The sequence below is a fragment of the Bombina bombina genome, chromosome 5, assembly GCF_027579735.1.
Source record: "Bombina bombina isolate aBomBom1 chromosome 5, aBomBom1.pri, whole genome shotgun sequence".
NCBI lineage: Eukaryota > Metazoa > Chordata > Amphibia > Anura > Bombinatoridae > Bombina > Bombina bombina.
This window is the reverse complement of record NC_069503.1, coordinates 194427871-194499959: the sequence shown is the minus strand read 5'-3', so window position 1 is coordinate 194499959 and position 72089 is coordinate 194427871.

Below are 72089 nucleotides of genomic sequence, written 5' to 3'. Positions count from 1 at the left end.
TCAGGCCTTGAACGTAATTGCATAATTTCACGCAGAGTCAAGTCCTGAACCCGGAGCTGGGCCTGCATGGTGTCGTTCATCCCTCTCAGGACAGCTGCGTTCCTCAACACGGCCTGCTCTACTCTTGCTATCCCTTCTAGCATGAGCCATGCTGAGTCACAGCCTAAAATAAAATAAAAATTAATATTAAGGATAATTACACAACAGAATAAAAGATTTTAATACATACATTGTCATCATAAAGACAAATAATTTTTTACATCAATTATTTTTCATATATTCTTTACACATGAATTAGGTTATTCAGACAGACAGAAATCATTAAAGGCTCATGTTACTCAAACATGTTGAACCCTTTAATTGGTTTTAGATGATCCACTTATACAGCTTGAGTGTATCAAATCTTGTTAAAGGATTTACATTGTACTTACATTAGCAATTTAAAAATTCAATTTAGACTGTGGTAGGCACACATATCCTTAAACATTTTGTCATTGAGGACAAGCTGTGTAAACATAGCAACCAGAAGAAATTACATTCCCACTGGGTTAGACAAGAGATAATGTATCCACATTTGGACATAAAATTTTGTATCCAAGTAGTGGTGTTTGGTATATGTAGTGATATCCAATTAAAGGGACACTGAACCTAAATATTTAATGGACTGATTCAGATAGAGCATGACATGACAAATCTTTAGAAATTACACATATTCATTATATGTTTTAATTGTCAAGCTATATTTTGAATGCAAGAATGTTGGTTTTTATGGAAGCCAATATTTGTTGATGAACCTTGTTTGTGCATGCTGGTTGATGGATACATTCATCCAACAATAAAGAAATGATGGCCACATTTATTTTATTGTTTAAACTAATTATAGGAATAAGTTGTTTTCAATAAATATATCAAGAGAATGACGAATAATTCATAAGAGTATTCTATTATACATTGGCTTAACATTGCATGCTGGATTTGAATCACAATTTAACCAATTTAACTTCACTGTACCTTTAAGTATCTTATAAAGTGTATTTAGAATGATACTTACAGCTGTGCCTGGGAAGGACAATCTGACACCCAGGACAATGAAGGTTTAAACAGGGGGGAGGGATGGGATTGGCTCGGGGAGGGATGGGAATGGCTTGGGGAGTGGTGAGCTGCTGCTCCAGGGTAGGCCGTACAGCTGGGGAGTGGGGAGTTTGGGTCTGGGCAGCTGTACGGGCCAGAATACGGGGAGAGCGGCGAAGGGGGGTGTATGGGCGTTTTTTGGGAGGGACAGGATATGAAATATGGGAAGGGCTGGCAGTGGTCGGGGCATGGTCATGGGTTTGGTGATGGGAAGGGCTCTGGGTGTGTGCAGAGGTGTGGCCATGGTCAGGGGTGTGTGCACGGGGAGGGGTCTGTGACTGGGCAGGGGCGGAATCCAGATGACCAGAAGTGGTGGATCCATCTGAAAATGTAAAAGAAATATATTAACATCTCATACATCCTGACATCAAATCAACGCATTTAAAATTGATTATGTTTTCAATATACCTCGAAGTGTGTTTGAATCTGTAAACTATTCTGAAATGAGGATATGGTATCTATATAGGCACTCAGATGAATCTCAATGACTGTCTGTACAATGTGAAACTTATTATTGTGTTTTGGCATGGAATATGCATGTGACATAATGATGGCATGAATTATATATTCTTAAAAAAATATATACAAGCAGATTTTCATGCTGCCTGATATAGAAAGGGGGCAGTAGTGTATTTGAACAGACAAATAATATTCCTTTTTAAAGGGAAAAAGCTGTAGACTTTGAATGTCTTCAATAAAATGATTTCAAAAAAAGAAACATGTTGGAAACATGATAGATATATTTCACATACCATCAGACTCCAAGGCAGCCTCTTCCTCCTCCATCCCACATGTGACATCAATCTCTGTAAAACATAACATGTTGTGTACACCTTAAGATCAGATATTATAACATATGTTACTGTTGCTCAAATACGCACATCAATGTTGCATTAAAGATATACACACACAAAGTTATGATTTACATCATTTTGATGGAGCATACAAATGACAATAGATTTGTTATTGTCAATAAATCAGAATATTAATGTATTGTTTGTCTTAATGTTAAATTCATAAAAGCATAGTACATAGAACATTTAAGATTTCTCATGTGTGTATCACTTGATGACTGTTGTTAAAAAAAAAAAAAATTAAAAAAACATATGTTAGACATCTTATGAATAACAAATGTGTAGAATAATAAAGTAGAAATTATTAATCGCTCAATATAAAAAATAAATATATAATCAGAAGATAAATTCTATGATTTTTTATAATGTTATGCTTCATCGGAATCATGATCATAATATTGATTAGCAATACACCTTCAATTACATATAAATGAGTCAATGGACTTACCAGGAGACCGCAAAGGCGGCTCTATGTCACTGCTGGATTCCTGTGGGCTCCCCACACCAACTCTCTCTATGAATGATATAGATATATATTATTAAACACATTTTGGATATCACTAAATCACATCTGTCTAGAATTTTAACATTAATCAACTTTAAAATGTGAAGAATAGAGCAGTCATTACACCAGAAAATGCTTGATTGAATCAAGGGGATTCTGTAAACATATCTGTATTCAACATATGTTTAATGTCAGACTACATTAGACATCAAATTCATCTCAGATGCTGCTATTGCATATCTAAATATACCCAATGATCAATGTTCTTAACCCTTTAAGGACACAGCTTTCACTTAGCTCAATTGTTTTATGACGGAATAATTCCGTCATATGTCCTTAAGAAGTTACAAGAATACACACAAACCACATATTGAGGAGCATCTGTTGACAAATCTAAACAAACATGTGTCACATCGAGCCATTTTTTCAATGTACAGTAATCTTGTTTAGGACACAACACATATTTATCACAATACATAACAAACTTTATTATTACAAATATGTAATCATGGTGCTGTTAGAGTATGCAGATATATATAAAGTAACTCCAACAGATAATTAGATTTATATATCAATAGTTTTTAATAAAAATAATGTAATGATGAATGAATCTATTTTGTCTTAAAGGGACACTGACATGATTAATTTAAATAATTGATTTCTATGTTCAAACTGTAAAAAATGATTTAACATTGACTCCTATTATAATTCGAATGTTGTTCGATATTAATCTTAAAGGCAGATAAGGAATATTGGATTCAATAAATATTGTTTGTTGAAGGTATCCACCAATCATCAATATAAACCCAGGTTGGTCAACAAATATTTAGATGCACATAAACGTACTTTATTTATTTTAAAATACATTTAGCAATAGAATATGTCACATATGATGATAGTATTATATTTTATGTTTATTAATATTGCATACTGTATGTGAAAGACAATATTAATAATTGTAGTTCAGTATCCCTTTAATCTAAAATTAAATAGATTCCACAATGTTGTTGTTTGTTAATGAATTATCTACTCCATATGTTGATGTAATGAATGGTATTGAGCATGCAATTAAAATCAAATATGTTATTTAAGTATATCCGAATAATTATATAATTTTCATCTATTAAATAGACATTACATATAAATATAGAACAATGTGTATTTAGTATGTAATGTTCATTCCATGTTTCTAAGACAAATGTCAATTAAAATGAGACATACCATACTGTGACAAGCCCTGGCTTGAGGATCCAGCAGCCACATCCATATCTGTAATATATTAAATGAGGATTGCATATCATTAATACTAATCATGCCATGTTTAAAATATTTACATTAATAACAAATCAATAGAAAAATATTAATCCTTTGGTAGTCCCATGAGTTAATAGTTTCCGCAATTAAATGAATGATAAATATATCCTGGACTCTTATTTTCAATCAGTTGTGTTGTTTACTGTATCTTTAAGAATATATGCTTGTTATTACATAATCATCAATTGATGGCCATATGTTATAATTTATTAGTATTATTCGTTTTTTATTAGATATAATATTTAAAATAAGAATACTGTATTCTTCACTAATCTAAGATTTTCCATTTAATTTTTAACAACATGTATAAAGCAATGCCACTTTCCGCAAACCCATGTTAACGTGGATGAGAAATGCCATTTTCGCGATCATTGCGCAATGATTCCAAGCGGAATTACGCATCCGTCATTTGACCAACATGTATAAAGCAATGCCACTTTCCGCAAACCCATGTTAACGTGGATGCGAAATTAGATTTCCGCTCTGTGACGCATATTCTGTAGAGCGCAATAAACATCATTCCAATTTCATGTATCACTAATGTAAAATCAGATATCTAAACATCATATGTAGTGTATGTTGTGAGATCTGTATAGGTTTAGTATCTGACTAAATACACATTTTGGATTTTTAACATTATAAATATTATATGAAGTTGGATAATTACCTGGTTCAGATTCTCTATCGGGTCCTCCCAGGCCACCGGACGGAGAAGCATCTGCCCTGTCCCCCGCGTCAGGACTTTCAGATCCCGCAGCTGGGAGGGAAGAAGAGGAGGCCGAGGATGGCGAGGATCTAAATCTTTTGGGGACCCGGAGATTGAGGAGCTCGCATAAAGTCACCTCATAAGGGAGTAGGTACAGTTTCCGCGGGGCCTTTCTTTGGCCCCCTCTTTTACGGGCTTGTACCCAGTCCCTTATGAGGTTGACTTTTTTCGATAAACGCAACCTCATATCTCCGAATCTCCTCATGATCTGATCCTGGGACCTCTGGACGTCACACACCAATCTAACCGCATTGGTGATAGACTCCCAGAGGGCCTTCTTAACAGGCGCATCTGTCGAGCTCCTCTTGTTCCCAAACAGCTGGGGATAAAAGTCCTTGACGGCGTGGACCAGTGCAGCGCTCTCCTCCTTGGTGAACCTGGGAACTGACATGCCTGCTGGGTTGTACAATAAATATATTATAATAATATAAACTGCCTGCAGGCATTAGAGAACTGACAAAGATGGCAACGTGTAATGGACTTTTATATGGTGAAGTAAACATGAGATGCACCATGGGACAATTTATCTGTACATCTGATTGGATAAAATTTTGAAATATTGTTATAATGTCTGTGAGACCATCCTGACTCAAGTTGTGTTTGTGTGATGAACTCTGATTGGCCGTTCCTTAATGTTTCATATCTTAGTAACTTCCTTACACATACCGCTTGGTGGTGCTGTAACTTCATTTTTCATGTAGACTTATTTGTAACTCATGGGCCTGTCATGCGGATATGTGTGACGCAGATTTAATATCCGTGATCCGTGAAATATTAATGATTAAATACTCTTTAAAATCTCATCCTGTCACATTATTAATGTTGTAGACATTTCTCGGTTTAATAACGGTCTGTTTCTTTAATACAAATACACATTTAATATTGTATGTCTTTATTGTTCTTTAAATAAATTGATTGTGAAGTATTGACATTGCTCTATTAAATGTATTTATAATGCACATTGATTGTGTGCTATTGCGTGACATTACACTAATGTTTAAATATGCTAATCTGGTGTTTGAAGATGCGTTTCCCACGCAATATTTATTAATGTTAAAATTCCGGGAAGAATGTCAGTAACTTTGATAATCTGTTTATAAATGTTAAACTACAGCTTTGTTATTCGCAAATAAACCTCGAGCTTGTATTTCTCTGAAGTGCTCATATATGTTATTGTGCAATGGCGTCTTTAGTTTTAAAGAGACATTACAAACAATTGTATCAAATGATCTGTAGAGATAGAAGATTGTTTAGACTTTAAAATGTAAATCATTTTCTCTTAGTATTTATATATCCTCAACATAAGAAATTTAAATGCACATGGTTGAGCCAATCACATAAGGCATCTCTGTGCATCCACCAATCTTCATCTACTGAGCCTATCTCGATATGCTTTTCAAGCAAAGTATGTCAAGATAGGAAGAGAAGTAAATACACTATTTCAAGCTCTTAAAGGGACACTGTCCAAACAAATTTACCATTGGTGATTGAGCATGAAATGTTAATCAACTTTATTATTTAATACGATTATCAAATGTTAAGTTATATTGTTATGTTTCTTTGAAAATCAATAATGATATTTTATATTACGGACAATTGTTTAATAAAAACCTGGGTTGTCCTTGACGATTGTTGCATCAATTATTCCAAACAATCAAGTTTTGTCCAGAGTACTGAAGCAAATAAATTAGCTATTTACTGGCTTATTTCTAAAGTAATGATAGCAACATCACAATGAGCATTCATAATATGAGACAAGTTTTAAAGTTTATTAAAATAGAATACTCATTCAGAATGTATAAATCATGGTTTTTTTAAATGGCTACCTTTAAGTATATTTTGAGTTCATGTCCCTTTAAATAAACATTTCACAATAATGCTTAATATATCATAAACCTAGGCACCTTCCTTTTGCTAAATGAGTCTAACATATGAGTAAAGCAAATTTAGATTAACTTCTAGATTGTTTTACACACTGACTGAAATATATTTATTAAATGAGGTATTTTTTAGCCTTCAGCGTAGAGGGACATTAAGCTATATGTTATGTATGCATTTTGTATCATAATCTTATATTTGACCAACTTAATATGTTTTGTTATTCAATCATTATATTGTAATTATATATATTCGTGGATTAAATACATCTCTACATAGGCTATTTTGATGCTGATTGTTGTTTGCATATAGATGCCTTATATCATTCACTAAGATATGTGCATTTATTTTTATTTTAACAAGTATATTTAAAGACTGAATGTAATTCTATAGTACATTCTAAATATGTTTAAATTCTTGTATGATATTTGTAACAATGTATACAAAATATACATTTTGAATGACCCCTTTAAGGACCCAAACATATTGTATTTTTATTTAACATTGACAAAATAAACTAAAGGGGAAATTACATTCTATATAGATATTTGATGTCTAACCCAAGAGGTAAGATTGTAATAAATACATAATATTACTAAGTATAGTTAAATGACTCCACTAGAAAATTACATAGATTAACCTGGCATCCAATAACTAATTATTAAAAATTATAAAGTTAAATGACCTACCATTTATAAATGTAATAATTGTAAAATATTTTCTAATAATGTTTTGAGATACCTAAGGAAGATACATGATCTTATACAATTCTTTTTACATTCAACAACACTGTCACTTTCATGTAATTGAACCACTTCACCTTATTAAATGTTAAAACAATCATAATATTAATACATATCCTAAATATTTTTAATATATACTTTTTCAATATAAAAGCATTGAAGAATATGACTCCCCAATTAATGTTAAAATATATCTTTTAATATTCTCTGAAGAATTTTATTTTCTACTATTAATGCATTATTTTCTCTTATGCATGTGCTTGTCAAATAGCCAACTACCAGTCATGGGAGTCCAAGTTTTATTTATTTACAGATTATATTGATATATATTAGAATCTGCTAAAAAAAAAATATATATTTAATAGAAAATAAATAAATATTCCATGAAGTCATCAGATGCCAATCTGAAATGACAAATAATAAAAATGGAACAAAGTTAATACACACGTTGTAAAATATTCATAAAATACATTTAAAATCATATGGTGTCTATGCTCTAACTTTGATCAACATTTTTTAAAGATAATCATTACATTCATTTTAAATTAATGAAATACATACACCATTATATTGTTGATTAAAAATAATATTTAAATTTCAAAAATTAAATTTATACATAATAATGTATATCACATGTAAACAATATATGTATGCTGAACATAAATGTAATATTTCATGTCCATTCAAATACCTCTATATCAACTATAATATGTATTCCTTTTTCTGATTGTGATCCCTAAATATCTAATTAAGAACTAAATATGACTAATGTATGTAAGCTACTAATATTCTACAGTCTTCACTAGCATGCATTGGTACACCAACCTGGACAATGCATGGTCTTTGAATGTCAATTCAGGGGTAAACAGTTGATCTTCAATAGGTGTCTTATTCATCAGTTCATTAAATAGAGGACTGGGAAATACCATCTAAAAAAGTAAAATCATCTAAGTGTCTGATTGTGATCCCTAAATATCTAATTAAGAACTAAATATGACTAATGTATGTAAGCTACTAATATTCTACAGTCTTCACTAGCATGCATTGGTACACCAACCTGGACAATGCATGGTCTTTGAATGTCAATTCAGGGGTAAACAGTTGATCTTCAATAGGTGTCTTATTCATCAGTTCATTAAATAGAGGACTGGGAAATACCATCTAAAAAAGTAAAATCATCTAAGTGTCTGATTGTGATCCCTAAATATCTAATTAAGAACTAAATATGACTAATGTATGTAAGCTACTAATATTCTACAGTCTTCACTAGCATGCATTGGTACACCAACCTGGACAATGCATGGTCTTTGAATGTCAATTCAGGGGTAAACAGTTGATCTTCAATAGGTGTCTTATTCATCAGTTCATTAAATAGAGGACTGGGAAATACCATCTAAAAAAGTAAAATCATCTAAGTGTCTGATTGTGATCCCTAAATATCTAATTAAGAACTAAATATGACTAATGTATGTAAGCTACTAATATTCTACAGTCTTCACTAGCATGCATTGGTACACCAACCTGGACAATGCATGGTCTTTGAATGTCAATTCAGGGGTAAACAGTTGATCTTCAATAGGTGTCTTATTCATCAGTTCATTAAATAGAGGACTGGGAAATACCATCTACAAAATAGAAAATCATCTAAGTGTCTCCAATAGGATGTCTCCACAGCCTTATTCTATCAAATAGTTTGCACTTACCATGTGAACATGTCTTTGTATGGTTTTCAAGGTCAGCAGAATTTAAATATGCCAGACATGATCCCATTGGTATACTTCAATTTCAATCTTGGCTTTTTCCCCACTGTCAGTCTTTGAAATCTTCACTGTCAGGCTTCAAATTGTTCCCTTTCAGTCTTTATATTAAGTCATCTCCCTAATGTAAGAAATTATATATAAAGATTTCATACAAGTGTGTGAATCAGTTCTGTACCCCTCTCCCACCCCCCATTTCATAATAAATATCTATCACTAGCTTACTAAGCCTGTGTATGAACCTGTGTTATTTTCTATCAAGTGTGAAGATGAGTCATATTGAGCAGAACAAACCTCTGTGTGACATTGAACCATAGTCATTCTAGAGTATCCCTTTCTGATTATGTACATAAGTAATGTGTAAACAAAGTTATATTTTTAAACATTTATGCCATATTATGTATTTGTGTACAAATCATGCCAGCAACAGTCCATACATTTCTACTTACCATCTGATGTCCTCTATAAAAACCAGGTGGCAAAGACTCGCTATAGGACCCAATGCCCAGAGCATCACCTATATTATGAGAAATAAATATTATTATAACATTTTATCAATACTAACATGTTTGCACAATTCTCTACTTGTCATTTCCCTAGAGTTCACATCTATTGAAAATACTCCAGTGTAACTTCTATTATTTACCGTCTAAAGTGGCGGTTGATGACGTCTGCTCTGACATCAAGTCCCTCGTCCTGGAATTCCCCCTCTAGAACAGGATCATCCTCCTCATCTCTGAGGAGGTCTCTGTCCACCGGGACGGCCTGCAGCATCCCAGCCCGCTGTGCAATATTATGCAGGACGCTACAGGCTACAACGATCTTAGCCACCTTCTTTGGGTTGTACTGGAGTGCTCCTCCAGAACGGTCCAGGCACCTGAATCTCATCTTCAGGAGCCCGAACATCCTTTCAACCACCGCCCTGGTTCTCTTATGAGCCCTATTGTAGCGCTCCTCAGACACATCAGTTGGGCTACGCAAGGGGGTAATGAGCCAAGGCCGGCTCATGTACCCAGAATCACCTATAAATTTAGAACAGAACATAATTCAAACAGAATACTTAAACTAGTATATTGTTGTATAAATATATTTTTTAAAAACCATAATCCATATTAAAAGTTGTCAGAAACATAAAAAAATTAAAAAAAAATTATATATAAATCTGTATCTAGCCATTTCATCGAAGACATGCTACATATGCGTATTTCTCCTAAACCAAACCTTGTGTAAAATGCTAACTACATGTTTACATTGCATTCTCTATATGAACACTTAAGGTAAGACATGCTACATATCTGCTTTTCAATAAAAATAGACATTAGCAGAAAAATACAATGACAGGGTTAAATTGCATGAGATAATATCTTGCCATTTCATCTAAGACATGCTACATATGCGTATTTCTCCTAAACCAAACCTTGTGTAAAATGCTAACTACATGTTTACATTGCATTCTCTATATGAACACTTAAGGTAAGACATGCTACATATCTGCTTTTCAATAAAAATAGACATTAGCACAAAAATACAATGACAGGGTTAAATTGCATGAGATAATATCTTGCCATTTCATCTAAGACATGCTACATATGCGTATTTCTCCTAAACCAAACCTTGTGTAAAATGCTAACTACATGTTTACATTGCATTCTCTATATGAACACTTAAGGTAAGACATGCTACATATCTGCATTTCAATAAAAATAGACATTAGCAGAAAAAGACAATGACAGGGTTAAATTGCATGAGATAATATCTTGCCATTTCATCTAAGACATGCTACATATGCGTATTTCTCCTAAACCAAACCTTGTGTAAAATGCTAACTACATGTTTACATTGCATTCTCTATATGAACACTTAAGGTAAGACATGCTACATATCTGCATTTCAATAAAAATAGACATTAGCGTCGGTAAATAACAAATGGTTAAATTTAATCCTATAGCTGAACATGACGCTAACAGTTAAAAAATACAGGGGCAATTGTCAAAATAATTAACCATGTTGTGCACAAATACTCACCAACGAGATAACCAGGGGGCATTTGTCTTTCCTCAAACTGTCTCCACAGGGACGACAGAGAGAGGATGCGGGCATCATGACAAGCACCTCCAAAATTCGCATACACATGCATAATCCTCATCCGTGCGTCACAAACATACTGCACGTTGAGGCTATGAAAATGTTTGCGATTTCTGAAGGGCAAGTCATCAATTGGAGCACGCAGCGCAATGTGGGTACAATCAATGGCTCCCAAGACATTGGGCAATTGAGCAATATCAAAGAATTCCCGCTTCAGGCGCCTCCAATCACCATCATTCTGTGGGAATCCTATGTATTGCTTACTGATACGTACCATGGCGTTCAGAAAGTTATCAAACACCCCAGAGAATGTACCTTGAGCCAGGCCATGCATGTACAGTTCTCCGGATTGAAAACTCCCGGAGGCCAGGACGTATAGACAGCTTAGCATCTTACTCATGGGGGGAACAGCAGTCCTTATTTGTATACGTGGCTCCAAATGAGGTTTAAGAAGCTCGTAAAGGCCAATGAGCTGTTCGCGATCGAGCCGATACTTATCAAAAACCTCAAAGTCACTCATGTTTTCCAAGGTGGGTCTCACCCTGTAGACACGAGGACCTCGAACCAGACGACCCCTTCGTCTCGGTCTGAGCCGCCGAGGCTGCCTGATTCGACCAACAGCTAGTTCGCCAATAGCACCACCAGCAGCGTCTACCATGTCATCGTCATCCATCTTTCAAAACAGCGTAACAAGGTAAGCACTTGATCTGATGTGGATCACAAGTGATGCATTGGCCATGTTGTTTGGGGGATTTATAGTACAATTAGTCCAATGGTAGTGAGTTTGTAATGATTGCTGATTGTATTCACCTGTTTGTATGTGAGCGGCGCGAATGCTTTCACAGTGGGCGTTTATTTGTTGTTTGCTGAAATGTTAGTTTCAAACAATGATTCTCAATGTGAAAGTGTCAAATATCACACATACAGTGCATGTTTGTAATGTTTGATCATATGTGTAATCAATATTTCTTAAACGCGATCTTATAGTAACAAGCACACGTCCAGGCTAACATGAATGAAAGTGCATAGTTGTGTATAATGTGCATCGAATGTGATCGATCAATGTTGCTGCAATATTGTTTGTAAATGATAAAGGAACATCTGCCATCTGTAGGATTGTATATATAAGTGATTGCCGAGCTGTCAATATTGTACGCGTCCCTTTAAAATCGCAATAATAATTCCGAACTTCCCGTCTGCCATCTGTAGTATTGTATATATAAGTGATTGCCGAGCTGTAAAATATTGTACGCGTCCCTTTCAAATCGCAATAATAATTCCGAACTTCCCGTCTGCCATCTGTAGTATTGTATATATAAGTGATTGCCGAGCTGTAAAGTATTGTACGCGTCCCTTTCAAATCTCAATAATAATTCCGAACTTCCCGTCTGCCATCTGTAGTATTGTATATATAAGTGATTGCCGAGATGTGAATATTGTACGCGTCCCTTTAAAATCGCAATAATAATTCCGAACTTCCCGTCTGTCATCTGTAGTATTATATATATAAGTGATTGCCGAGCTGTCAATATTGTATGCGTCCCTTTAAAATCGCAATAATAATTCAGAACTTCCCGTCTGCCATCTGTAGGATTGTATATATAAGTGATTGCCGAGCTGTAAAATATTGTACGCGTCCCTTTCAAATCGCAATAATAATTCCGAAATTCCCGTCTGCCATCTGTAGTATTGTATATATAAGTGATTGCCGAGCTGTCAATATTGTATGCGTCCCTTTCAAATCGCACTAATACTGAATAACTTCCGGCTGTCATCTGTAGTATTGTATATATAAGTGATTGCCGAGATGTGAATATTGTACGCGTCCCTTTCAAATCGCAATAATAATTCCGAACTTCCCGTCTGTCATCTGTAGTATTATATATATAAGTGATTGCCGAGCTGTCAATATTGTATGCGTCCCTTTAAAATCGCAATAATAATTCCGAACTTCCCGTCTGCCATCTGTAGTATTGTATATATAAGTGATTGCCGAGCTGTAAAATATTGTACGCGTCCCTTTCAAATCGCAATAATAATTCCGAATTTCCCGTCTGCCATCTGTAGTATTGTATATATAAGTGATTGCCGAGCTGTCAATATTGTATGCGTCCCTTTCAAATCGCACTAATACTGAATAACTTCCGGCTGTCATCTGTAGTATTGTATATATAAGTGATTGCCGAGATGTGAATATTGTACGCGTCCCTTTCAAATCGCACTAATACTGAATAACTTCCGGCTGTCATCTGTAGTATTATATATATAAGTGATTTTCGATCTGACGATATTGTATGCGTCCCATAAAAATTGCACGAATACTGAATAACTTCCGGCTGTCATCTGTAGTATTATATATATAATTGATGTGCGATCTGACAATATTTCTGAATTGTCCCATTGAAATCTCCATAATAATGCTGTTCAAAAGTGTGTTTTACGTATATGTTGTATTGTAGTATTGAGTGTTAAAGTTCCTAAAGGGGCGGTACAGTGGTGAATCTGTGATGTGTATGGTTGAATCTTGTAATGACGTCATGATATTATTAACCTGCCTATGTTGTTGTGAAATCCTCATTGTGTTGTTGTATTGTGCTACATTGTTATTGTGTGCTGAATAAAATCTAAATGTGTGCTTTGTGGTTGCGTGATGGGTGATGCGTGTTATGTACATGTACGTATATATTGTGATTGTGTCCCACATATGCTGACTTCTATATAGCGGTCTGGCATTGTTGTTCCTTCCCATAAAGTGACATCTGTAATCTGGTGTAATGATGTTCTTGTTGTACGTAATTCCTAATGGTTTCTGGTGATGGAATCATGATGTTAAAAGTACAGTAAAATCCATATGTTGTGTTTTGTGATTCCTCGAGAGAATGTAATGTGTTTTTCCCCCATCATTTGAATGCACATGTATGATTGAATGTTAAAAGTAATGTATGTGCATCCATGAGTGATCATGTGTTAAGCCTATGTAGATATGCAGTTGCTGCAAGCATATGAGTTGAATAACAGAAATGCAATAATAAAGGTAAATGAGAGATGTTTCCCATTGTGTAGTGTTTGTGAATCCAGAAATGTGTATTGAATTTTATTTTAATTGTAAATGTAATTTTATTGAAATAATAATGTGTTACTAGTGATGGGGATTTGTAGTTGATGTAATCTAAAAGTGTTAAAAATATTTATGGTGTGGTGAATATTTAATATTAAAAAACATAAATCCACCATAGGGAAATAGTCATTTCTTGATCTATTTATCATAGCTGTGTCTAACGCATAAAAGCATGTATTTTCTAGCGCTGGTATTTGGAGTTTTTCAGTCTACGCTATTTGCGTGCGTTAGGGAAATGAGGGTTTCGCGTGCACGAGCACGTCTTCCCAATAGAAGTCAATGGAGGCTCCAAAGATTTCTATATTTTTTTTTCTAAGACTGGTTTTCCTCGTAAAGTGAGTGACGTCATGAGCTTGTGTGAAAAAGTAACTAAATCGTGTTCTTTTTGTAATAAATAAATATTTTGTGTATGTAATGTGGTGTATATTGTTTGTATGCATCGATGAGTGTATGTTTGTGATAATGTTATTCGTTAGATGTAGGTATATGAGGGTCTTTTCCCGTATGTCCATGTAAGTCAATGGGAAAATGGATTTGTGTGGATTTTTTTCAAACACCCGAGATCTCGCAACTTTAATCCTTTGTATTTTTAAGAAAAAATAAAAATTCCGAAAAATAAAGATAGTGTTGTGTTTGTATGAGTGTAAGTGTACTTTGTGTAATATTTGTTTTGTGATTCGTGGATGTTTTTTTGTGCGGTATATGTTTACTACTGGGTCTGAGGTGGCGGTAGAAAGTTGAGCGTTAGGTGTATTTTGAGTCGCGGTAAATAAACTCTAAATACCGGAGTGCGTAAAAAACCCGCGTTAGGAGCCTCTAACGCTGGTTTTGACGGCTACCGCCGAACTCTAAATCTAGGCCAAAGATAGCAAGAGAACAAAGAAAAAATGATAATAGTAGTAAATTGGAAAGTTGCTTAGAATTGCATGCTCTATCTGAATCATGAAAGAAAAGATTTGGGTTCAGTGTCCCTTTAAGTGGACTCCCTGATTATACTGCAGCTGAAATAATTTTCTCATGATATAGATTTTTGTAAAGATCCACAATGAAATAGTGTGTATAGAAAAATATAGAAAAATACATAGCATACAAAGTAAAATAATACAAGTAACTCAGCACATAAAGGTTTCCAACTCTGAGGCCTAGATTTGGAGTTTTGCGGTAGAAGGGCTGTTAACGATCTGCAGGCTTTTTTCTGGCCGCACCATAAATTTAACTCTGGTATCGAGAGTTCAAACAAATGCTGCGTTAGGCTCCAAAAAAGGAGCGTATAGCATTTTTACCGCAAATGCAACTCTCGATACCAGAGTTGCTTACGGACGCGGCCAGCCTCAAAAACGTGCTCGTGCACGATTCCCCCATAGGAAACAATGGGGCTGTTTGAGCTGAAAAAAAACCTAACACCTGCAAAAAAGCAGCGTTCAGCTCCTAACGCAGCCCCATTGTTTCCTATGGGGAAACACTTCCTACGTCTGCACCTAACACTCTAACATGTACCCCGAGTCTAAACACCCCTAACCTTACACTTATTAACCCCTAATCTGCCGCCCCCGCTATCGCTGACCCCTGCATATTATTATTAACCCCTAATCTGCCGCTCCGTACACCGCTGCAACCTACATTATCCCTATGTACCCCTAATCTGCTGCCCCTAACACCGCCGACCCCTATATTATATTTATTAACCCCTAATCTGCCCCCCTCAACGTCGCCGACACCTGCCTACACTTATTAACCCCTAATCTGCCGAGCGGACCTGAGCGCTACTATAATAAAGTTATTAACCCCTAATCCACCTCACTAACCCTATCATAAATAGTATTAACCCCTAATCTGCCCTCCCTAACATCGCCGACACCTACCTTCAATTATTAACCCCTAATCTGCCGACCGGAGCTCATCGCTACTATAATAAATGTATTAACCCCTAAAGCTAAGTCTAACCCTAACACTAACACCCCCCTAAGTTAAATATAATTTAAATCTAACGAAATAAATTAACTCTTATTAAATAAATTATTCCTATTTAAAGCTAAATACTTACCTGTAAAATAAATCCTAATATAGCTACAATATAAATTATAATTATATTATAGCTATTTTAGGATTAATATTTATTTTACAGGCAACTTTGTAATTATTTTAACCAGGTACAATAGCTATTAAATAGTTAAGAACTATTTAATAGTTACCTAGTTAAAATAATAACAAATTTACCTGTAAAATAAATCCTAACCTAAGATATAATTAAACCTAACACTACCCTATCAATAAATTAATTAAATAAACTACCTACAATTACCTACAATTAACCTAACACTACACTATCAATGAATTAATTAAACACAATTCCTACAAATAAATACAATTAAATAAACTAGCTAAAGTACAAAAAATAAAAAAGAACTAAGTTACAAAAAATAAAAAAATATTTACAAACATAAGAAAAATATTACAACAATTTTAAACTAATTACACCTACTCTAAGCCCCCTAATAAAATAACAAAGCCCCTCAAAATAAAAAATTCCCTACCCTATTCTAAATTAAAAAAGTTAAAAGCTCTTTTACCTTACCAGCCCTGAACAGGGCCCTTTGCGGGGCATGCCCCAAGAATTTCAGCTCTTTTGCCTGTAAAAAAAAACATACAATACCCCCCCCCCAACATTACAACCCACCACCCACATACCCCTAATCTAACCCAAACCCCCCTTAAATAAACCTAACACTAAGCCCCTGAAGATCTTCCTACCTTGTCTTCACCATCCAGGTTCACCGATCCGTCCTGAAGAGCTCCTCCGATGTCCTGATCCAAGCCCAAGCGGGGGGCTGAAGAGGTCCATGATCCGGTCAAAGTCTTCATCCAAGCGGGGCAGAAGAGGATCTTCCATCCGATTGAAGTCATCATCCAGGCGGCATCTTCTATGGTCTTCCATCCGGAGCGAAGCGGCAGGATCCTGAAGACCTCCAGCGCGGAACATCCATCCGGCCCGACGACTGAACGACGAATGACTGTTCCTTTAAGGGACGTCATCCAAGATGGCGTCCCTCGAATTCCGATTGGCTGATAGGATTCTGTCAGACAATCGGAATTAAGGTAGGAATTTTCTGATTGGCTGATGGAATCAGCCAATCAGAATCAAGTTCAATCCGATTGGCTGATCCAATCAGCCAATCAGATTGAGCTCGCATTCTATTGGCTGATCGGAACAGCCAATAGAATGCGAGCTCAATCTGATTGGCTGATTGGATCAGCCAATCGGATTGAACTTGATTCTGATTGGCTGATTCCATCAGCCAATCAGAAAATTCCTACCTTAATTCCGATTGGCTGATAGAATCCTATCAGCCAATCGGAATTCGAGGGACGCCATCTTGGAGGAACAGTCATTCGTCGTAATATTTTTCTTATGTTTGTAAATATTTTTTTATTTTTTGTAACTTAGTTCTTTTTTATTTTTTGTACTTTAGCTAGTTTATTTAATTGTATTTATTTGTAGGAATTGTGTTTCATTAATTTATTGATAGTGTAGTGTTAGGTTAATTGTAGGTAATTGTAGGTAGTTTATTTAATTAATTTATTGATAGGGTAGTGTTAGGTTTAATTATATCTTAGGTTAGGATTTATTTTACAGGTAAATTTGTTATTATTTTAACTAGGTAACTATTAAATAGTTCTTAACTATTAAATAGCTATTGTACCTGGTTAAAATAATTACCAAGTTGCCTGTAAAATAAATATTAATCCTAAAATAGCTACAATATAATTATAATTTATATTGTAGCTATATTAGGATTTATTTTACAGGTAAGTATTTAGCTTTAAATAGGAATAATTTATTTAATAAGAGTTAATTTATTTCGTTAGATTTAAATTATATTTAACTTAGGGGGGTGTTAGTGTTAGGGTTAGACTTAGCTTTAGGGGTTAATACATTTATTATAGTAGCGATGAGCTCCGGTCGGCAGATTAGGGGTTAATAATTGAAGGTAGGTGTCGGCGATGTTAGGGAGGGCAGATTAGGGGTTAATACTATTTATGATAGGGTTAGTGAGGCGGATTAGGGGTTAATAACTTTATTATAGTAGCGCTCAGGTCTGCTCGGCAGATTAGGGGTTAATAAGTGTAGGCAGGTGGAGGCGACGTTGAGGGGGGCAGATTAGGGGTTAATAAATATAATATAGGGGTCGGCGGTGTTAGGGGCAGCAGATTAGGGGTACATAAGGATAACGTAGGTGGCGGCGCTTTGCGGTCGGAAGATTAGGGGTTAATTATTGTAAGTAGCTGGCGGCGACGTTGTGGGGGGCAGGTTAGGGGTTAATAAATGTAATACAGGGGTCGGCGGTGTTAGGGGCAGCAGATTAGGGGTACATAAGTATAACGTAGGTGGCGGTCGGCAGATTAGGGGTTAAAAAATTTAAATCGAGTGGCGGCGATGTGGGGGGACCTCGGTTTAGGGGTACATAGGTAGTTTATGGGTGTTAGTGTACTTTAGGGTACAGTAGTTAAGAGCTTTATAAACCAGCGTTAGCCCAGAAAGCTCTTAACTCCTGCTATTTTCAGGCGGCTGGAGTTTTGTCGTTAGAGCTCTAACGCTCACTTCAGAAACGACTCTAAATACCAGCGTTAGAAAGATCCCATTGAAAAGATAGGATACGCAATTGACGTAAGGGGATCTGCGGTATGGAAAAGTCGCGGCTGAAAAGTGAGCGTTAGACCCTTTAATCACTGACTCCAAATACCAGCGGGCGGCCAAAACCAGCGTTAGGAGCCTCTAACGCTGGTTTTCACGGCTACCGCCGAACTCTAAATCTAGGCCTGAGTTAATAAAAGTGATATACAAAGTGTAAGTATAATAATTTGTGAGACAGAATCTCACATCCCACTTTGCCCTGATAAACACCTGGTTAAGTGTTAATAGATATTTTATGTTTCATTCATTTAAATGGCATTTTCTTTATGGCACCTCTTCCTTTACTGTTCTTTGTATTCCCAATAACCCACTAAAAATGTTTCTATGGAAAAATATGACTGTGACCTGCCAATCAACTTGGGTGTTGGAAAATAGATAAAAATAGGATCAAAACTTGTTATCGACATAGATCTGAGCTGTCAAAAAATAAACCAACTGTATAAGCAAAGCAGATGCATTTTATTCAAATTCTTGTTCTAATTGGATGTAAAGCATCTGCTCAAATAACATTAAACTTTTGCAAAGTCCTTTGAAATTGAGCTAAATAGTAGCCAGCACACAAATGAAGCCCAAATACATCCAACCAAAATAAAATGACAGTGTATTAAAATTACAGTAAAATAATGATAATAATAATAGTAATAATAATCTTATATAAAGCATACCTTTATATATCTACACCTGAAGTGGTGGGTGTTTGCATTTTATTTATTGGATGACCATGGTCATCAAATCCAAGACTTGCTATAGTTAGGTTTTAAAAGAGGTATTAGAGACTTCTCTATGTTAGCATGCAAACAACAGTGTTCTTATAAGGACCTTTTTAGTGGGTGCTCCACCCAGCTAATTTTACTGACCACCCAGCTAAAATTTTAGCCAATATTAAAGGGACAGTCAACACCAGAATTTTTGTTGTTTAAAAAGAAAGATAATCCCTTTATTACCCATACCCCAGTTTTGTATAACCTTCACTGTTATAGAAATACACTTTTTACCTCTGTGATTACCTTGCATCTAAGCCTCTGCAGACTGCCCCCTTATTTCAGTTCTTTTGACAAACTTGCTTTTTAGCCAATCAGTGCTCACTCCAGGGTAACTTCACGTGCCTGAGCTCAATGTTATCTATATGAAACACATGAACTAATGCCCTCTAGTGGTCAAAATGCATTCAGATTAGAGGCAGTCTTCAAGGTCTAAGAAATTAGCATATGAACCTTCTAGAATTTGCTTTCAACTAAGAATACCAAGAGAACAAAGCAAAATTGGTGATAAAAGTAAATTGGAAAAGTTGTCTAAAATTACATTCCCTATTTAAATCCTGAAAGTTTTTTTGGGACTTGACTGTGCCTTTATGCTAAAATGAGCTAGCATTAAATATGTTTAATGTTTGCACAAATTATCATTGAATAGATAGATATATGTTACATTATGCAATTAAATTGTGCTTTGGATAGCAGAACATGTTATAACATTAGGAAGTATTACACTGCCCCCACCGGCTACTTTATTATGCCACCTGGCTACCAACATTTTTTGTGGAGAACTCTTAAACAGCGTTAAAGAGACATTCAACTTGAAAATTGTTATTGTTTAAAAATATAGATAATCCCTTTATTACACATTCCCCATGTTTGCATAACCAACACTGTTATTTTTTACCTCTGTGATTACCTTGTATCTAAGCCTCTGCAGACTGCACCTTATCTCAGTGTTGTTTTTTTAAAGTTTTGTACAATATTGCATTTTAGCCAATTGGGACTGGTTCTTGTATAACCATTATCATTCTCCATGGGAGCGAGCACAGTGTTATCTATTTGACACATATGAACTAGCACTGTCTGGCTGTAGTACAAGATTGTACAAAGCTAAATAGCAAACAAACAAACAAACACTGAGATAAGGAGCGCCCAGCAGGATCTTAGAAACAAGCAAACTTAAAATTTATAAAGAATATTAACATAACAATGTTGGTTATGCAAAGTTGAGGGATAGGCAGTTAAGGCATTGTCTATCTTTTTTAAACATTAAAAAAAAATCAAGTCTCTTTAATTTGGCAGTGGCTGTTAAAGGACCACTCAATGCAGTAGAATTACAGATTTAAAGGGACAGTCTAGGCCAAAATAAACTTTCATGATTCAGATAGAGCATGTAATTTTAAACAATTTTCCAATTTACTTTTATCACCAATTTTGCTTTGTTCTCTTGGTATTCTTAGTTGAAAGCTTAACCTAGGAGGTTCATATGCTAATTTCTTAGACCTTGAAGGCCACCTATTTTCAGAATGCGTTTTAACAGTTTTTCACCACTAGAGGGTGTTAGTTCATGTATTTCATATAGATAACACTGTGCTCGTGCACATGAAGTTATCTGGGAGCAGGCACCGAATGGCTAAACTGCAAGTCTGTCAAAAGAACTGAAATGAAGGGGCAGTTTGCAGAGGCTTAGATACAAGATAATCACAGAGGTTAAAAGTGTATTATTATAACTGTGTTGGTTATGCAAAACTGGGGAATGGGTAATAAAGGGATTATCCATCTTTTAAATCAATAAAAATTCTATGGTAGACTGTACCTTTGACAAGTGCATAATAAAAAGACAATGATTTAACACCTACTCTGAATTTCAAATAAGCAGAAGATTTTTTTCCCTCACAATTTCCCCCCCATTTTCCGGCCCCCTGTATCATGTGACAGACATCAGACAATCACAGACTAGTTTACATATACCATGTGAGCATGTGCACAAGCTCAGTAGGATCTTGTTCCCCAAAAAGTGTGAATATAAAAAAAATGTGCAAAATTTGATAATGGAAGTAAATTGGAAAGTGCCTGCTCTTTTTAAATCATAGAAGTTAATTTGACTTGAGTGTACCTTTAAGAAGACAATAAAGTAAATGTTTCTTAACTTATAGTTTGGGCTATGAAGTTTTATTTGCCACTGCCGAATAAACACTGTTAGTTAGGAATTGATTTATGAAGCTGCGGCGGTCAGGGGCGCACATACGCACCCCTGTGCGCCGCAGCTCGCCTCTGGCGGGCTGAATTCCGCTGCCGGAATTCAGCATTGCCCCGAGCGCTATTTTGCACTCACGTGCAATCCCACCCCCTGTCGAATGAGACCAGGGAGATTGAATTTCGCCACCTGAGAGGTGGCAAAAGGTTAGGGAAGTAGTGGTATAATGACCGCTGCTTCATAAATACGGACTGCAGGTTCTCCTGTAAGAACCCGCAGTTGTAGGCAGACGAAGGGGTTGATAAATCGACCCCATAGTTAAGACTCCACTACCCAGGGCTAGTGCTAGGTTTTTTGGCTACACAGGCAGAGACACATTTTGCCACCCCTCCTACCCAAAGAAATTATATTTCCTTCCATGAGTGCTTCTTAAAAAATATTTTAGTGACGTATTAAGCAGCTAAAGATAAATATTCTATCTATAATGATAGAGAAAATAAATCTGGGAAAAGTGCCTGTTGTTTTTAGAGCTGCAACAACTAATCGGCATAATCGATAATAATCGATTATGAAAATAGTTGTCAACAAATCTCATAATCGATTAGTTGGTTTGCAATTACTTGGTCTGTGCACAGCACCAGCTGCTTCATTCCAATGAGCTCCTGCACTTGGTATTGTGTTTTATGGTTATGTCCTTAGCCTAAAGGATGTCTACAGACATCTACTTTTTTAGGACACATACGCCAAGATTTAGACTTTTGTTGGTAAAGACCCGCGTAGCTAATGCTGCTTTTTTCCCAGCGCACCCTTAAGACAACGCTGGTATTTAGAGTTGTCTGAGTGGCTGCGTTAGGCTCAGAAAAGGGAGCATTGAGCATAATTTACCTTCCCTTCAACTCTCAATACCAGCGTTGCCTACGGTAGCAGTAGGCACGATATCCCCATAGGATACAATGGGGCTGAGCTGGCTGCAAAAAAAACCTAACACCTGCAAAAAAGCAGCGTTCAGCTCCTAGCGCAGCCCCATTGTTTCCTATGGGGAAACACTCTCTAAGTCTGCACCTAACACCCTAACATGAACCCCGAGTCTAAACACCCCTAACCTTACACTTATTAACCCCTAATCTGCCGCCCCCGCTATCGCTGACACCTGCATTATACTATTAACCCCTAATCTGCCGCTCCGGACACCGCCGCAACCTATATTATACCTATGAACCCCTAATCTGCTGCCCCTAACGTCGCCGACACCTATATTATATTTATTACCCCCTAATCTGCCCCCCCCCAACGTCGCCGCCACCTACCTACACTTATTAACCCCTAATCTGCCGACCGGACCTCGCCGCCACTATAATAAATGTATTAACCCCTAAACCGCCGCACTCCCGCCTCGCAAACACTAGAATATTTGTAACTTAGGTTAGGATTTATTTTACAGGTAATTTTGTAGTTATTTTAACTAGGTAGCTATTAAATAGTTATTAACTATTTAATAGCTATTGTACCTAGTTAAAATAAATACAAAGTTGCCTGTAAAATAAATATAAATCCTAAAATAGCTACAATGTAACTATTAGTTATATTGTAGCTATATTAGGGTTTATTTTATAGGTAAGTATTTAGTTTTAAATAGGAATAATTTATTTAATGATAGGAATATTATTTCGTTTAATTTAAATTATATTTATGTTAGGGGGTTGTTAGGGTTAGGGTTAGGGGTTAATAACTTTATTATAGTAGCGGCAACGTTGGGGTCGGGAGATTAGGGGTTAATAATTGAAGGTAGGTGGCGGCGATGTTAGAGAGGGCAGATTAGGGGTTAATACAATTTATTCTAGTGTTTGCGTGGCGGGAGTGTGGCGGTTTAGGGGTTAATACATTTATTATAGTGGGGGCGAGGTCCGGTCGGCAGATTAGGGGTTAATAAGTGTAGGTAAGGTAGCTGCGACGTTGGGGGGGGGCAGATTAGGGGGTAATAAATATAATATAGGTGTCGGCGATATTAGGGGCAGCAGATGGGTTCATAGGGATAATGTAGGTGGCGGCGGTGTCCGGTCGGCAGATTAGGGGTTAAAACATTTTATTAGAGGGTTTGCGATGTGGGGGGGCCTCGGTTTAGGGGTACATAGGTAGTTTATGGGTGTTAGTGTACTTCATAGCACAGTAGTTAGGAACTTTATATTCCGGTGTTAGCCCATAAAGCTCTTAACTACTGACTTTTTTTGGCGGCTGGAGTCTTTTCGGTAGAGGGTCTACCGCTCAGTTCTTCCAAGACTCCAAATACCAGCGTTAGGGAAATCCCATAGAAAAGATAGGATACGCAATTGACTTAAGGGGATCTGTGGTAGCCTGGAGTCGCGGTAAGGAAGTGAGCGGTAGACCCTTCCTGGCTGACTCTAAATACCAGCGGGCAGCCAAAAGCAGCGTTAAGACCCCTTAACGCTGCTTTTGACGGCTAACGCAGAACTCTAAATCTAGCCGTATAAGTTTCTTTTTAAGTTTACAACTACTCCTGTCTTATGTGCAACCCAGAAATAAAATAGGAGTCATAATTTGGTTTGTTTATATAAAATCAGGTGATTTGGGACTATGCTTTCCATGATATAGTGCCAAGTTTGTTATTTACACCTAGCCCTAGATTGATGGCATTTGTTATATGAATTGATGTCACTATGACCTGTTTGCACAATTTTTAGCGGATCGCTTGCTATTGCTGATATATGTACTCTATAGATAAATGTGTAAGGATGTGTCCTTTAACTGATATATAGTGTTTAGCCCTTTTGCCTTTTTTTTCTTTCTTTCTATTTTTAATTAATTGCAATATGTTCCAAATTCAACCTCTGTAAGTATATATCTGTTATTTTAAGAGTGGACTAGATATTTTTCCACCTAACCTTATAGATGGTTATTTACCACTGCATATAAATAGTCAAGATATTTTTGTTAAAATGAAGTCCAGGCTTACTTTGTTGAGAGGCCCCTTGCATTGGTGGAGAACTAACAAAGATAAATAGCCCACCTTGGTGAAATTGGCAAAACCCTATTTATGCATCTCAGGCACCTCAACACTATCTGAGCGCCTCTTCTATGCTGCAGGCAAAATAGCTGCAAAAATAAAGACAGCCTCAGCCGGGAGCATGTGGTCATGTTGACATTTTTGTATTTCAATGCAAAGTTTCTGAAAGAGTGAATAAAAGAATGTTATAAACAGTGGTAGTCTACCTATTACGAGTTCTACCTCTTTTAAAACAGTTTGTGGTTTTGTTTTGCTTAAAGGGCCATAATACCCAAATGTTTAAACACTTGAAAGTGATGCAGTATAGCTGTAAAAAGCTGATTATAAAATATCACCTGAAAACCTCTATGAAAAAAAAAAAGATATTTTACCTCAAAAATTCCTCAGTAGCCACCTCCCATTGTAAAGGACTAAGCAACAAATCAGTATGTCTGTCCCAGGACAGCGGAAGGAGCGAGCTTTTGTGCACACATCTTATTTCCCTATTCCGTTTAAGGAAGTTTACTATGAAATCTCATGAGAGTTAAGTCAAATCTCATGAGATCACAGTAAAAGAGTTCATGACCTCAGCACTGTTGATGCTGATTGGCCGCTGTTTATTTATTCATTTTTATTTATTTTTTACCTGCAGCTGGGCAGCAGCTGAGTATAGCTTTTTACACAGAACTTACTCTGCTGAGCTGAGGAGAATGTGAGGTAAAATATCTTCCTTTTTTATAGAGAGATGCTCAGGTGATATTTTCCTGTCCGCTTTTTACAGCATCAGTTTCAAGTGATTTAGCATATGAGTCCCTTTAATTATAAAAATTTGTTCTGCTGCTTAAAAAATTGGACCAACAGTTGTTTTAATGTAAAGTTGTAAAGTTTTAGTGTGAAGTTTATATTTATAACACTCAGTATGTGGATTTTTTTTTTAAATATAGGAAAACATTTCTTTATTTATTTTTTATCCGATTAGTCGATTAATCGAAAAAATAATCGGCCGATTAATCGATTATGAAAATAATCGTTAGTTGCAGCCCTTACCCCAAAAAGCGAGTTTGAGGTGATTTGTCCCTGCAGAGTCAAGAACAGATAAGAGCAGAGACGGTTTCTTAAATTGGTGGTTGCAGACTGAGTCTTGCAAGTTCTCAGAATCTTGATACATTTTCCAAGCACTACAATAGAGCACATTAAAGTGATAGTAAATTCAACGGATCTACTACTTGCCATTCGTTGTAAAATAAAAAAATAATATGAGTTTAATTTATTAAAAACAACAATCTTTAAACGTAGTGTAGTAATTTGTAGGTTACCTCTACTTTTCTATGCCCCTGACCAATCTAAATCATGGCATTTTGGCATGTTTCAATAAAAAAATACATTACATTTTTTGAAGACCCACGGTTATTGTGATACGGCCAGATGAGTTGCATGGAGCATGCACAATATATTTGACAAAGGTCTTCATCGCGTCATGCATAATTAGAGAGTTGGTGGGACCGCTATCTACATCACAGTGGCAATTAAAGGAAGTGTAAAGGGGGGGTGGAGCATAATAATTCCGCAATGGATCAGTACGTTTTTAACTTTAGCAATAATTAGATTACATATCAACTTAAAAAGTTAGCGACTAATATAAACATATTACATTTATAAAGAATACATGTTCTGAAATTATAAACATTACCATCACTTTAACTTGCATTGAAGTAATGGTAAGTTTTGGCCAGAAGACCAGTACAAGTCACACTTATTTAGGACTGACCTTGTATACTGATGATAATGAACATTTATACACTATTAAACACAACATTCTGCACTAATAACATACATGCAGTATAATGTATAATGTGTATAATGATGTTAAGGGTTCATACACTAAACAGAACAGGCTGCCCTGTATAAAGATGATGGGTGTCTATATCTTGCAGGAAAAGATAGTAAAATGATGTTTTGCAGCATTTTAAAAGTTGTCGATTTGTCAGTACTTCTACTAGTGCCCATCAGCCCCATTTATACCCTTTTAAGTTATATGAAGGCTTTTAAAGTTTTGCAGAGAGATCAGAGACTGTGCAGTGAGATATTTCAATCAACTGCTTCCAGATACTCTGTCTGACCTTCACTCTTTGCCTCCTTATGTTTTAGTGGCGTCCCCTCCTATTCTAGACATTATGCTACCACATATAGCCCCTACTATGAAGCTCAAATTAGGCAGGAAAAAAAAATTGCACCAAATTTGCCCAACCCCCCTCCCCCTGCAGGGGCGTCCTAAGGAGGTCGCCTAGTCTTTTTCTTTTATAGCATCTACCCTGTCACTACCTCTATAAATGTGTTTTAAAAAATTTTGGAGCAGTAATTTTTACCCTACTAATAGCAATTTGGAGATGAAATACCATATTTTGACATTTTAGGCTCAATTCAGTTGCATGTCAGTGCTTAGCGTATAGCCTGCTTGTTATGCTTCTACAATGATGACCTGAACTATCATGTGCTGTGCATACGGGTTATAAAAGATGACTTTACACCTGACTTGAATTATGAAAAAAGCTAGCTTGTAGATTTTCTCCAAGTCAATAATTTCAGCCATAAGCCAGTGTGCTGTTGGTGCAAACACACCTGACTGTGAGTAGTGTGCTGATGGTGCAAACACACCTGACTGTGAGTTGTGTGCTGATGGTGTAAACACACCTGACTGTGAGTAGTGTGCTGATGGTGCAAACACACCTGACTGTGAGTTGTGTGCTGATGGTGCAAACACACCTGACTGTGAGTAGAGTGCTGATGGTGCAAACACACCTGACTGTGAGTTGTGTGCTGATGGTGCAAACACACCTGACTGTGAGTAGAGTGCTGATGGTGCAAACACACCTGACTGTGAGTAGTGTGCTGATGGTGCAAAAATACCTGACTGTGAGTAGTGTGCTGATGGTTCAAACACACCTGACTGTGAGTAGTGTGCTGATGGTGCAAACACACCTGACTGTGAGTAGTGTGCTGATGGTGCAAACACACCTGACTGTAAGTAGTGTGCTGATGGTGCAAAAACACCTTACTGTGAGTAGTGTGCAGATGGTGCAAACACACCTGACTGTGAGTAGAGCGCTGATGGTGCAAACACACCTGACTGGGAGTAGTGTGCTGATGGTGCAAAGACACCTGACTGTGAGTAGTGTGCTGATGGTGCGAAGACACCTGACTGTGAGTAGTGTGCTGATGGTGCGAAGACACCTGACTGTGAGTAGTGTGCTGATGGTGCAAACACACCTGACTGTGAGTAGTGTGCTGATGGTGTGCTGATGGTGCGAAGACACCTGACTGTGAGTAGTGTGCTGATGGTGCAAACACACCTGACTGTAAGTAGTGTGCTGATGGTGCGAAGACACCTGACTGTGAGTAGTGTGCTGATGGTGCAAACACACCTGACTGTAAGTAGTGTGCTGATGGTGTGCTGATGGTGCGAAGACACCTGACTGTGAGTAGTGTGCAGATGGTGCAAACACATCTGACTGTGAGTAGTGTGCAGATGGTGCAAACACACCTGACTATGAGTAGTGTGCTGATGGTGCAAAGACACCTGACTGTGAGTAGTGTGCTGATGGTGCAAACACACCTGACTGTGAGTAGTGTGCTGATGGTGTGCTGATGGTGCGAAGACACTTGACTGTGATTAGAGCGCTGATGGTGCAAACACACCTGACTGTGAGTAGTGTGCTGATGGTGCAAACACACCTGACTGTGAGTAGTGTGCTGATGGTGCAAACACACCTGAGTGTGAGTAGTGTGCTGATGGTGCAAACACACCTGACTGAGAGTAGTGTGCTGATGGTGTGCTGATGGTGCGAAGACACCTGACTGTGAGTAGTGTGCTGATGGTGCGAAGACACCTGACTGTGAGTAGTGTGCTGATGGTGCGAAGACACCTGACTGTGAGTAGAGCGCTGATGGTCCAAACACACCTGACTGTGAGTAGTGTGCTGATGGTGCAAACACACCTGACTGTGAGTAGTGTGCTGATGGTGCAAACACACCTGACTGTGAGTAGAGCGCTGATGGTGCAAACACACCTGACTGTGAGTAGTGTGCTGATGGTGCAAACACACCTGACTGTGAGTAGAGCGCTGATGGTGCAAACACACCTGACTGTGAGTAGTGTGCTGATGGTGCAAACACACGTGACTGTGAGTAGTGTGCTGATGGTGCAAACACACCTGACTGTGAGTAGTGTGCTGATGGTGCAAACACACCTGACTGTGAGTAGTGTGCTGATGGTGCAAACACACCTGACTGTGAGTAGTGTTCTGATGGTGCAAACACACCTGACTGTGAGTAGTGTGCTGATGGTGCAAACACACCTGACTATGAGTAGTGTGCTGATGGTGCAAACACACCTGACTGTGAGTAGAGCGCTGATGGTGCAAACACACCTGACTGTGAGTAGTGTGCTGATGGTGCAAACACACCTGACTGTGAGTAGTGTGCTGATGGTGCGAAGACACCTGACTGTGAGTAGTGTGCTGATGGTGCAAACACACCTGACTGTGAGTAGTGTGCTGATGGTGCAAAGACACCTGACTGTGAGTAGTGTGCTGATGGTGTAAACACATCTGACTGTAAGTAGTGTGCTGATGGTGCAAACACACCTGACTGTGAGTAGACCCCTTAGACTTGCACCTGATATCTAAACAGTCACAAAACAAACACTTCGTTTTCCATAGTCAAAAAATAACAAGCAGGTGGGTGCATATTATCATTATGCATTTTGTTTCCACTTGTGAGTCAGATGGTCTAAACTTTGCAATGCCTACAACATTACCAACCTTGCTACCAAAATAAAACAATACACATCTGAATTGGAAAAAAAGAAACAGATCATTTTTTATCTTCCATTTTTTAAACAACTAGGACATCTACACCGCTTGTGTATTTGTTTTCTCACTCTAAGAAACATTTAAATCCAATTACCAATTCATCATTTTTCAGGACTAAATTGGTCCTTTAACTTATTAACTTGGTTAATTAACAATCTTAGGCATGTTAGCAGATATCGTACAGAGGGATAAGTACTATCCAGCAGGAGCAGATAACGTTCTGATAAACAATGTCAGCTACTGTAGATAGTCTGTTTAAAGAAATTGCAGAATGTCCTCAGGTTCCCAGGCTCTGCTTGGCCTGGGCCTGAGAAAAGCTGGTAATGGTCTTGTCGGGTCTGTGTGAATGTGAAGACAAGCAAACATCAGGTTATAAGTCACACTACAGAAACATTTCACACCAGGGCTGCAATAAACCTCTACAGCATGTCTCATAAATCACTTAAGTCCTAGGAGCATATGCCTTACACATGGACTGATCTGAAGGAGATCCTTACAGAATCATTTAATTGGAGTAGATTCCAAACTAGGTTGATCACACTTTGCTTGGAATCCCATTAGAAGAAATTGTTACTCTGTATAAGCAATTTCACTTTCTCTGTATTTGTCCATCTATCCATATCTATCTATCTATCTATCTATCTATCTATCTATCTATCTATCTATCTATCTATCTATCTATCTATCTATCTATCTATCCATCTGTCCATCTGTCCATATCTATCCATCTGTCCATATCTATCTATTCATCTATTCATATCTATCTATCTATCTATCTATATATTCTATCCATATTTGTCTATCTATCCATCTATATATATATCCATCTGTCCATATCTATCCATCTGTCCATTTCTGTCAATATCTATCTATCTATCCATCTATCTATCTATCTATCTATCTATCTATCTATCTATCTATCTATATATCCATCTGTCCATATCTATCCATCTGTCCATTTCTGTCCATATCTATATATACATTTATCTATCTATCTATCTATCTATCTGTCAATATCTATCCATCTGTCCATATCTGTCAATATTTATCTCTTCATCTATCTATCTATCTATCTATCTATCTATCCATCTATCTATCTATCTATCTATCTATATATCCATCTGTCCATATCTATCCATCTGTCCATTTCTGTCCATATCTATATATACATTTATCTATCTATCTATCTATCTATCTATCTATCTATCTATCTGTCAATATCTATCTATTCATCTATCTATCTATCTATCTATCTATCTATCTATCTATCTATCTATCTAATAGTAAATTTAGCTTAGTGCTAAAATACACCATCATTTTCATACAATAAAGAATAAGGAAAGAACTTAATAGCTTTTAATATAAGAATCTCAAACCACTTTTTACTTACTGACACACACATTATAACATACAAACACAATTAAATCATCATTTACATCTAGGTCCTATCCATATCTATCTGTCTATCTATCCATCTGTCCATATCTATCCATCTGTCCATATCTGTCCATATCTGTCCATATCTATCTATCTATTCATCTATCCATATCTATCTATCTATCTATATATCTATCTATCTATCTATCTATCTATCCATCTGTCCATATCTATCCATCTGTCCATTTCTGTCCATATCTATATATACAGGGAGTGCAGAATTATTAGGCAAATGAGTATTTTGACCACATCATCCTCTTTATGCATGTTGTCTTACTCCAAGCTGTATAGGCTCGAAAGCCTACTACCAATTAAGCATATTAGGTGATGTGCATCTCTGTAATGAGAAGGGGTGTGGTCTAATGACATCAACACCCTATATCAGGTGTGCATAATTATTAGGCAACTTCCTTTCCTTTGGCAAAATGGGTCAAAAGAAGGACTTGACAGGCTCAGAAAAGTAAAAAATAGTGAGATATCTTGCAGAGGGATGCAGCACTCTTAAAATTGCAAAGCTTCTGAAGCTTGATCATCGAACAATCAAGCGTTTCATTCAAAATAGTCAACAGGGTCGCAAGAAGCGTGTGGAAAAACCAAGGCGCAAAATAACTGCCCATGAACTGAGAAAAGTCAAGCGTGCAGCTGCCAAGATGCCACTTGCCACCAGTTTGGCCATATTTTAGAGCTGCAACATCACTGGAGTGCCCAAAAGCACAAGGTGTGCAATACTCAGAGACATGGCCAAGGTAAGAAAGGCTGAAAGACGACCACCACTGAACAAGACACACAAGCTGAAACGTCAAGACTGGGCCAAGAAATATCTCAAGACTGATTTTTCTAAGGTTTTATGGACTGATGAAATGAGAATGAGTCTTGATGGGCCAGATGGATGGGCCCATGGCTGGATTGGTAAAGGGCAGAGAGCTCCAGTCCGACTCAGACGCCAGCAAGGTGGAGGTGGAGTACTGGTTTGGGCTGGTATCATCAAAGATGAGCTTGTGGGGCCTTTTCGGGTTGAGGATGGAGTCAAGCTCAACTCCCAGTCCTACTGCCAGTTTCTGGAAGACACCTTCTTCAAGCAGTGGTACAGGAAGAAGTCTGCATCCTTCAAGAAAAACATGATTTTCATGCAGGACAATGCTCCATCACACGCGTCCAAGTACTCCACAGCGTGGCTGGCAAGAAAGGGTATAAAAGAAGAAAATCTAATGACATGGCCTCCTTGTTCACCTGATCTGAACCCCATTGAGAACCTGTGGTCCATCATCAAATGTGAGATTTACAAGGAGGGAAAACAGTACACCTCTCTGAACAATGTCTGGGAGGCTGTGGTTGCTGCTGCACGCAATGTTGATGGTGAACAGATCAAAACACTGACAGAATCCATGGATGGCAGGCTTTTGAGTGTCCTTGCAAAGAAAGGTGGCTATATTGGTCACTGATTTGTTTTTGTTTTGTTTTTGAATGTCAGAAATGTATATTTGTGAATGTTGAGATGTTATATTGGTTTCACTGGTAAAAATAAATAATTGAAATGGGTATATATTTGTTTTTTGTTAAGTTGCCTAATAATTATGCACAGTAATAGCCACCTGCACACACAGATATCCCCCTAAAATAGCTAAAACTAAAAACAAACTAAAAACTACTTCCAAAAATATTCAGCTTTGATATTAATGAGTTTTTTAGGTTTATTGAGAACATGGTTGTTGTTCAATAATAAAATTAATCCTCAAAAATACAACTTGCCTAATAATTCTGCACTCCCTTTATATTCATCTATCTAAAATAAAATACACCATCAATTTCATACAATAAAAAGTAAGGAAAGAACTTAATAGCCTTTAATATAAGAATCTCAAACCACTTTTTACTTACTGACACCCACATTATAACATACAATTAAATCATCATTTACATCTAGCTCCTATTTCTATAATGGAAAGTAAAACTCACATTTTGCAGTTAGTATGTTATGGATCTAAGGTGAGTGAATAATTTCACAAATTTCTTGTATGTATTTTTCTTTTAAATTCAAAAGGAGATAACCTATGTATTAAAAAAACAATGATTTCAATAAAAATCTAAAAAACTATAGTTAGATAGACAGAAATATGATACACAGATATATGCATATACACCAGGATTGATATCTATCTATTTATCTATCTACCTGTATGTCTATCTATCTATCTATCTATCTATCTATCTATCTATCTATCTATCTGTATGTCTGCCTATGTATATATTCCAACACATTAGACAAGCTATGGCACGGATCATTTTGTTTTCCATTCGCATTGTGCCGCATTAACTTCACCATTACTTTTCACAGTCTCATATGGTTTGGAGATTCAACAGCCTTGACTACTTAAAACATTTTTTTTTTTTGTTTCTTAATTTTTTTCTTGGGCTTAACCAGATTTTTAAATTATATTGTTTATGCCATTCAAATGGTTTTACTGATTCAAATGGTGGCTCTTCAAATGGTTTGAAAAGGTTATGAAATTAAACTAAAATCACCAGAGCTTACGCACAATGTTTTTGGAAGGGAATGTGGGCCTATGATTGCTTTCACCAATACCATAAATCCATACATGCTTAGAAACAAGAAGACAAACAATCTCTACCGTGATGTAATCTGGCAGCTGCTTGGAGAAATCACAAGGATGGGCACTTTGTGTACTGTTGAGAAATGAAAAAGAGAGGGCGCCACATAGCGTGATACGTTTCATAAAAGTAATACAATGTGGAAAGGTAATGCGCTTACCAAAAGCTGTGGTACTGTGCTATGACCAGTACAATCTTGCCTGCTAGCACTTAATCAGTGGCTAGTACACTGCCAAACGACACACCTCCTAAGGCTCTCCCCTTGGTAACGGCTCAATGAGTGCCTTTTCCTGTGGCCGTACAAGCTCCTTGTCTTTGGAAAGATTGGTCTATTGCTTAAATCCTGCTCAGTAGCACTGAATAAAAGGACGTGCACAACTTCCAGAAGTAAAAGAAATTCAAGCTTTATTATGACGCGTTTCTCAACCCCCAAAGGGTCGTTTCATCAGATATCAAAGCAGATAAAATTAGTTACAAATCGTAACAATATATACACATTTGGTTAATTAAAAACGGAAGTTGTCACTATAGTTTTTTGACCAATGGAATAAATCACAAGATTCAACTGAGATTTGAGGTTTGTTTTAATTGTAACAGCTGTGAGCCCATGTCAGCATCTCAGTTGAATCTTGTGATTTATTCCATTGGTCAAAAAACTATAGTGACAACTTCCGTTTTTAATTAACCAAATGTGTATATATTGTTACTATTTGTAACTAATTTTATCTGCTTTGATATCTGATGAAACAACCCTTTGGGGGTTGAGAAATGCGTCATAATAAAGCTTGAATTTCTTTTACTTCTGGAAGTTGTGCACGTCCTTTTATTCAGTGCTACTGAGCAGGATTTAAGCAATAGACCAATCTTTCCAAAGACAAGGAGCTTGTACGGCCACAGGAAAAGGCACTCATTGAGCCATTACCAAGGGGAGAGCCTTAGGAGGTGTGTCGTTTGGCAGTGTACTAGCCACTGATTAAGTGCTAGCAGGCAAGATTGTACTGGTCATAGCACAGTACCACAGCTTTTGGTAAGCGCATTACCTTTCCACACTGTATTACTTTTATGAAACGTATCACGCTATGTGGCGCCCTCTCTTTTTCATTTCTCAATAGTAATATTCCTGCTCTCTGGGACCAAGAGGAGCCGCCTTCACCAGAACCGACAACTGGGATCACATTTTATGGACATTAGCTGTTACGGCTACCAATTGTCAGCTGAGTACGATAAATTCACCATATGATAAAATTTTTGAGTCACACTTTCTTATTTTTATTTAAAAAAAATCTTTTTCCCTACAGCGTGCCTTTGTATCCCCTTCTGGGATATCACAGTCACTTTGTGTACTGTGTAATTTAAATAATAAATAACCTTTTCACACACATGCACACATGCACACGTACATACACACACTCACACTCTTATATACAGTATATGCTGGTATATTGTAGGTTTACAATGTAATCTTCATTATCTGCGTTTTTTTATGAACAACCTGATGGAACTTTTCCTTTAAAAATGGCTCAATATTAACTAGCACTTCAAGGGTTAATATGCTGTATTTATTTAAATATGAGCTGTAACTAGCACAGTTAAGCCCCAATGAAGTGCTGTGTGCTGCGCACAAAACACGTAGGTTCCGTATCTATATGCTTTGCTGACCTTAATCAAGGCTGGATTGGCCTACCAGAATACCAGGAGATTTCCCGGTGGGCTGCAGCAGGTGGGACTGGAAAGCTACAATTTAAAGGGGTGATTAATGGATGCAATTGGGCTTTAGAGTGCATATAACAACAATCTGGAACTTTGTTTTTTTAATACAAACTAATACAATACAATTCTGCAACAAAATATTGGGGTAAGGAGTATCCCAGTAATCATCTGAGAAAAATAGGGCGTGCGTGTTATACTTAGAGAACGGAAAATAGGGGTGGTCTCCAAATTTTCCAGGGCTGCATTTTATTCCCAGTCTGGCCCTGACCTTATCATGGCCTTTGACTTTTGTACTTTTACATGGATACTTAATAAAAGTTACATTTTATCTCCCTTACATTTTAAGACTTATCAGCGCTATTACATACACACATTCACACGTGCGCACACACAGCGATGGGTAGAGGGAGTCTTTTGGATACTGTGTGGTCTCAGCTGCTGCTTCTTCATTAGGCATCTGCTTGGTTTGCCAGGACATATGTTTTTTCAAGCACTCATATATTTTTAGTATCCACTGGTATTTTTATTGGGTAGGGGGATAATTAATGCAAATATTACATGTCTGCTAGACTAGCATATTGGCAGCTCTTTAGCTGTTGATTTGGAGACCCCTGCTTTATACCTGTACTGTATGATACAATAAATATCATGTTTGTTTAATATACTATTCTATTTTGTTAGCTAAATGTTTCTGTCTTATTTGTAATGACCAATATGACTTAAATCTATTTTACCAAACCAAAACAGACACTTGCTTTAGGGCCTTGGTGTCTTCATCACACACACAAAAACCGGTGTGTAGAGTAGTTAGGCCGAACTGTCAACAGCCAATGAACATCCCAAACATCCACACACCCGCATGGATCATAGAGCTGATATAGAGAGCTAATCCAAGTTTCTTAAAGTGGTAGATATTTACTGAAAACTACTAAAAAAAATCACACACACAAAAAATCTAAACTCAAAATTTATTTTAGTAGGACAAAAAAAGTTTCAAGCTCAAGCTTCAAACATATATCCACAGCGCTCTTCTGCCATAGTACTAATTATTGTCTGGGAAGCTGTGAGGTGCAAGGAGGAAATGTCCTAGTCCAGGCGCAAGTAATTGAACAACAATCCAAGAATCCTCAGCACGGAATAATAAATGATCATGTGATCAAGTGCTACAGAGGCATGAAACGCGTATGATGTAGCAAAGCGGCCCCCCTTTGGGAATTTTGTTTTTGGTGAATCCTGTTTGTGGTTCATAATGTGTTTTTTTTTTAATTTTTAAAATTTATTTGAAAAGATAAACGATTGCTTTTTGATACAACTAAATAAAGCATATTATTAGTGATGTCACGAACATAAAATTTTCCGTTCGCGAACGGCGAACACAAATTTCCGCAAATCTTCACGAACAGGCAAACCGGGCGAACCGCCATAGACTTCAATAGGCAGGCAAATTTTAAAACCCACAGGGACTCTTTCTGGCCACAATAGTGATGGAAAAGTTGTTTCAAGGGGACTAACACCTGGACTGTGGCATGCCGGAGGGGGATCCATGGCAAAACTCCCATGGAAAATTGCATAGTTGATGCAGAGTCTGGTTTTAATCCATAAAGGGCATAAATCACCTAACATTCCTAAATTATTTGGAATAACGTGCTTTAAAACATCAGGTATGATGTTGTATCGATCAGGTAGTGTAAGGGTTACGCCCGCTTCACAGTGACAGACCAAACTCCCCATTTAACGCACCGCAAACAACCACAAACAGTCCATTTGCACAACCGCAAACTCCCCATTTGCAAAAGGTTGGATACCAAGCTAGCCATGTCCCGTTCCTTGTCCTCACTGATGTCATTGAAGGTCTCTTCCTCCACCCAGCCACGTACAACACCAAGGGTCCCCGAAAGGTGACAACAAGCCCCCTGGGATGCCTGCTGTGTTTGGTCTTCCACCTCCTCAAAGCCACCTTCCTCCTCTGACTCCTCTTCTTCAGACTCCTCTCTCTGCGTTGCCTCTCTCTGCATTATTATAAGGTGTGTTAAGTAGTACTATTCCTATCAGGGGACGTGTATATGGCATTGATTTTAGGAACCGGGAGATGGAAAAAGATGCTTGGTCGGTCCTCCTACTTCAAATTTGGGGCACTGCTCGTGCAATCTAATGTGCCACCAGATAGGAGTGGTGTGTTAAGTAGTACTATTCTTATCAGTTTAATCCCTGTTACGTCCCCTATCAGGGGACATGTATATGGCATCGATTTTAGGTACCGGGAGATGGAAAAAGATGCTTGGTCGGTCCTCCTACTTCAAATTTGGGGCACTGCGCGTGCAATCTAATGTGCCACCAGATAGGAGTGGTGTGTTAAGTAGTTCTATTATTATCAGTTTAATCCCTGTTACGTCCCCTATCAGGGGACGTGTATATGGCATCGATTTTAGGAACCGGGAGATGGAAAAAGATGCTTGGTCGGTCCTCCAACTTCAAATTTGGGGCACTGCGCGTACAATCTACTGTGCCACCAGATAGGAGTGGTGTGTTAAGTAGTACTATTCTTATCAGTTTAATCCCTGTTACATCCCCTATCAGGGGACGTGTATATGGCATCGATTTTAGGAACCGGGAGATGGAAAAAGATGCTTGGTTGGTCCTCCTACTTCAAATTTGGGGCACTGCACGTGCAATCTAATGTGCCACCAGATAGGAGTGGTGTGTTAAAGGGACATTATACACTCATTTTTTCTTTGCATAAATGTTTTGTAGATAATCTATTTATATAGCCCATAAAGTTTTTTTTTTAAATTAATGTATAGTTTTGCTTATTTTTAAATAACATTGCTCTGATTTTCAGACTCCTAACCAAGCCCCAAAGTTTTATGTGAATACGCTCGACTACCTACTCCAGCTTGCTCCTGTTTGTGTAAAGGGTCTTTTCATATGCAAAAGAAGGGGGAGGGGGGGGGAGTGTCTTATTTGCCACTTGCAGTGGGCTTTCCAGATACCTTTTCAACAGAGCCAAACTGACAGCTTCTAAGTAAGTTTTTAAACAGTTTTATACTGGATTTTTATATCAGTATCTGTGCATATTATTCTTTATAGTAGTGTCTATTACATGCAGTTATATGAAAATGAGTGTATACTGTCCCTTTAAGTAGTTCTATTCTTATCAGTTTAATCCCTGTTATGTCCCCTATCAGGGGACATGTATATGTCATCGATTTTAGGAACCGGGAGATGGAAAAAGATGCTTGGTCGGACCTCCTACTTCAAATTTGGGGCACTGCGCGTGCAATCTAATGTGCCACCAGATAGGAGTGGTCTGTTAAGTAGTACTATTCCTATCAGTTTAATCCCTGTTATGTGCCTTTTTTTTTGTTTGGTTTTTGAAGCCACAGTGCAGCACCAGAGGCCATGTACACATGCTTGTAAAATTAGGTATTGTTGCAGCCGCTGCTGTAGCAGCAGCCAGAAAAATTGATGTTTGTTTCCCAGGCAGAAAGTGCCCTAAAACATTGCGGCTTGAACCCTAGTTGGTGGCGGATAAGTCACGCAAGTCATCCGGCATTCAGAGATAAAATACAGCAGCGTGTGGACCATTTTAAGCCCAAGGCAGCTCCTCTCATCAGGCCTTTTGTAGTCGAATGTATCGCCCACTGTCAGTCCCTTCGGGATCCATCCCTCATTCATCTTAATAAAGGTGAGGTAACCTAGGCGACTTCTCTTCTCAGTGACAATACCTCCTGCTGCACTGAAGGTCCTTTCTGACAGGACACTTGAAGCGGGGCAGGCCAGAAGTTCTATCGCAAATTGGGATAGCTCAGGCCACAGGTCAAGCCTGCACACCCAGTAGTCAAAGGGTTCATCGCCCCTCAGAGTGTCAATATCTGCAGTTAAGACGAGGTAGTCTGCTACCTGTCAGTCGAGTCGTTCTCTGAGGGTGGACCCCGAAGGGCTGTGGCGATGCGTAGGACTTAAAAAGCTCTGCATGTCCTCCATCAACAACACGTCTGTAAAGTGTCCTGTCCTTTCCGGCGTAGTCGTGGGAGGAGGAGGATTACTTTCACCTCTTCCCCTGTTAGATTCCTGTTGTGCTGTGACATCACCCTTATACACTGTGTAAAGCATACTTTTTAATTTATTTTGGAACTGCTGCATCCTTTCCGACTTGCGGTAATTCGGTAACATTTCTGGCACTTTCTGCTTATACCGGGGGTCTAGTAGCGTGGACACCCAGTACAGGTCGTTCTCCTTCAGCCTTTTTATACGAGGGTCCCTCAACAGACATGACAGCATGAAAGACCCCATTTGCACAAGGTTGGATGCCGAGCTACTCATGTCCCGTTCCTCATCCTCAGTGATCTCACTGAAGGTATGTTCTTCCCCCCAGCCACGTACAACACCACGGGTACTAGATAGGTGACAACGAGCACCCTGGGATGCCTGTTGTGGTTGGTCTTCCTCCTCCTCCTCAAAGCCACATTCCTCCTCTGACTCCTCTTCTTCACAATCCTCTTCCAGCGTGGCCGCAGGTCCAGCAAGCGATGCAGATAAGGCTGTTTCTAGTGATGATGGTGACCACAACTCTTCCTCTTCACGCTCATCTACGGCCTGATCCAGCACTCTTCGCAGGGCATGCTCCAGGAAGAAAACAAATGGTATGATGTCGCTGATGGTGCCTTCGGTGTGACTGACTAGGTTTGTCACCTCCTCAAAAGGACGCATGAGCCTACAGACATTGCGCATGAGCGTCCAGTAACGTGGCAAAAAAATTCCCAGCTCCGCAGAGGCTGTCCTAGCACCCCGGTCATACAAATAGTCGTTAACGGCTTTTTCTTGTTGGAGCAGGCGGTCGAACATTAGGAGTGTTGAATTCCAACGTGTCGGGCTGTTGCAAATCAAGCGCCTCACTGGCATGTTGTTTCGCCGCTGGATATCTGAAAAGTGTGTCATGGCCGTGTAGGAACGCCTGAAATGGCCACACACCTTCCTGGCCTGCTTCAGGACGTCCTGTAAGCCTGGGTACTTATGCACAAATCTGTACGATCAGATTACACACATGTGCCATGCACGGCACATGTGTCAACTTGCCCAAATTCAATGCCGCCAACAAATTTCTTCCGTTGTCGCAAACCACTTTGCCGATCTCCAGGCAAGTCAACCCCAAGACGGTGTGACACTGCCGTATCCGGGATGTGGAATAGTACGTGGGGAGCTGGGGGGGGTGACATTGATGTGGAGCAAGAAGCAGCAGAAGAGGACTCAGCCGAGGAGGTTATGGAAGTGGATGGAGTAGGAGGAGTAGAGGAGGTGGTAGCAGGCCTGCCTGCAAGTCGTGGCGGTGTCACCAACTCCTCTGCAGAGCCACGCATTCCATGCTTGGCAGCCGTCAGCAGGTTTACCCAATGCGCAGTGTAGGTGATATACCTGCCCTGACCATGCTTTGCAGACCAGGTATCAGTGGTCAGATGGACCCTTGCCCCAACACTGTGTGCCAGACATGCCATTACTTCCTTTTGCACAATCGAGTACAGGTTGGGGATTGCCTTTTGTGCAAAGAAATTTCAGCCGGGTAGCTTCCACTGTGGTGTCCCAATAGCTACAAAATTTTGGAACACCTTAGCTGGCGGGCTAAGAGTTCAGACAAGCCAGCTGTCAGATGCCGGGCAAGGGGGTGACTTTGTGACATTGGCTTCTTACGCTCAAACATGTTCTTGACAAACACCTGACTGTGGGCAGATGAGCAGAAACTGCTCAAGGCGAGTGACGGAGTGGCGGATGGTTGAGAGGGGCAAGGAGGACAGCAGTGGTTGATGTGGCTAAAGATGCTGGACCAGGAGGAGGATGGTGGCTTTGAGTTTGTGTGCTGCTTGTACTCATGTGTTGATCCCATAAGCGTTTGTGATGTGCGATCATGTGCCTTCGCAAAGCAGTTGTACCTAGGTGGGTGTTGGACTTCCCACGACTCAGTTTCTTTTGGCACAGGTTGCAAATGGCATCGCTGTTGTCAGAGGCAGACACACAAAAAAATGCCACACTGCTGAGCTCTGCAATGATGGCATTCTGGTGGTGGCAACGGCATGCGTTGATTGGCGTGCTGTCTGGCTGACCCCGGGTGCCGATGCATGCTGTCTGACTGTGCTACTAGCTCCTTGCGACGACCTCCCCCTGCTTCCAACTCGTCTCCTCCTCCTCTCTGTCTCCCCATCTGAACTTAGCGGGCACCCACGTGACATCCACGGACGCATCGTCATCATCAACCGCTTCACTTGTATCTGACAACTCAGCAAAGGAAGCAGCAGCAGGTACAACATCATCATCATCACACCGTACGTCCATGTGTGTAATGCTGCCTGACTGAGACATATCCCTGTTATCTACATCCTCTGGCAATAATGGTTGCGCATCACTCATTTCTTCCAACTGATGTGTAAATAACTCCTCTGACAGATCAAGTGAAGCGGCTGTGGTGCTAGTGTTGGTGGTGGCAGCAGGCGGGCGAGTGGTAACTTGAGAGGTGCCCGAAGCTAAGCTGGAGGAGGATGGTACGTCAAGGTTCCGAGCGGAAGCTGTAGAAGATTTGGTGTCCTGTGTTAGCCAGTCAACTATGTCCTCAGAACTTTTCGAGTTCAGGGTACGTGGCCTCTGAACACTGGGCATTATTCTAGGGCCAAAGGGAATCACAGCACCACGACCACGACGGCCCCTGCGGGGTGGCCTGCCTCTGCCTGTCATTTTTTTTTTCCGATTAGTGGTACTATGCGTGCAAGCTACTGTGACAACAGATATGAGTGGCACTGTGCACTGGCAGAAGTTGGCAGCGTAGATGCTGTAGGCCTGACACACACGCTTGCAGACAACTAACTGCTATTCAATCTATTACAGTCAAAATTGTATTTTTTTTTTTAAATATACACTACTGTTACACCAGATATGAGTTGCACTGGTGTGACACTGTGCCCTGGCAGGCCCTGAAACGCACAGGTGTGAAGGAAACTGACAGCTATTATTTCACAGTCAAATTTCTAGTTTTTTTTTTTTAATGTACACTACTGTTACACCAGATAAGAGTTGCACTGGTGTGACACTGTGCCCTGGCAGGCCCTGAAACGCACTCGTGTGAAGGAAACTGACAGCTATTATTTCACAGTCAAATTTCTATTTTTTTTTTTTAAATGTACACTACTGTTACACCAGATATGAGTTGCATTGGTCTGACACTGTGCCCTGGCAGGTCCTGAAACGCACACGTGTGAAGGAAACTGACTGCTATTATTTCACAGTCAAATTTCTAGTTTTTTTTTTAAATGTACACTACTGTTACACCAGATATGAGTTGCACTGGTGTGACACTGTGCCCTGGCAGGCCCTGAAACGTACATGCGTGAAGGAAACTGACTGCTATTATTTCACAGTCAAATTTCTAGTTTTTTTTTTTTTTTTTAATGTACACTACTGTTACACCAGATATGAGTTGCACTGGTGTGACATTGTGCCCTGGCAGGCCCTGAAACGCACACGTGTGAAGAAAACTGACTGCTATAATTTCACAGTCAAATTTCTAGTTTTCTTTTTAATGTACACTACTGTTACACCAGATATGAGTTGCATTGGTGTGACACTGTGCCCTGGCAGGCCCTGAAACGCACACGTGTGAAGGAAACTGACTGCTATTATTTCACAGTCAAATTTCTAGTTTTTTTTTTTTAAATGTACACTACTGTTACACCAGATATGAGTTGCACTGGTGTGACACTGTGCCCTGGCAGGCCCTGAAACGCACACGTGTGAAGGAAACTGACTGCTATTATTTCACAGTCAAATTTCTATTTTTTTTTTAATGTACACTACTGTTACACCAGATATTAGTTGCACTGGTGTGACACTGTGCCCTGGCAGGCCCTGAAACGCACACGTGTGAAGGAAAGTGACTGCTATTATTTCACAGTCAAATTTCTAGTTTTTTTTTTAATGTACACTACTGTTACACCAGATATGAGTTGCACTGGTGTGACGCTGTGCCCTGGCAGGCCCTGAAACGCACACGTGTGAAGGAAACTGACTGCTATTATTTCACAGTCAAATTTCTAGTTTTTTTTTTTAATGTACACTACTGTTACACCAGATATGAGTTGCACTGGTGTGACACTGTGCCCTGGCAGGCCCTGAAACGCACACGTGTGAAGGAAACTGACTGCTATTATTTCACAGTCAAATTTCTATTTTTTTTTTTTAAATGTACACTACTGTTACACCAGATATGAGTTGCATTGGTGTGACACTGTGCCCTGGCAGGCCCTGAAACACACACGTGTGAAGGAAACTGACTGCTATTATTTCACAGTCAAATTTCTAGTTTTTTTTTTTAAATGTACACTACTGTTACACCAGATATGAGTTGCACTGGTGTGACACTGTGCCCTGGCAGGCCCTGAAACGCACACGTGTGAAGGAAACTGACTGCTATTATTTCACAATCAAATTTCTATTTATTTTTTTTTAATGTACACTACTGTTACACCAGATATGAGTTGCACTGGTGTGACACTGTGCCCTGGCAGGCCCTGAAACGCACACGTGTGAAGGAAACTGACTGCTATTATTTCACAGTCAAATTTCTATTTTTTTTTTAATGTACACTACTGTTACACCAGATATGAGTTGCACTGGTGTGACACTGTGCCCTGGCAGGCCCTGAAACGCACACATGTGAAGGAAACTGACTGCTATTATTTCACAGTCAAATTTCTATTTTTTTTTTTTAAATGTACACTACTGTTACACCAGATATGAGTTGCACTGGTGTGACACTGTGCCCTGGCAGGCCCTGAAACGCACACGTGTGAAGAAAACTGACTGCTATTATTTCACAGTCAAATTTCTAGTTTTCTTTTTTATGTACACTACTGTTACACCAGATATGAGTTGCATTGGTGTGACACTGTGCCCTGGCAGGCCCTGAAACGCACACATGTGAAGGAAACTGACTGCTATTATTTCACAGTCAAATTTCTAGTTTTTTTTAAATGTACACTACTGTTACACCAGATATGAGTTGCACTGGTGTGACACTGTGCCCTGGCAGGCCCTGAAACGCACACGCGTGAAGGAAACTGACTGCTATTATTTCACAGTCAAATTTCTAGTTTTTTTTTTAATGTACACTACTGTTACACCAGATATGAGTTGCACTGGTGTGACACTGTGCCCTGGCAGGCCCTGAAACGCACACGTGTGAAGGAAACTGACTGCTATTATTTCACAGTCAAAAAAGTGTTGTTTTTTTTAAATGTACACTACTGTTATACCAGATATGAGTTGCACTGGTGTGACACTGTGCCCTGGCAGGCCCTGAAACGCACACGTGTGAAGGAAACTGACTGCTATTATTTCACAGTCAAAAAAGTGTTGTTTTTTTTAAATGTACACTACTGTTACACCAGATATGAGTGGTGGCACTGGGCAAGTGGGCACAGTATACGCTGTGAGCCTGACACACACGCTGGCAGGCAGGCAACTGCAATTAGATTACACAGGGAAAAAAAAAAAGCAGACTGATGTTATAGCCCTAAAAAGGGATTTTTGGGGTGCTGTCCTTACAGCAGAGATCAGATGAGTCTTTCAGGACTACAGTGGACACTGAATACACTAGCCTAGCTATCGATTTCCCTATTAAATCAGCAGCAGCTACACTGTCCCTCCTCTCACTAAGAATGCAGCTTCCGAATGAATCTAAAATGGATGCTGTCCAGGAGGTGTGAGGGTCTGGGAGGGAGGGTCTGCTGCTGATTGGCTGGAATGTGTCTGCTGACTGTGAGGTATGGGGTCAAAGTTTACTCAATGATGACGAATAGGGGGTGGACGAACATCGCATATGTTTGCCCGCCGCAGCGAACGCAAACAAGCTATGTTCGCCGGGAACTATTCGCCAGCGAACTATTCGGGACATCTCTACATATTATCACATGGTACCATACTAGAATGTTGTCTTCAGTAGTAGTATATGATTTTGTTCATGTGGTTCTACAGGAATCTCCAAGTGCTCTCATGTGGTGATCAGTTCTTGTTGATAATGGGATTCAGTCTATGAGCATTAAACATTCAAAACAATGCGCGCCTCCTTCCGGATTGCGCTAAGGTGTTTAACTATAAGGTATCACATAGATCATTATAACTTAGAACAAGATCAAATGTTTGATTAAAAAGTTATATAAAATAGAGTAAGATAACAGTAATTAAGATATTAAAGTTCTCCAGTGGTCCAAATGTTTTAGGTGTGTCTAGTTTGTGTCTTTTGGTGGCTTTCGGGACGCATTTAGGGGGAGGAGGGGGTTCTTATAGGTGGGAGAGGGCTGTGGAGGGGTTATAGTTTAGCTATCTCTATTTGCATTCTATCTCATAGTCATGTATTCCTGAGTATCTATTTTGCCTATTTTGAGGTAATGGTATCTCTCTAGTGTGAGTAGGTTTTCTACTTGTTGTTTCCAAGTTGTTAGAGTTGGGACCTCTGAGGACTTCCACCTCTGTGGTATCAGAATCTTTGCGCTATTGATCATGATGTGTAGTAGTGATTTTTTTAGCCTCATCTTTGAGATGTGGAAGTTTTTGGGATAGCAATATGCCTGGTTCAACTGGGATGTGTGATGATAAGGTTTTATTTATATGTGTGATTATATCCCGCCAGAAGCCTTCTAATCTATTACATCCCCACCAAAGGTGAAGCATGTTGGGTGTCTCGCCGCAGCCCCTCCAGCAGGGGTTACTAGTATGTTTGTATATCTTTTGGAGTGATACAGGAGTAACATACCAGCATGATAGAAATTTATAGTTCATCTCTTGGATTCTAGCTCATGCTGATGTTATTTTGTGATTGTGAAATATTTTTGACCAGTCTTCAGTGTCCGGTATCAGTTTATATATAGATGAAATTGTGTGTCGGGTATAATGTTGTAACGTACATAGGTTTTCGAAGGCCGTTAGCGGGTGTGACATATTGTGTTTTTGTTTATGGGTATTGAGGTAATATGTCAGTTGTGAATGAGTGAACCATGAAAGAGATGTGTTGCCTATTTTATTTGCTAGTTCCTGTCTTGTAAGACGTTTCCCACCTGGAGCAATGCTTTTCAATATGTAATCTTTTAGGTATGGGTGACAAATGTTTCAGCTTTGATTTATTGTAAAAAGGAGAATTCAGGATTTGTAATTAATGGGGTCAGAGGGTCTTGTAGTTATATGTGTACGTGTATTGATAGTTTTGTACCATTGTGTAAAGAGTTCTGTCAATAGTGGATACTTTTGGATTTTGTCTGGTCTATGTGTTGGGTGTAGCCATGCCAACCACCCAATGTTCTCTGATTGCAGAATTTCTCTATCTAATCGGACCCATTGTTTGTTGTTTAAATTAAAGCTTCAATCTATTATACGTTGCAATAGGGATGCCAGTCTATATCGTGTCACATCAGGGACTCCCCTGTCTCTGGAGAGGTAAAGAGTTTTTCTTGGTACTCTAGGTTTGATCCCACTCCAAATAAATTGTTCTATATTGCCCTGTAGCTGTCTGAGGAAGTCCCTTGGTAGTGGTATAGGGACAGTTTGAAGAACATATAGTATGCGTGGCAGGATATTCATTTTTTTTTATTTATCAATCTTTATTGAGTTATGTAAATGAAGACAACAAAAGAAGAACTTTCATGTCAGACAAAGGAACACATTAGCATTACATTATAAATGCATGAGTAACATGAAGCAACAAGATATAAATATGATAAAGTAACGTTGTCTTTACTATTAACAATTTAATGTGTAAGGGGACCTATCACGACAAGCATTATATACAGTATATGTTTTTTTCCCTTTTTTATTATTGTTTTATTTTAAAAAAAATTCCCTTTTTTATTATTGTTTTATTTAAATTTTTCAATGAGCATGTTAATATGCTTTATGATGGATCGTGTTACCTATCTCCAGAGGGGGTTTCCGAAGATTGCGAAGAAGAGAGAAAAATGAAGAAAAGTCGAGTAGAGGGATAGGAAGAGAAAAAAAAAGGGTGCCCTTTGCAGGGGGATAAGGGTAAGGGAAGTCAGTGTAAGAGTAGTAATTGATAATACGGAGGTTATGTCCTAACTTTTATATTGTTTTATTCCAAATCGCTAACATCATTTCATGGTTCTCTAGCTGATGTATTTTTAGGTAGTGGTATATCTCCAGTGTTAACAGGTCAGAGACCTGCCATTTCCATTCTTGTTCCGAAGGAATTGTTTGCGTTTTCCAGTATTTTGGAATTATTTTTTTGGCTGCAGTCAGCATTAACATTAAAAGTGTTTTTACCTAATCCGGTCAATTTGGGTAGTGAGCAGAAAAGCAGAATTTCTGGTGTATAAGGAATCTGAGTCTCTACAATCTCGAAAATTACATTGAAGACGTCCGTCCTAAACTTTTCCAGTTTCGGGCATAACCACCATATGTGGAGAAGAGAATCCTCTCCTCCAAAACTTCTCCAGCAAGTGCCACTTAATGTAGGAAATATCTTACGTAGACGTGTTTCCTGGACTATCGAAAAGACAGATGATCGTTTAGTTAGCATAAAGGCTTTGAACCATGTTTCCGTTTCAATGTCTCGGTTTAGTTCTCTACCCCACACATGAACGCAGGATATTCATTTGAATCACATGGATTCTACCCACCCTAGAGAGTGGTTTATTTTTCCAGCTAGAGAAGTCCTTTGCAATGTTATTTTGTAAGAGGTGGTAATTAGCAGCGAAAAGGTCATGAGGTTCCCTAGTTAGGAGGATCCCTAGATATTTCAACTGTGAATGTTGGATGCACAGAGGGCATGTTTGTCTCAGTTTGTCTAGGATGTGTGCGGGGTTGTGATATTAAGTAGTTCTGATTGAGACAGATTAAGATGAAAATTAGAAAGTTTGTGGTTCATAATGTTTTTAAGTTTTTCACTAAAATTATTCATTCTATTATTCTGGAGTGCGAAGGATCCTGTGATTGCTGTTCAAAATCCAAGGAATATTAAAGTTAACTTTTTATTTATGAATTAGAAATAGCTCACTGCATAGCAAAATATCTGCATACAACATAAATAAAAGCAAGTAAAACTGTAATTTTATTACAAAAATATGCATTGTTATTGCAAACCCAAAAACACACTATTTAAAAAAAAAGCTCCTTGAACATCATTTATCTAACATCCTTTACTGTGACCAATTAGGGACATATATATATATAAAAGCTCCTGTTCATATCAACTAAACCCTGTGCTGCATGTTGGAAAGTCAGGGTTTTGCATTGTACTATAGCCTTTATTTTGAGGGGTGGTTGTGGAAGCATTACAAACTACAGGAAAAGCAGGCAAAATAAATAATGTAAATAAATTGTAAATTTTATAAATTGTGCATAATTAGAACAACATTTTAAGTTGAAAAGCCCCTTTAAAGGTACCTTAAAGTAAAAATTAAACTTTTATAATTCAGTTAGCGGCATGCAATTTAAAAAAAATAAAAAAAATTCCAGTAGACATGTTCATTCAGATATTTCGGGCCAATCTGAATGCTGAAGATGGCGACTACAAGCTGCATTTAACAATTTTCAGAGCCCAATTTATTCTTGTGAAAGTGCAACACACTAAGATCTGTATTTCCACAATATGGCTTGTGGCTGCCATCTTCGGCATTCAGATCTGAGTGCACGTCTACTATCCAGTTTACTTTTATGATCTGATTTGCTTTGTTCTCTTGGTTCCCTGTGCTTAGGAGCAGCAATGCACTACTGGGAGCTAGCTGCACATATATGCTTCTTCCACACACATAACAAGGGATCCCAAGAAAACATAGCAAATCTTATAATACAAGTAAATTGGAAAGCTGTTGAAAATTAAATGCTCTGTCTTAAACCCAAAAGAAAAAAATGTTGGGTTTAATATCCCTTTAAGTGTGCTATATGTACGCCAGCATTCTGTATCGGTTGCACTTTATTTCTAGACTACATCATGTTTGCTATTTGGCTTTAGGCATAAACACCATGTCCGATTTATTTATAGGATATTAAAGAAAAGTTTCAAGTGTACATATTCATGAAAAAATCAAACCTTTGACTCCTGTAAAATCTGAGGCAGCTCCCCTCACGAAAGAGCAATGTTCTTTTTTTATGTTTTTAACACATTGGTAAGAATTGTGAATTTAAACCACATGTACAGCACCTGTTGTGTATTCTTACATGAGAGCTAATGTATTTTACTGCAAGATTAAGAACACTGTGTGATAAGCTTTTTATGAAAATCAGATTGTTCCAAAAATAAATATAAACCATACAAGAAGGAAGCCACAAAAACATTTATTTTCTTACTTTATGTACAGTACAAGAATTCTCTCTGACCACAATGCATCTGTCATGTATAGATGAGATTCCTGAAACAGTTTTAGATTGCTAGCACCCCTAGGCACAGATTATTATCTAGCATCTCATTTGCTACCCTTTTACTTCATTCAAGGGACATAAAACCTCTTGTAATAACTAGAGACATTTTTGTACTTTTGTAATAAATTAGCATACCAGTCAAGTGTAAAAATGTTCTGTATACATTAAAGTGAATGTAAATTTTGATGCTAAAGTGCCCGGTTTTTAAAAATCTGATTAAAAACAGGGCACTTTAATTCATCAAAATTTACATTTCACTTACTTACCTTTTAATCTTGACAGCCGCTCCAGTTTCCTTTGCCCATCGCAAAGCCTCTTCCTGTGTCTAAAATGAGGAATCCGGTTTCCTCCAATCACGGCGTTGAATCAGACACTGATTCCCCGGGGGGAAGCCGTGATTCGAGGATGACCGATCCATCATTTCTGACATCAGAAATGGCTTGCAATGACCGGAGGAAGCTGGAGCGGCTGTCAAGTTTAAAAGGTAAGTTTTTTTTTCACAACAGGAGTGAAATGTAAATTTTGTTGAATTAAACTGCCCCTGTTTTTAATCAAATTTTTAAAAACCGGGCACTTTAGCATCAAAATTTACATTCACTTTAAGACTTTGATTGCTGCAATTGCTTTTCAATGGAAAAAAAAATCTCCCCTCATCACTTACCTTATAGGAAATAATCCGGACTTGTCACTGGAGTATACAGGGCTAACCTCCTGTCATTTTGTAAACAAACGTTTCAGTGTTTTACAGTATCTTATTTTATAATTTCTGCTTAAAGGGACATAATACTCATATGCTAAATCACTTGAAACTGATGCAGTATAACTGTAAAAAGCTGACAGGAAAATATCACCTGGGCATCTCTATGTAAAAAAGGAAGATATTTTACCTCACAATTTCCTCAGCTCAGCAGAGTAAATTCTGTGTAAAAAGTTATACTCAGCTGCTGCTCAGCTGCAGGTAAAAAAAAATAAAAAATGAAGAAATGAACAGCAGCCAATCAGCATCAGCAGTGCTGAGGTCATGAACTCTTTTACTGTGATCTCATGAGATTTGACTTAACTCTCATGAGATTTCATTGTAAACTTCCTTAAGCTGAATAGGGAAATAAGATGAGAGTGCACGTAAGCTCGCTCCTTCCGCTGTCCCGGGACAGACATACTGATTTGTTTCTTAGAAGTCCTTTACAATGGGATGTGGCTACTGAGAAAACTTTGAGGTAAAATATATATTTTTTTTACATAGAGATGTTCAGGTGATATTTTCTAGTCAGCTTTTTATAGCTATGCTGCATTACTTTCAAGTGTTTCAACATTTGGGTATTATGGCCCTTTAAGCCAATTAGGGACAGAATATGTAGCAATGTTAGGCTTGTGGGGGTCGATCCGATAAAAATCGTTGCCCGCAAAAGCTGGCAACGCCAATATTTGCGCGGGTTTGGTATCCTATATACGGCGTAACCTAGAAGTTACGCGCGTATATTTCTGCCATCGCCCGTAGTTTTTTGGGCCATAGGCAGGTATACCAAACCCGCGCAGTTTGGTATCCAATATACAGCGTAAGGACTTACGTGGCGAAAATGGAGAAATCTTACTCCATTTTCACCTCGCCACAAAAAGCAGCCGTAAGAAGCCTTACGCTGACTATTGGAGCCCCGTAACTCCCTAAACTGGCTGCTAAAATAAACCTAACACCTAACGCATGCGCAATGTCTATCTCCCTGTCAACCGTGATCCCCCGCCGCAATCCATAATAAAGTATTTAACCCCTAAACCGTCGCCATCTACATAAACTAACCCCCTACTGTGAGCCCCTAAAGCCGCCACCATCTAACTGATCTATCCCCTAATTTGAACCCCTTACACCGCCGCCATCTATATTAAAATTATTAACCCCTAATTTAATCTACCTACCCCGCCGCCAGCTATATTATCTATATTAACCCTAAGTATATTATAGTTAATATAGTTATTACATTATATATATTAACTATATTAACCCTAATTATATTAGGGTTAATATAGTTAATATAGTTACTATAGTATTTATATAAACTATATTAACTCTATCTAACCCTAACACCCCTAACTAAATTCTTATTAAATAAATCTAATTCATATTATAAACTAAAATATTCCTATTTAAATCTAAATACTTACCTATAAAATAAACCCTAAGATAGCTACAATGTAATTAATAATTACATTATAGCTATGTTAGGGTTTATATTTATTTTACAGGTAAATTGTTAATTATTTTAACTAGGTATAATAGCTATTAAATAGTTATTAACTATTTAATAGCTACCTAGTTAAAATAATTACCCAATTACCTGTAAAATAAATCCTAACCTAAGTTACAAATACACCTACACTATCAATAAATTAAAGAAACTACAAATATCTATCTAAAAATACAATTAAATAAACTAAACTAAATTACAAAAAAAAAAAAACACTAAATTACAAAAAATAAAAAAAAGATTACAAGATTTTTAAGCTAATTACACCTATTCTAAGCCCCCTAATAAAATAATAAACCCCCAAAATAAAAAAATTCCCTACCCTATTCTAAATTAAAAAAAGTTCAAAGCTCTTTTACCTTACCAGCCCTTAAAAGGGCCTTTTGTGGGGGCATGCCCCAAAGAAAACTGCTCTTTTGCCTGCAAAAAAAAACACAATACCACCCCCCAACATTACAACCCACCACCCACATACCCCTAATCTAACCCAAACCCCCCTTAAATAAACCTAACACTACCCCCCTGAAGATCTCCCTACCTTGTCTTCACCACACCGGGCCGAACTCCTCATCCGATCCGGGCGATGTGTTCCAGCAAGTGGCAGTGAAGTCTTCTTCCATCCGGGCGATGTGTTCCAGCAAGCGGCAGAGAGTCTTCTTCCATCGGCGATGTCTTCAAGCAAATCGGCATCTTCAATCTTCTTCCTTCGCTCCTAAGCCGCGGAGCATCCTTCCGGCACGATGACTTCCCGACGAATGAGGTTCCTTTAAATGACGTTATCCAAGATGGCGTCCGTCGAATTCCGATTGGCTGATAGGATTCTATCAGCCAATCGGAATTAAGGTAGAAAAATCTGATTGGCTGATTGAAACAGCAAATCAGATTCAAGTTCAATCCGATTGGCTGATTGGTTCATTTAAAGGAACCTCATTCGTCGGGAAGTCGTCGTGCCGGAAGGATGCTCCGCGGCGGAGGAGCGAAGGAAGAAGATTGAAGATGCCGATTTGCTTGAAGACATCGCCGATGGAAGAAGACTCTCTGCCGCTTGCTGGAACACATCGCCTGGATGGAAGAAGACTTCACTGCCGCTTGCTGGAACACATCGCCCGGATCGGATGAGGAGTTCGGCCCGGTGTGGTGAAGACAAGGTAGGGAGATCTTCAGGGCGGTAGTGTTAGGTTTATTTAAGGGGGGTTTGGGTTAGATTAGGGGTATGTGGGTGGTGGGTTGTAATGTTGGGGGGTGGTATTGTGTTTTTTTTTGCAGGCAAAAGAGCAGTTTTCTTTGGGGCATGCCCCCACAAAAGGCCCTTTTAAGGGCTGGTAAGGTAAAAGAGCTTTGAACTTTTTTTAATTTAGAATAGGGTAGGGAATTTTTTTATTTTGGGGGACTTTATTATTTTATTAGGGGGCTTAGAATAGGTGTAATTAGCTTAAAAATCTTGTAATTATTTTTTATTTTTTGTAATTTAGTTTAGTTTATTTAATTGTATTTTAGATAGATATTTGTAGTTTCTTTAATTTATTGATAGTGTAGGTGTATTTGTAACTTAGGTTAGGATTTATTTTACAGGTAATTGGGTAATTATTTTAACTAGGTAGCTATTAAATAGTTAATAACTATTTAATAGCTATTATACCTAGTTAAAATAATTAACAATTTACCTGTAAAATAAATATAAACCCTAACATATCTATAATGTAATTATTAATTATATTGTAGCTATTTTAGGATTTATTTTATAGGTAAGTATTTAGATTTAAATAGGAATATTTTAATTAATAATATTAATATTAGATTTATTTTAATAAGAGTTTAGTTAGGTATGTTAGAGTTAGATAGGGTTATTATACTTTATATATATATATATATATATATATATATATATATATATATATATATATATATAAAATAACGATATTAACTATATTAACCCTAATATAATTAGGGTTAATATAGTTAATATAGCTGGCGGCGGGGTAGGGGGATTAGATTAGGGGTTAATAATTTTACAATAGATAGCGGCGGGGTAGGGGCTCACTTTAGGGGGTAGGTAAGGTAGATGGCGGCGGTGTTAGGGGCTCACTTTAGGGGGTTATAGATTTAATATAGCTGGTGGCGGTTTAGGGGTTAATAATTTTATTAGGTTGCGGCGGGCTCCGGGAGCGGCGGTTTAGGGGTTAATACATATTTTATTGTTAGGATAGTGAGGGGGGATAGCGGATAGAGGGTTAGACGTGTCGGGCTATGTTAGGGAGGCGTGTTAGACAGTGCGGGTGATTTAGACTTTAGTCAGGTTTTGTAGGCGCCGGCAGTTTCTAACGTGCCGCAAATTTGTACTTGCGCAGATTTCTGGACATCGCTGGTTTATCTGACTTACGGCACTTTAGCATCTGACGGCGCAGTATATGGGATAGCTCGAGTTGCGAGCTGAAACTGCGAGCGACGCGGGTTCCCTCGCTTGCGCCGCAAACTACGATCTATATCGGATCGACCCCGTGAAGTCTGCAGTGTGCACACACACCCAACTCTCGTAATTGAAAAAACAAACCTATTCAGAGGTAAATTACAGAAAAAAATGGGAAAATAGATTATTATTATTATTATTATTAATAATAATAATAATAATTATAATAATAATAATAATAATATAATTTATTTGTATAGCACCGCAAAATTCCCTAGCACTGGGCAAAAGTCTGTAGATAAGAAAATTATATGGTAAAGTTATTTTACTACAAGTAACTAAAAATTTTCCATTGCAATCTCAAAGTGCTTTGAGTCCAATTGCAACATTAATCTTACTCCAGTTGCTGACTAGTGTATGTATTGGTACTTGTAAAGCGCGGCTAATCACCCGTAAGGGTCTCAAGGCACTGCTCATTTTATCAACCTCAGAAGAATGAAAGGCTGAGTGGACCTCGCCGGGGATCAAACCTGCAACCCTTGGAATGCTACAGAGCTCAACCACAGTGCATTAGCATGCTGAGCTATCTGTCCAGCTAGTGCAACCACAGAATGTGACTGTTCATAACATTTTCAGCTGATTTAAAGGGGCATTGTGCTCTAAATGTTTCTCCCCTTTAATGTATTAGCAGTAGTCAATTTTACCTGCTAGGGTGTATTTAATTGTTTGCAGACTGATAGCGCAGTTAACGATCAGGCAGGAGCGTTAAATAGTGCTCCACTTGTAATCTGGCCCTTTGTAGAGCATGTCCTTAAGATAAACAGGTGATAGCTTTAATGAGCAAAACTATTTCAAATATACAAATAAAGGTGAAGAAACAATTTCCTCCACGTTTAATACATTGCAACAAGTATTACAATACATTTGGAACACATTAAAGGGATATAAGACCCAACATTTTAATTTCATAATTCAGACAGAGCATATATTTGTTAACAACTTTTCAATTTACTTTCATTTTCAGTTTTGCTTTATTCTCTTGGTATCCCTTGCTGAAGGAGTAGCAATGCCCTACTAGATGCTAGCTGAACACATTGGTATGCCAAATTGCAGGAGCCACCAATCAGCAGATATCTTCCATATCCTACCTAGGTATGCTCTTCAACACAGGATACCAAGGGAACTAATAAAATCAGATAATAGAAATAAATTGGAAAGTTGTTTAAAAGTGCATACCCTATCTGAATCATGTAGGAAACATTTTGGGTTTTATATCCCTTTTTAAGAGGGACTAAATTTTACATTACAGCTTCTATTTAGTGATTTATAAAGACACAATCAAAAGCCAAGTGCAAGTTGGATACACGTTGTTACACACAACAAATAGACTATATTTGTGTCTTTGTGTAAAACATAGCATTTTATTGTGGATTTACTCGAAAAGTTGCATCCAAAAAATTCTTTATTGGAAAAGTTGATCCAAAAAAAAATATTAATTTTATGAGAGAAATTGGTGCCGTGGACATTCTATGCTTTTTGAGTAGGTTAGCCTCTGTCTACAACAACACCTTTAATTCCTATTGGCAGCTGAGTGACATTTAGATTTACTTTATGCAATTATTCTGTACAGTGACAATTATATTGTCAGTGAAAGATTGCAACCCCCCCCCCCATAACTATGATGTGGATTAAATACTTTAAATTCATATTTATAGGCAGATCTACGGTTCCTAATACCCTGATACATTATACAGTCTATTTCCATGTTTTATATATAATATATATATATATATATATATATATATATATATATATATATATATATACATACATACACACACACACATATATATATATTTACACACACACACACACGCATAAAATGACTTAAATTACATATATATATATATATACACACACATAAAAAATTACTTTAATGGAGATATAAAAGGTTTTTTTGACTTGTATTACCCTTTAACTCTTTACAGTTCCAATCACTTTGCTTTTAATGTGCTCACCCTAAGAGCTAATGACTGGTAAACCCTTGGAGCAATATTACGATGCAGTCACGAGCTCAGCATCCAAACCAAGTAGAAAACCAAAACATGTAAATGCAGATTACAAAGATTCATGTAATGTGTACATAATATTTCAGAAAATGTATTATGTATTATAATAGCACGAATCTCTTGTGTTTCAGGGTTAGTCTGACTAATCTACAGCATCTTTTATTCTTGCACGTTCTGGTACCGTCAGCAAAGTGTTCCCATTCAAACGCTTAATAGCCATGGAATTTATCTCTCTAATAAATTTAATGATCAATTCATTCTTGTCACGGCAGCTCTTCCCCAAATCAATTATAGCAAATTTAAATATAATCACTGGCTCGTCCTCACTAACTCTCGGCCACATCTAACAATTCATTTCCATTAATGAATTACCGCTCCTGTCTGATCTCGTTTTATTTAAATGTAATACTTCACAGGTCAAAAGATATGTAAATCAGAATACCACGCTATAACATTTGTTAGAAGGAAAGGCCTAGGCTAAGATAAGCAACCAAAAAATGGAAAGTAATTAAAAATGCAGAAATTATGCAACAATACAGACAGGATGATCATAAAATAATATGATATAGGAAGGCACGTGAGGCAGAAAAGTACTTGAAACTGAATATTAGACAGTAAATAACTGCTATAATAATTTATTTAAATTAAAGAGTAGCCTGAGAAAAGTATGTAGCTGCATTTTTAATACATATTTTAGTTGTTCAAATATTGAAAATATAAGTATAAAGGTGTAGTTTCTATAAAGTTATAAGTTCCACCATGTTGGAATCTAGATTTTCCCCTTATCTATCTCTTCTGCTGAAGACAATTAGGGACAGTTATAAAACAGACAATGAAAAGTGTGCAAGCAATACCGTGTGCAATATAGGATTGTTAAAGGGACACTGTACTATAACATCTGTTCATCCTCAATGTGATCTACAGGACTTGTTATTCCAACTGCCAAGTATTAAATGTAAGAGAAATTGTTCCTTCATGTTTATTTCATTATTTGAAATAACTGGCTTTAATTAAATGCTAATTATGGATGGTGGGTCGATGAGCACAACCAGCTATTACAGATACAAAAATATCTATTTTTCCTTCCCCCCACTGGGAGATTAATTTGTGCTTTTTGTCTCCTATTTATATTGCTTTTCTACTGAGAATACATTTGTTATTCATATTTTCAGTATAGGTTGTGGCTTCTACCGGATAAATGTAGCTATTTAAAATATCAAAATAAAGTTAAAGGGACTTTTTTGCAAACAATTACACTCTAGCAGATAAAATAGACCATTGTTAAAACATTAAGGGCCAGATTACAAGTGGAACGCTAAATATCACTTTCACAAAAGCAATATTTGCGCTCCACTGAGTAATACCAGCGCACGCAAATGTGGTGAAGCATTGCACTCACAATGGGAGCCTTGTTCTCATGCCGTGAGACACAGCTTGAGAACTAGCGCAGCAAAAGGGGTAAGTCGCGCAGCAATGGCAGCAAATTGTAAATATATATTTATATGACTATTTGTGTTAATATAATTGAAAAATTATGGCAAAATATTTAAACACGAGAAAGGAATACAGAATTTGGTCAGGATGGAATAGCTCCACACTAAAGAGACTGTGAAGTCCAAATTAAACTCTAATGATTCAGATAGAGCATGTGTTTTTAGACATAATGTTTTCTTCCATTATCAAATTTGCTTCATTTGCTTGGTATCCTTTGTTGAAGAGTAAATCTAGGTATGCTCATAAGAGCTCAGAAGGAGCGTGCACATCTTTATTACTCTATAGCAGCAATGCTTACAACAAATTATAACATTGCCACAAACAATGTTGCAAAATATGTACACGCCCCTGAGGTCTTATGAATAGGCTGACCATATTGCCGCTTTAAGAAGGAACACTTATGAAAAATACATATGTGAGGGTTCTTATACAAAACCATTTCTTTAAAAAGCCCTGAAAACAGCCCTGACATATGTATTTTTCATATGTGTCCCTTTTTAAAGCGGCAATATGGTCAGCCTACTTATGAACCTACATAGATTTACTCTTCAACAAAGGATACCAAGAGAAAAAAGCAAATATGATAATCAAAGTAAATTAGAAACTTGTTTAAAATTGTATGTTCTACCTGAATCATAAAAGTATAATTTTGACTTTACTGTTCCTCAACGACCAGCGCCGTACCCTGTACGACGCTGGTTGTTATGCCCTTAAGGACCCGCAACGTACCCTGTATATCGCTGCAGTCCTGGGCTTCTCTCTGCCGTGATCTTACAGCGGTGGTGCCGATCGTTGGTGGGTAGGAGGGTAAGGAGGGAGGCGGGTGGGCGGCCCATTGCTGTAGGGAGCGGGAGGAGGGCGGGAGCGGGTGGGTCAGCTACGCAACGCTACAGGGAATGAAAAATAAAAAAGCTACATCATTGAGGGCAAAGGAGGGAGGAGGGGAATGAGGGGGATCATATGTGGGATCCATTGACGGAAAGGGATCTGGGAGGGGGAGGGGGGAGGGTATTGAGAGGGGGCAGCTACACTACAGAAAAATGGATATTTTAATTTTTTGCATTTTTTTGCCTAATTTGCAGCAAACTGGGTACTGGCAAATAGCTGCCAGTACCTAAGATGGTGGCAAATAGGTAGAGGGGGGAGGGTTATAGAGCTGTTTGGGGGGGTCAGGGAGGTTGGGAGGCAAGGGGGGATACTACCCTGCAGAAAATATATAAAAAATAAAAATAAAAACCTTTTATTTTTATACTGGCAGACTTTCTGCCAGTACTTAAGATGGGGGTGGGAAGAGAGCTGTTTGAGAGGGGTCAGGAAGGTATCAGGGGTGGGATGTGTCATGTGGGAGGCTGATCTCTACACTAAAGCTAAAATTAACCCTACATTTACCTAGTTAACCCCTTCACTGCTAGGCATAATGCAAGTGTGGTGCGCATCGGCATTTAGCGCCCTTCTAATTACCAAAAAAGCAATGCCAAAGCCATACAAGTCTGCTATTTCTGAACAAAGGGGATCCCAGAAGCATTTACAACCATTTGTGCCATAATTGCACAAGCTGTTTAGAAATAATGTCAGTGAGAAACCTAAAATTGTGAAATAGTGAACGATTTTTTTTATTTGATCGCATTTGGCGGTGAAATTGTGACATGAAATGTACAAAAATGGGCCTAGATCAATACTTTGGATTATCTACTAAAAATAAATATATAGTTTTGATACGTAAATATAAAAAAAGGCTCTATATTTCTGTTTAAATGTAGTGATGGCAAAAATGCTCTGATCTTTTGGGGAAGTTTTTGTCTGAAATGCCCGGTCCTTAAAGGGACATTTTCTTTTATTATTCAGAAAGAGAATTTTTTAAAAAAAAGTTTCCAATTTACTTCTATTATCAAATTTGCTTCGTTCTCATGTTAATCTTTGTTGATGGGATACCTAGGAAGGTAGCGTGCACATGCCTGAGGCACTACATGACAGGAAATAGTGCTGCCATCTAGTGCTTGTGCTAATGTATAACATTGTTGCAAAACTGCTGCCATATAGTGCTGTAGACACGTGCACACTCCTGTACTTACATTCCTGCTTTTCAATAAAGGATAAGAAGAAAACAAAGCAAATGTGATAATAGAAGTAAATTGGAAAGTTGTGTAAAATGTTATATTCTATCTAAATCATGAAAGAAAAAATTTGGGGTTTATGTCCCTTTAATAGCTGATCCTCTATGCTAAGGCTCTGTCGTTATCACAAGCATCTCACATATGATTATTATTATCTATTATTTATAAAGCTCTCACATTATTCTGATATTAATAAAGCTTTTTTTAGAGCACCTCTCTCCATATGCCCACTGGCACTACCAAGCATGAGTTTAAATGTTAAACAAGGAGATTACTTATCTAAAGGGCAGCTAGTTTATTGAATCTTGAGGCTGGATTCTTGGCATATCAATGTGTTCCTCTAAAACGAATCAAGAAGGCATAAAACCTATCCCACGTATACCTAGTTTGCTTTGCTGTTGTAAACTGGTGGTAACAAGAAGCGTCTCTATTAAGGTCTATGCAGATGTTTTATGTTACCACCAGTTTACACAGATTATAAAAGCAATGGAAAATAGGTTAACAGGGCTGAAATATTATTACTGAGATCATATTCATTAGTTGATTTATCACAAACAAGCACAAATTCACCAGCATCTCTCAGAATTCCTAAATGTCCAACAGCCTAGAAATCAGTAATTAACCCAGGATCTATAAGCAAAGTTTTCAATCAGTTGCATCTTAACATTTATAATATTGCAACATTGAGTCTAGGCCTTTTCTTCTCAATAGATTTCCCTTTTTCTAATCTCTCAAGTTAAATTTGTTTGAATTTATGTCCATTTACCAATTGGAAACTCAATATCTCTCTAGCCAGGACACAAAGAACCCTATGACAAGGTGAATTAGCTGTTCCTTCATTGTACTCTGTTGAGGTTTGACATCTCAGAGCCTTTTCATTGGACTGTTATAAGCCTATATTATTATTCCCTATTCTTATGTCTCAGGTGACAATTTTAAGTACCCTTCTTTTTTTCATTTACAACAGTAATTGTATCGGTTATTTTTTTATTATATTTATAGAATAAATGTGTTATTTTGACAGTTCAGGGGTGAATGTAGAAGGTCTGCAACAAAAACAATTTATTATATTTATATAAAAAGGGTGGTACCAGAATACCTACCCCTTAACCCATTCTATTTAGTTTGATTGCTCTGTATAGTACCCTATTTGGGGAAAACAAGGCACTTTCCATATGTAAAAGTATAAATTGGTTACCTCGGTTTATTGTAGGATTCAGTTATACAGAAGATCATTTGAGAGAGATGGTCAAAGACAGGCAAAAGTCAGAAGCACAGGAAGGCCATTTAGTTATCAGGCAGCAGCACGGAGGAATCCAGGAGAATGGTTAAAGGGACAGTCTACACCAGAATTTTTATTGTTTAAAAAGATAGATAATCCCTTTATTACCCATTCTCTAGTTTTGCATAACCAACACAGTTATATAAATACACTTTTTACCTCTGTGATTACCTTGTATCTAAGCCTCTACAAACTGCCCCTTTATTTCAGTTCTTTTGACAGACATCCATTTTAGCCAATCAGAGCTGGCTCACTCGAACTCCACGTGCGTGAGCACAGTGTTATCTATATGACACACATGAACTAACACCTTCTAGTGGTGAAAAACTGTCAAAATGCCCTGAGAGAAGAAGCGACCTTCAAGGGCTTAGAAATTAGCATATGAACCTCCTAGGTTTAGCTTTCAACTAAGAATACCAAGAGAACAAAGCAAAATTGGTGATAAAAGTAAATTGGAAAATTGTGTAAAATTACATTCTCTATCTGAATCATGAAAGTTTATTTTGGACTTAATGACAAAATGGTCTCGTGTTTTGTTAAGCAGCTATTGATAAATATTTTATCTGTAATGATAGAGACAATAGATTTCTGTCATCACATCAAATTCTTGCCTGTTAATCTCATTTATTATAATAGTTATATTCTGCATGACATAACGTACCAAAGTGGTGGCTCTGCTCAACAAATCAGTGGTGATTCTGCATAATGATCCAAATAATGGTAACAATATATAAAACACACAAACATGGAGGCAGCATGACTGATACATAATGATCCAAATAATGGTAACAATATATAAAACACACAAACATGGAGGCAGCATGACTGATACATAATGATCCAAATAATGGTAACAATATATAAAACACACAAACATGGAGGCAGCATGACTGATACATAATGATCCAAATAATGGTAACAATATATAAAACACACAAACATGGAGGCAGCATGACTGATACTAGCATGTCTAGCAGGAAAATGTATCAAGCTGCAGGTGGATACGTTCTCAAGCAGATAACCTGTCCACCTGCATTTGCCACCAATGTAAGACTGCAGAAGAGCTCTGTTGTTTAATCCTGCTACCTGCTGTTGGGCAACTAAATCCATGAGAGCAGGCCCTGTCAGTCACCCCAAACAAGTGAGTTTGATGTGATTTATCTCTGCTACCTGAAGCAGAGAATGCTTCTTTAAATTGTGTTTGCAGACTCACTCTTACAAACCTGTACTGCAAGTTCTCATAAGCTGTGAAAGCATCTTGATACAATTTCCCATAAGTATACATGTTTTAAGCCCTACAATAATTCTATATATCTGCTGTTCTGGCTGAGCTGCATTATCTGCATCCCTCCCCGTACTTAGAAGCCTTTTCTCTTACTAAAAATTATGGCTCTCCCAATTTTATGGATTTTCAATCTCACTTTACTTCTTTAATACATTACATTCAGCTTATCACATACATGTTCCTTGCGTGCAGTGTACTGTTGCTGATTGCTTTGTTTAACATCTCCTGACCTAAAATGAACACTCCTAGCCAAATACCCAACTCATTATCCACATCTTTTGCAATTTTCTTGACTGTAGCCAAGAAGGTGTTGCTCTTTGTCTTTCTAACTTGCTACTTTAGGTATAATTCAGTTAGCCCACACATGCCTTTATATAAACTATTAGATAAATGTGTGTCTAGCTTACATCAGGATTATCACTTTACTTACTCGCAATTGGTATCCACCAATAGATTATTATAGTGCTTTCATTTTCACGTTTAGTTCTCATTTCCTTACACACTTCATATTTTAAATGTTGTTTAGCTACTAATAAAGATATACATACACTTTTTTTTAAGTTTTTAGCCAAATGCTAAGTATCTGATAAGTTAACATGGTTCAGTCATCTAGATATACAGATTGTTATGACTTCAACTTTGAAAAGGGTCTTGTTAGTCCACAATAACCCACCTGATTGGTCAATCATCAAGACTAGAAGAGATGCTGAAATGTTGTTGAAATGTGACTCTTTGCCCCAGCCCAGGGCCTCTTTTAAATCTAAACAGGTTTTCTTATAATTGGGTACAACCTTTCAGCCCTCTGTCGCCATAGATGTGAAGTATTCAAATAAAATTATACTTTTACCATCATCCTTTACCATGGGCATTGTGTTCTCAGGGAAAAGACCAATATTGGGTTTGTGGCACATACAGTGTTTTGCTTTTTAACCAGAAACTTGAATTATGATCTCATACATCCAATGTGTAGTACGTTGCAGGGTCAAAGATTTAAAGTCTGCAGGATGCACTCAAAACAGTCTGGTGACATGGAAATAACACCGTTTTCAGAGTAGAATTAAAGGAAAAATTAGCAAAATAAATAATGTAAATATGTCTGTCATAATTAATTAAACATTTAACTGGAAATGAAAGGACCAGTAAATACAGGACATTTGCATAATCAACAAATGCATGATGACAAGACAATGCAATAACACTTAGGCCTCTATTTATCAAAGGTCTTGCGGACCTGATCCAACAGTGCGGATCAGGTCCGCAATACCTCGCTAAATGCGGAGAGCAATACGCTCTCCGTATTCAGCATTGCACCAGCAGCTCACAAGAGCTGCTGGTGCAACGCTGCCCCCTGCTGACTCGCAGCCAATCGTCCGCCAGCAGGGAGGTGTCAATCAACCCGATCGTACTCGATCGGGTTGATTTCCGGCGATTCCTGTCCGCCTGGTCTTTAGACCGCTGCTTCATAACTTGTGTTTCTGGCGAGTCTGAAGACTCGCCAGAAACACGGCCCTTCAAGCTCCGTACTGAGCTTGATAAATAGGGGCCTATGTCTGAACTTCAAATGAGCAGTAGAAGTTTTTCTGACAATTTTCAAAGTTATGTCTATTACAACTCCCACTGTATCATGTGACAGCTATTAGCCAATCACAAATGCATATACATATATTCTATGAATTATTGCACACGCTCAGTAGGAGCTGGTGACTCAAAAAATGTAAGACAGGAAAAGTTAGCAAAATAAACACTATAGGGTATATTTACTAAGCAGCGGATGCTCCTTTTTCCACGCGTGCCTTCTGGTTCACCGGAAACAGGAGTTAAGAAGCGGCGGTCCGCTGCTCCTTAACTTGTCAATCACCTCAAAGGTGGCGGACTGTAATCATCCCGATCCGATCGGGAGGATTGACACCCCCTGCTAGCGGCTTATTGGCCACAAATGTGCAGGGGGCGGCATTGCACAAGCTTTTCTTCTGAAATGCTTGTGCAATGTTAAATGCAGATAGCGTGTGCTGTCAGAATTTAGCAATGCAGGGCGGATATGATTCACTATAACGAATCATGTCCGCCCGGGGTTTAATAAATCTACCCGTAAGTATAGATTACAACATTTTTTTTACTCTGCATAATTAATTTTTTTACAGGGATTTAAATATGGATGATTAATGTGGTGGGTTTCTTTCTGTAACAGTTTTCCTCCTTAAATTGGCATTATTATCTATACATAGGCATAGTAATATAAACTACATTACAAAAGATCTGCAAACAAAAAAGATGTTTTCTGAGCATTTTTAGGTCAGTTTTCGTTGCTGATAAGGAAAACACTGCCCAAAATTATTTCTATCAATGTGTAGTACGTTGCAGGGTCAAAGTTTTAAAGTCTGCAGGATGCACTCAAGACAGTCTGGTGACATGGAAATAACACAGTTTTCAGAGTAGAATTAAAGGAAAAATTAGCAAAATAAATAATGTAAATATGTTTGTCATAATTAATTAATTAAACGTTTGATTGGAAATTAAAGGATCAGTAAATACAGGACATTTGCATAATCAACAAATGCATGATGACAAGACAATGCAATAACACTTAGGGGCCCATTTATCAAAGACCGCTGCTCCATAACCCTGTCCGTCTCATCGCCGGAAATCGACCCGATCGAGTACGATCGGGTTGATTGACACCTCCCTGCTGGGGCCGATTGGCCGAGAGTCAGCAGGGGGCGGCGTTGCACCAGCAGCTCTTGTGAGCTACTGGTGCAATGTTAAATGCGGAGAGCGTATTTGCTCTCCGCATTCAGTGAGGTCCACAAGACCTTTAATAAATAGGCCCCTTAGGCCTCTAGTTATGAAGCCATCTACTTACCTGCATTCGCCGGCCCAATACGCTCGCCTAAGCTCGCCTACCATCGCTGCCGCGGACCTGAATACGTTCGCCAAAGTTATCAAAAAAAGCTGTCAAGAAGCCGCGCACCAAGTACGGAGCAATGAGCAGCGGACTGTTGTTAACTGACAGTCATCGATCTCGCTGCTCATCGGCTTCTTCGCAGCTTTCTTGATAACCTGTCACTAAGCACCCACACTAAACTACACTGTTTTACCCCCTAAACCGCCGCTCCCGGAGCCCCCCGCACCTAAATAAAGTTATTACCCCCTAAACCGCCGCTCCTGGACCCCGCCACAACTATAATAAATGTATTAACCCCTAAACCGCCGATCCTGGACCCCGCTGCCCCCTACATTATACCTATTAACCCCTATCCTAACCCCCACTACACCGCCGCCACCTATATTCAAGTTATTAACCCCTATCCTGTGGATCCCGGACCCCACTGCAACTAAATAAATTGTTTAACCCCTAAACCGCCGCACCCGGAGCCCACCGCCACCTATATTAAAGTTATTAACCCCTATCCTGCCCCCCACTACACCGCCGCCACCTACATTAAACTCATTAACCCCTAAACCGCCGCTCCTGGACCCCGCCGCAACTAAATAAATTGTTTAACCCCTAAACCGCCACTCCCGGACCCCGCCGCCACCTTTATTAAACTTATTAACCCCTATCCTGACCCCCTATACTGCCGCCATCTATATAAAACTTATTAACCCCTAAACCTAAGTCTAACACTAACACCCCCCTAACTTTAATATTATTTTAATAAATAAAATATTTTTTTTAAAAAACAGATTTTTCCTACCTTAATTCCGATTGGCTGATAGAATCCTATCAGCCAATCGGAATTCGAGGGAGGCCATCTTGGATGACGTCCCTTAAAGGAACCTTCATTTGTCGTTCAGTCGTCGGTTGAAGAGGATGGCTCCGCGTCGGCTCCTTGGAAGATGGCTCCGCTCCACTCCGGATGGATGAAGATTGAAGACGCCGCCTGGATGAAGACTTCTGCTGGATGGAGGACCTCTTCTGCGCCACTTGGATGAAGAATTCAGCTCGGCTGGGTGAAGACGACTCAAGGTAGGGAGATCTTCAGGGGGTAAGTGTTAGGTTTTTTTAAGGGGGGTTTGGGTGGGTTAGAGTAGGGGTTTTAATGTTGGGGGGGTTGTATTTTTTTTTACAGGTAAAAGAGCTGATTACTTTGGGGCAATGCCCCACATAAAGCCCTTTTAAGGGCTGGTAAAAGAGCTGGTTACTTTGTAATTTAGAATAGGGTAGGTCCTTTTTTTATTTTGGGGGGCTTTATTATTTTATTAGGGGGCTTAGATTAGGTGTAATTAGTTTAAACTTCTTGTAATTCTTTTTTATTTTCTGTAATTTAGTGGGGGGGGTTGTACTATAGTTTAGTTTATTTAATTTAATTTAATTTTAGGTAATTGTAGTTAATTTATTTAATTAATTTAATGATAGTGTAGTGTTAGGTTTAATTGTAACTTAGGTTAGGATTTATTTTACAGGTAATTTTGTAAGTATTTTAGATAGGTAGTTATTAAATAGTTAATAACTATTTAATAACTATTCTACCTAGCTAAAATAAATACAAAGTTGCCTGTAAAATAAAAATAAATTCTAAAATAGCTACACTATAATTATTAGTTATATTGTAGCTCAGTGTTTTTCAACCAGTGTGCCGCGGCACACTAGTGTGCCGTGAGAGATCCTCAGGTGTGCCGCGGCAGACTGACAAAAGTGTGACATATTTTTTAAATTTTGCTTGTTTTTTTATTCTGGGCCGTTTTTTTATTTTGAGTGAGATGATGACTGCGCAGCAACAGTTTGCCTCCCCGACCAGTGTTTACACTTGGAAGGAACCCCCACCCACCACAACACGTGCCTAGTGCCAGCTCTACACTTCAATCCCCCATGCATGCTGGCGCAGTTTTGCTCCTCCTCCAGAACAGTTCCAGCCAGGTCACGTCACTCACGTTCCTTCTCAGCACAAGGAACATGACTGGCGGACTCGAGACTCACTAGAGAGGAAGAGGGAGGTGCTCCACATATAATCTTGTGCTCCACAGATAACACTTTTCCCGGTGCATGGGGGGGGATTTTCCCAGTGCAGGGGTGTCCCTCTTTCAATTTTTTAAATATTGGGAGGTATGTGACAGGCTCATCAGGCATCATTTACAACCATGACATACTGACACTCATTCACAAACAATCATTATGATTGTTTGTGAATGAATGTCAATATGCCATGTATAGTTTGTAGAAGGCATGGCATGACAGCATGGTACAGTGTGTGTGTGTGTATGTGTATATATATATGCTGTATTAGGCTACAATGTGTGATTTTGTAAAATGTTGGGATGGTGGTGTGCCGCAGGATTTTTTAATGTAAAAAAGTGTGCCACGGCAAAAAAAAGGTTGAAAATCACTGTTGTAGCTATCTTAGGGTTTATTTTACAGGTAAGTATTTAGTTTTAAATAGGATTAAATTAGTTAATAAGCGTAATATTATTTAGATTTATTAAAATAATATTTAAGTTGGGGCGGTAGGGTTAGTGTTAGACTTAGGTTTAGGGGTTAATAATTTTAATATAGGTGGCGGTGGTATAGGGGGGGCAGGATAGGAGTTAATAATTTTAATATAGCTTGCGGCGGTATAGGGGGGGGCAGGATAGGGGTTAATAACTTTAATATATGTGGCGGCGGGGTCCGGGAGTGGCGGTTTAGGGATTAAACAATTTATTTAGTTGCGGCGGGGTCCGGGATCCGCAGGATAGGGGTTAATAAGTTTATGTAGGTGGCGGCGCTATAGGGGGCGGCAGATTAGGGGTTAATATGTATAATGTAGGTGGCGGCGGGGTCCCGGAGCGGCGGTTTATGGGTTAACATGTTTAATATAGTTGCGGCGGGGTCCGGGAGCGGCGGTTTAGGGGTTAATAAGTTTATTTAGTTGTGGCGGTGTAGGGGGGGCAGATTAGGGGTGTTTAGACTTGGGGGAACATGTTAGGGTGTTAGGTGCAGACATCTCCCATAGGAATCAATGGGATATCGGGCAGCAGCGAACATGAGCTTTCGCTATGGTCTCCCATTGATTTCTATGGGCGGCGGATTGAAATCCAGGTACGCTGGCCCAGAATAGTGGCGAGCGTACCTGGTAGTAGTTTGATAACTACCAAAAGTGCATTCGGAACATCTGTAGTGACGTAACCATCAATCTGTGTCGAACTGAGTCTGGCGGATCGTATGTTACGTCACTATATTCTACTTTTGCCGGGCAGTAGGGCTTGATAACTAAGGCGAATCAGCCTCGCCATAAATACGCTGCGGAATTCCAGCGTATTTGCGGTTGACGGCTTGATAACTAGAGGCCTTAGTCTGAACTTCAAATGAGTAGTAGAAGTTTTTCTGACAATTTTCAAAGTTATTGCTATTGCAACTCCCACTGTATCATGTGACAGCTATTAGCCAATCACAAATGCATATACATATATTCTGTGAATTATTGCACATGCTCAGTAGGAGCTGGTGACTCAAAAAATGTAAGACAGGAAAAGTTAGCAAAATAAACACTATAGGGTATATTTACTAAGCAGCGGATGCTCCTTTTTCCACGCGTGCCTTCTGGCTCGCCGGAAACAGGAGTTAAGAAGTGGTGGTCTGCAGCTCCTTAACTTGTCCACTAACTCTGAGGTGGCGGACTGTAATCATCCCGATCCGATCGGGAGGATTGACACTCCCTGCTAGTGGCTTATTGGCCACGAATGTGCAGGGGGCGGCATTGCACAAGCTTTTTATGTGAAATGCTTATGCAATGTTAAATGCCGACAGCGTGTGCTGTCAGAATTTAGCAATGCAGGGCGGATATGATTCACTATAACGAATCATGTCCGCCCGGGGTTTAATAAATCTACCCGTAAGTATAGATTACAACATTTTTTTTACTCTGCATAATTATTTTTTTCACAGGGATTTAAATTTGGAGGTTAATGTCCCTTTAAATTCCTCAGTGAGACAAGTGTGGGAAGTGACATACTTATCCCCACACTTACTTACAAGACAACATTATGTAAGTGATATTTTTCACCTAGGTGGCTTTTAAATATTCCAATTTGTCATAATGAGAGCTCACTGTTTAGCATAAGGATTTAGTTTATAAATGAACATAATCTATTTCCACGCAACCATATGATATATCAAAAGCATTGGTGTAAAGTCAAAGGAATTCCTGAATAAACACACCTGTGTGAGCCGCTTAATAAAATGTTCAGCAGATTTAGCAATAATTTTTTTATGAATTAGTAAGCGGTAGGCAATGTTTTTTGTATAATTGGTTTATTTTGGGGAAGGCAAGCAAATTATAGTTCACATAGGTAGAGTTATTTAATAATTCATTTATTACATTTATTTTGGGGACGTTTGAATAAAGTTTAGTCTTTTTATATGATTTCATTATTATACAATGTTGAAGCAATTCTTTGCTATAGAGGACCACAACAAAACTGTATTGCTGGAGCACAGTTGTTTAAAGGGACACGAAACCCACAATTTTTCTTTCAGAATTCTGAAAAAGCATATAATTTTAAACAACTTTCCAATTTACTTCTATTTTCAAATTTGCTTTGTTCTCTAAGTATTATTTCTTAAAGGAGCAGCAATGCACTACTTGGAGCTAGCTGAACACACTGGGTGAGCCAATCACAAGACACATTTATGTACAGCAACCAATCAGCAGCTTTAAACCATTAATGTTTATCTGCAGGACTGTGTTGAACCCCACAGTTCCGTGCAAGCTATAGTACCACAGGAAAATGCTCTAGCACATTAGATCATTTTAATATTGCTGTTTCTATCTCTTTAAGATTATTTTAGTATTTCTAATCAATAGGAGCTGTAAACTGATTTAGGCCCAGAATAAATGGGAATGAGCAGATCTTTCAGGTGATATAAACATTCTCCAGCTCTTATGTTATTCTTTGGTATATCTTCAATAAAGCAGATGTATCCACATTTTAGTCAAATGCGGCATTAAATAATATATGGCAAAAACTTTACAAAAGAGACATTTCTATGTAGTGAATATAGCCATCTTGGGCGAGATTACATATACGGCGTAGGTTTCAGTGCAAGTGCTGAAACTTACGTCACCCGTAAGTTTACCTCGCGCATCGGGTGAATCACATATACGGTGTCAGCAGATCATATACTGCCGTAAGTCGGATAAACTGTTGAGGTACAGAAATATGCGGAAATACACATTTCTGGAGTCGCCAGTGACTTAACGGCAGTATATGAACTGCCTGCGCACATAAAAATGTTTAAACACCCGTAAAAATCTAACCTGTCTCCAAAAAATTAACCCGACGCGTCAAAACCCCTATATCCGCCATCCCCCCAAATCGCAACTAATAATAAAATGTATTAACCTCTAAACCGCCATCCCCCACAACCCAATCCACCTATTTAAACTATTAACCCCTAATCCACCAACCCCCACATTGCAAAGTACCTAATAAATGTTTTAACCCCTAATCCACCATCCCCCACATTGCAAAATACCTAATATATGTATTAACCCCTAATCCGCCATCCCCCCACATCGCAAAGTACCTAATTACCCTTTTAATGCCTAAACCGCCAACCCCCCACAACACAATCTACCTATTAACACTATTAACCCCTAATCCACCAACCCCCACATTGCAAAGTACCTAATAAATGTTTTAACCCCTAATCCACCATCCCCCACATTGCAAAATACCTAATATATGTATTAACCCCTAATCCGCCATCCCCCCACATCGCAAAGTACCTAATTACCCTTTTAATGCCTAAACCGCCAACCCCCCCCACAACGCAATCTACCTATTAACACTATTAACCCCTAATCCACCAACCCCCACATTGCAAAGTACCTAATAAATGTTTTAACCCCTAATCCACCATCCCCCACATTGCAAAATACCTAATATATGTATTAACCCCTAATCCGCCATCCCCCCACATCGCAAAGTACCTAATTACCCTTTTAATGCCTAAACCGCCAACCCCCCCACAACGCAATCTACCTATTAACACCATTAACCCCTAAACCGCCAACCACCCACAACACAAAGTACCTAATTAACCTATTACCCCTAAACCGCCAACCCCCACAACGCATTTGTATGGGCATAGCCCTTAAATGGGCAATCAGCTCTTTAGTGCCCATTAAAAAAATATCCAATTGGCTGTGTTGAAATGTTCAGCCAATAGGAATGCAAGGTACCCTAATATAAAAGGGGTACCTTGCATTCAATCTTCAGTGTGCGGCGGACGATCGCATAAAGAGAACCTTCCACGTCGGATGTTTGCGCCGCCGCCGTTCCTGCTCCGCCCTGCGCTGCCTTTTCTCTGCGACAACTGGATGAAAAAAGAAGATGGCCCTGCTTTGAATGAAGATGGAGCCGCCTGGAAGAAGACCTTCACCGC